Here is a 72,089-nt window from a genome sequence, read left to right as displayed (position 1 = left end):
TATTAGTTCCAAAAGTCGCGGTCCTTTTCCTTGAGACTACCAAATTATTTGTATTTTGTTCTCTGACTGTCCTACCGTTATCATTTAAACAAAATATATCTTTCATAAAAAGAGGGCTGCTGTTATTTATAGTTTTAGAGATTTCTATACACAATGACCGTAAGCGATTTACATTCATGTGACTCTTGCTGGAATTTTTAAGTAAATTTTCGTATGTACTTACCGTATCATTATACAGAAATCTTAATGCTCGTTTTTGTATCATTTCGACTTTAGATAAAGATTTAGAAGAAGAAAAATGCCATATAAGGGAACAATAATTGAAATTTGCGTAGATAAAACTTTGAACTAAAATATATTTTGCTTGAAAGGATAAGAAACTTCTAAATCGAAATAAGGCATTTAGTTGGGCTGATGCTTTGCGACACAAATCACTAACGTGTCTGTCAAAATTTAATTTATTGTCTATAGTCACACCTAGTAATTTCACATTATTTTCACTTTCAATAGTTTTATTTCCTATATTAAATTTTAGACCTAAATTATCTGCAGGTTAGGCAATAACCGGTCACTGACCCTGCCCTGATACAGCAATGTAGTACGGGTACCTGAATATTGTAGTAGATAGGCTTCCATCTTTTGATATTTCAATACCTTTCAACATACACCTAAAATCATAAAACCATAATTGTCCCATGTCATCCCCTCAGAAAACTGGTCCTCAATATGTGTTGAACATAACTTGTGAAGACATTTTCTATATACCAATGCTCAGTCAGAGGTTTTCACCGTGGTCATTCGAGGATTTCCCAAGTCCTAGGGTGTTCAAGACTTACGTATAGGCATGCATGCTTAAATTTTTTCAGCGCAGCCTTGATATCATTCCAGTCTGAAATAAGGTTGGTTTCCTCGTCTATCATCTTCACATCTGAGCGCTCTTGAGGGTACCACAAAAACAGGGTTTTTTTCTGCCTCCTCAGATTCTTGGGTAACCCAGTATAGCTCTGCGTGAGTAGCCATAAACTATGCTTTCTGTGTCTACCTGAAATAGCCAATTTAAGTAACGACTGTCTTTTTTTATCGAGGCTTTCATCGGCTATAACGTCGTCAACCACAAACAACGTGTCCTTGCCTGCCAACAATGAGGACAGTTTTTGAATCCATTCAAACAGCTCATTCCCGGGGTCTATAAGGAACACGTACGGATCCTTCCAAAGCGATGCCCTTTCTAAATCGGTTGTATTCCACCGTAGGGTAGGGCGTAGTATCACAATATTGTGATAGTGTGCCCTATACTCATTTTCCAGCAGATCAAAAACGCGTTGCGTCTTGCCACAACTTGTGGGTCCTGTGAAGATTGCTGCGTGGGGGTCCCTCACAAGGTCTAACATTTTATTCTAGTAGTTCGACCATTTTCTGTAGTGAACTTTAAGGTATAGCGTGGCTATACTCTAAAGTAGTACGCGGTTGAAGATATTAACACACCGCCATGATTATTCACCTAAGACCCGCGACAGGCAGGACAGAGCTCAGTGTTTCGTGTTTGGTATTCCGGGGGTAGTGGGGTATATCTTAATTTTCCTTGTAGGCATCGCAATACCTTGCGGTACTGCTTGACGAGCAATGCCTTCTCCTGGCTTCCTGAGGAGGGGGGGGGGGGGGGGGGGGGTGCTCCGATGAGTTCGGCGTACTGAGGTATAATATCGTATGTTAATAGGGTATACAAAAGCAGGTAATTCTCATCCTGTTGAAACCCTCTAATTTCCCTGTCAATAGTGAGAGGGTCTACTTCGTAGTCAACGTCTTTGATGTCTTTGTTTTTGACACGCCGCTTTCGCTTCGCCTTGTCCAGGCAACTTATACAACTCTTGGTTCGGACATTGCCCCTAATCTTAAACTTGTCGGGGGCTAGAACGTGCTTGCATCCTCTACAACACCTAGCTTCCATTTACTATCCATTTACTCGCCTTGTGTATTGCCTTGGCAACCTCGGCGAGCGTCGGCTGCCTGCCAGTCTCCACATACTTAAACGGTATCTTATGGAGAACGTGCAAATGCTCGTAAAGCTCCCAGGTATAACCCTCGGAAAGCTGGGCTTCAATACAACCTCTACAGATAGTCATGAGCTCATATAGAGGGTGAAAGCCGGTGCGTACGTGCTACCCCCTTGACATTTTCATTCTGGTTAGGCACCATATGCATCTCTTTGTAGTTTAACCATTTCCCTTGATCTTGAAATTGTCTAGGGTTAAAAGGCGTTTGCATCTCTGGCACCTGGCACTAGAAACTCCCAGAGCCTTCTTTTCACCCATAGCTATAAGGATTGTATACGAGACCAGCCTGACGGACTCCCACAAGGAGTCGATGACCATGGTTTCCTTGGGACTAATGTTGCTATCCATGTACTTGCTTGTTGCCATTTATATTATAGCATCCTAAACATTTCGATATTGGATTGAGTTTTTCCCTGTTTTTCCTTCTGAGGCTCTGGTGCGGGGTATTGGGATTCATTTTCACCCCTACTAATTTTGTACCAAACCCTGACACCTATGGCAAGCACGGTCAAAGTCCCTACGCCGTACATGTATACATCTGTTGACTTGCTAGGACCTGCGAAAGGTTCTTGATCATCTGGTGAAAAACCTTTGCCCACGTTCTTCTGTAGGTTGGCCTTGTTCTTCCGGTTACATTCGGCAAGTCTCTTGCCAGCAGCAACACGGCCCTCGTTCTTCTTGGTTATGACTCTCTCTTCTTGTTTATGTTCTTCTTCGCTCATTTTATTATAGCACTGTCTCCGCCTCCTCCACCTCCTCTTGTTTCTTTTTACCCATATGCCGAGCGGTATGCCCTGCCACCAAGATGGGTGCTAAACACCTACCAATGGTGCAGTACACAAGGATCATGAGATCTGTCATAGAGTCTCGGAGAATAGGGTCCTCTTCGATATCCCTGCGCAAATCGTTAACGCTGTCTCTATCCACAAAGTTCGCGATCATGCTGGCATACAGGCTGATAACATGGGTAAACAGTGCCCTAGCAGTCTTCTCGCCCTTCTCTTGGAGCTCACGTTGAAGGTACTCGGTATGTACCTTGTCGATGGCCTCGTCTAGAGCCTTGTCGACAAACCCTTCTGTGCATTTCTTGGGTAGAAGGTGCCCTTTACCTTTGCGTAGCGCTTCCTTCAAGGCTTGGCGTTTATCGATTAGTTTCTCTATTTGTTCATATTCTGCAGAGGCATTGTCAAAGACTCGTGCAATATCCGACATTCTCTTTATTAGTAGTCGATATCGAAAGAAAACATAAACAATCAGGGCATAGGGTAGAAATATAGCGATATACAAACACACCTCCATTTATTCCCTTGCAGACATCAGGCGGTAATGGCCACGAGAAAGCGTGGTAATTTGATCAGGTTGTACAAGCCTCTTATCATCTGCCCTGTTGAGTGCTAACTTCGATACCTCTTGGGTATATACCTGGTGGTTCTTGTTTTGAATCAGCACTTGGCTTCTGTAGATATCAACGCCCTCTTCCAAGCAGTGCCAATAGTCGTCGAAGGTGATGAATTTCTTGTTTACGCATCTCTTTACGCCCTTTGCTTAGCGATCGCCGCCCTCTTTTGTAAGGCTCTTGTAGGCATATAGCTTGGCCCTTAGGGTGATGAATTCGGTCATGATTTTCCCCGCTAATTCGTCTTTCATGAGGCCTACGACCTTCTTGTTTTTCCCTATAGGGAGAGGCCTATTATTATTCTTGCTATACGCGCTCGTGTCAAAGCGTCTCTCGACATTTTGTGCGATATCACGATAAAAGTCCTCCGTTCTTATATGGTACACAAAGGAGTCCGTGTCCATGTAACAGAGCTGTAATTTAGAACCATATTCGGGCTGCATATAGTCGTAGTGGAACTCATACATGACAAGCTTTAACATATCCAGGATGGCCTGACCAATGTATACAGGCTTGTTCATCTTAACCTCTGTTTTACCTATCTCTACACCTAGTAGGTGCTTGCTAAACCGGCTTCCACCCTTGAAATTCGGCTTCATGACAAGCTACATTTACTTGTCCTCGCTGGTGACCAGCTGAATGTTGCGGTGGTTCCGGATATTCTCCATGGTCTTGCCAAACACGCTTAAATTCATCAACTTATAGAAGTCCTTTTCAAACTCGTTTTTGGCGGCCGTTCTCAAATCAGTGTTGTGATCTATATACCCCCTGAGCCAGGACTTCTGGTTGAATTGAATGACCCTGCGTACCCTCCTCAATTCAAGCCCATGTTTTATAGCCTCATTTAGGGCTCTGATGTGTACCACATATTTTCGCTTGTTTTCCAAATTTGGTACTGGTTTCTCGACCTTGTGGACCGTTGTACTTTCGGGTAGGAACGGCAACTCGTTATGTCTATCGTGTAGTCCCTCGGGGTAGTCAATATCTACTTCTAGAGTGTACCCATGCCTATAGTCCCCAACGAGTTTTTCGATTCGCCTTTCGGTAAAGGCCTCAACATTTGACACCCATTTGAAACCGTCCGTTGGTAGGTCTTGACGCATCGCCCACCCGTATAGGTTGTTGCTATCGAGGTACTGCAGGTAGGAGGATTCAACCTCTGGATCGTACTGGTCTCCCATATACTTGTTATTAGCCCTCGCATAGCGATGTACGGCCTGGCTTATATCTCCTCGGATACCCTTCTCGAACATCAGGAGCATGTCGGGGTCTGTACGGAGCTCTAACCTGGTTACGGTATACTTGAGTGCCGCCTTCTAGGCCAAGCCGGGTGCACTGTTGTAAAAGTGCGCGGGATCAAACTTGTAGTTTGTCAACCATACGTCTCGGAACATTTCAAGCACGTCGGATAATAGCAGGACGTCTGTGCTGAGGTACACGTCGTGGTAGTCGCCCATGGTGACGTTATCACCCTCTGGAGTTATACAATTCCATACCCTCTGCGCATATGTATAATCTTCATCGCTGATGCCCTTCATATTCAGCTTACTGTAAAAGGCCTTCTTGGGAGGTAGCTCTTTCACTTCAAATCGCTACCAATCATCCATATACTCATACGGATAGACCCTTTCTGCGCATGAGTTGAAACATGTCATCCTTGTTGAAAAACCAGCGGAGATTTTTGCACTGCTCATCGTTGAGGTTGCTTGCCAATTTGTCCAGACTTGAGGGCATGAATCGGCAGCTATCGATAAACCTAATCTCGATCTTCTTGTACGTTTCTCCATCCCCATTTCCCATGCCTGCGAGGGGTACCTTGATTTTCACGTTGAAACTGATCAGTATTTCCGGGCTATGCACCCAATGTCCTGCGTGTCGTACTTCTCGCCCAGTTCTCGGATGAAGAGATGCGCGTCGTACCCTGAAAGGTTGTGGAAGAGTCTAAAGATTTTAAACTTACTCTGATGGAGAGCTTATTAATTGAGCGTGACCATCCCATTCTAAATAACACGGTAAAATCTATACCTTTAGAATTATTATAATAGCTCTATTTTTCCTATTATATCCTATTATGTTTATTTTTTTATCTCTAACTTGTAAAATAAAATTTAGAAGCAGTGTGAACATGCCAACCTGGGCGTTGGCGAAAGCTTGCTGAAAGATATATTTGGATATGTCGTAGATTTTGTCGTTCTTATTTTTTAAGATGACAGGTATATGGCTCGGCATCCTGTATTTAAGGTTGCAGCTGTTATGACACCTGAAGCTGCACGATTGAACGAGTCAAATATGGAGAGTCGTGTATCAAATTGGCTTACAACTTTTTACCAACTGAGGAGCTGAACTACGATCTGAACAAGGAGCAGTTTTTTGACGATCTACGTTTGCGATACGATTGGACAATCCCGAAACTTCCATCAGAATACGTGTGTGAGAGCAAGTTTAATGTTACACATGCGTTATCATGCAAGAAAGGTGGCTACGTCTCTTTACGACACAATGAGATACGAGATATTACAGGGAAATTACTGGAGGAAGTATGTAAAGATGTGAGAAAGGAACCATTGCTGTTACGTTTAAGCGGTGAAAGAATGCATCAAAATGGTATTTTATCACAGGAAACACGATTAGACGTCAGCGCAGTCGGTATTTGGACCCCTGGTCAACGAGTATTTTAAGATGTACGGGTCTTTGACCTCAACGCTCTGAGATACAAGGGTATTTCTCTTGACAAATGCTTTAAGAAAAACGAAGAATAGAAGAAGAGAGGATACAACGAAAGAGTTATGCAAGTAGAAAATGGAACATTAACTCCCCTTGTTTTTGCAACAAACGGTGGCATGGGAAGAGAGTGTAAACGATTTTATCAGAGACTGTCTGAAATGATTTTAGAAAAAAGAAACATCAGATTCGCAGAAGCCACGAAGTTTATTAGAACTAAAATTTCCTTTAGTCTGCTGCGATCAACACTACTTTGCCTGAGAGGTTGCAGATCCTTCGCTCGGAACCACCAGCTGACAGATATGGAACTCGGAAATGTTGTATCACTCATTCGATCCTGAATAATCAAGCTTTGTTAATTATTAAGTGAAACTATGTTGAACTGTTAAATCGTTAATAATTTTTTTTTTTTTGGTGTTGTTGTAAGTTTATTTATTTATTTGTGGCAAATATATGTAACTTTTAAAATATATAAAAAAAAGAAGTATTACTGACGTCGCGCCGTTACGTCATAAATTTTGACATATTAGACATAAATTTCTTGGAAATATCAAAGGAAAATGAACTCCTCCACTTTGCCTGTTACAAACAGACAGACGCAGTCTCTGTATTATTATAAGAGATTTTATTTTTCACATCGTGTTTTTGCTGAGAAAAAGACTTTACCACAAGATTTTAACTTTATAGTCAAGCTTTATTATGGAAACAGATAAAATCAAAGAGGCTAGTAGTAGTAAGGGTGAAAACGAAGATATTCTTACGGTTCGGAGTGTGCAGCTTTTGTTCACACTGGCTTTTATGTTTTAAACGATGACAAAAATGAGTATGTATAGCTACAACAGCTCATGATCATTTATATGCGGGTTGCTGTAAAACGCTGAACAGTGGAACACGGAGCAACGGAACACCGGAACTCCGGAACAAGTGTCCCCCCCGAACACCGAAACAAGTCATCCCCGGAACTACGAAACAATATAAAAAATAAAAATCAACAATAGAAATCAGGAAATCGATAACTGTAAAAATTGTTTCAAAAAGCAGTCGTGACTCTAAAGACAAGTATAAAAAGAATAAGTAGATAGTGGTTAATTAAATCGCCGACATGGACGGATTGAACGGGAATAAGTGAGTTATTTATCCAGTATATTTGTCGTTAATTTTAGTAGTTCTAGTTTAGTAGTCAGATGTTTTCTCATATTTGTTTGATTTCAAAATAATGTAATCTACTCTTTTTTTTATAAGAACCAGGAAATTTCGCTTCAGCCTAACGTGTTCTTATTTTTTACTCGTTCAGCCTGAAATTGTTCTTATTCTGTTCTTAAATTTTGACTATTTTTATTCTTTAGAAGATTTTGCAACCTAAAACCTTACTTTCGTAAAAATCAATTGAAAACAATTGATTCTGTGAAAATTTATCAGTTGAAAGATATTTCTCCATGTTTGTTGTGTTTTTCAGAGAAAAAGAGAAAATCAGAAAAATTTCAGCCTTGCCATTGTTCTTATTTTGTTCTTATTTTCCAACAATTTTCAGCCTCTCGTTCTTATAAAATTGTTCTTATAAAAAAGTGTATAGCTACAACGGTTTATTCACTTGATTATAAGTATTTATCTTCATTTACACAGTAAAATCATTGTTATTGACGATGACGCAGATGCTGAAATTTTGGGATGTAGCCTCGTAGAAGAAAAAGAAAGGTATGATGCATAGACAAAGGTGTATTTTTGTTAGGCGAAGCATAGGCGATGCTCGCTAAGCGGAGCTATGAGGGCAACCCGTTTGCTACACGTGAGAATTTACACTTCCTACCCAGAAAAAAACCTTGGATGGAGCGACATAGAGATATTCCTACTAAGCATTCCTACTATTGGAAAATCTTGTAAGATTGGATATTTATGTTTATATATATACCCAGGACTGTATAGGATGACCAGACCTCAGGACCAGGACCCAGGACAGTGTTTTTTTTAAAAAAAAAGAGTAAGTAAAATTTTAGCCTTACCATTGTTCTTATTTTGATCTTATTTCTCAGCTATTCCTAGCCTCATTGTTCTTATTCAAAGTGCCATTCATTGTGGTGATGATAGAGACCAGTTTTTAAAGAAGGAAAAACTGTCTAGACATCTCTTTAAAAATAGCCGTATTTTGTCTGTGTGTCCGCAAGAGCCGCGTCCCGTAATGGAATCACGAAATTTTTATAATGCGCACCAATACCAAATGCGATATATTTTGTCCACTTTGTTGCGACGGGTAAATTTAAAGGACGGGCTACCACGTGGATGTTTCCACGGGCTAACGACTAGTATATCTATATTACTCGTTGTCTGTTTGTGAGTCACTTTCAAAAACCGGGGGTATATTCGAACCTATAATCACCGTAATAACCCACCGTCCATTAGACTATATCTAAAATACAATTTCGCGAAACGATTTGTAGCTTCTAAAAATCACTAAATCACAAGCACGGAATCTTATTTTGTTCTTATTTATGGAACTTCCAGAACTCGCTAAAAGCAACTCTGCTACAAGCTTGTTTTCGCGTCCGTTTTGCTGCATAGAAATAGCACAGTTTAGTTTGTTTCACATCCTGTTTTGTTTTTATTTTATGGCAAAATTCAGACTCTGATTGTTCTTAGTTTTAAAAACGCTGATTTGAGCCTGAACCTGTTCTTATTTTTCGGTAAAATATGAGACGCTTGTGTTCTTATAAAATTGTTCTTATAGAAAGGCGTGTGATGAATATTTATTCATCAATAAAATCATTTAGAAACTCAAATGCACCCTTATCGGAAACAATACCTGCACGTTTTTTTATAAGAAACATACTTTTTGGGGTCTGAATCTTTCTTAACTTTAAGTGAATACTTTTTTTAAAAAAATTATAGAGACTAGCTCTTGTTTTTCAGCAAGAGTCCTGTTAATTTATCAATACCGTTTTTCTTACAAACGTGTTTCTTATATAATATTGTTTCAAAGATAATGCGATCATTAAAATTTAAAAAAATAGGGCATCAACTTTCGCAATTCTAGGAGGATGTAAACCTAGCGCAAATAAAGAAACGTAAAATATTTGGTGAGAATAAATTTTCGCGGGTCCGTTTGTGCTCCAAAAGTAACAAGGAGTTTATTGTTATTCTTTGTTTTCATTTAGACTCGATTCCACCATACCTTTCAATGAAACCGGCAAGTTCAAATGCAATATTAGGTACGATTACCTTAATTGTACAAATTATTTGCGGAAGAAATTTTTGCGGAACATTTTTTTCTACCGCAAATAATTTGTACCCTTATGGTAAAACATATTCTTGGACAACACACTCTCTTTATATTCACATCAGCTTTAGCCTATATGTTTTGTTATATTATTTTTGCGTATTAGGTTAAAACAAGGAATCACACGCAAGTCTGAGGAGGATATTGTAGTCATTGATGATGACAATTTCGAAAGGTTAGTCTCGACACAGAACCCTGTATCCAGGATTTAGAGCTTAAGACACACAATCCGGGACACAGTTTAAAAAGGTCCCGATGGACACATAACTTTCTTTTTTCTAAACAATTAGTGATGATTCTTTGGAACTGATTGATGTGCAAGACTTGAAAAAGAACCCGAGTATGGACACTAGTCAGAATTGTGATTGAAGCAAGTATTTAGGTAAATCACTTCAAAATGGGGGATTACATCTATTTATAATAATACGCTGCTACCAATTTTCAAGGAGCTAAAGTCCCTTGACAATACGACAAGGAATGAACGAGAGAAGAGCGTAGAAGCTGCATTTCAGTTGCTTGCCGTTAACCCACCGCATCCCTCTAGAACAGCTTCGATCAGACCACGCTGTGTGAAAGATAACAAAAGCTTTGTCGTAGATATGACCAAACTCAAAGCGGAATCCGACATACCTTCTAATGATTGCGGTGTTTGGATCAATAATGGGCAACACAAGTTTTTATATGCACAAATATGCGATGATTGGCATAGATATGGAAAGAATTCTAAAATAACAAAACCTGAAATTTCGGAGATGTCCGAACTTACGATGACATTGCATCGTCATTATTATTTAAACAACCACGGGGTTTGTAAAGAAGGTTGTTGGTGCGCCGCAGCCAATTGCAATATGTTTTATCAACGAACAGTTGCAAGATCTCGTTCGTTTTTGTACGAACAAAGTGCATTTTTCAATCTTTCAAACTGATCCCACTTTAAATTTGGGCGCATACAGTGTAACGACAACACAATACGCCCATTTGCTACTTCAACATAGAAGAAGTGGAAAGCACCCTGTGATGGGTCCATTGTTCATCCACCAAAAAAAAAGTAAAGAAAGTTACAAATTTTTCAGTGAACATCTAGCCATCTGGAATGCTGGGTTTAAAGAAATATGCGCAATAGGCACTGACGGTGAAGACAACTTGTCATCAGCATTCAAGGAAAGCTGTCCAGATGCCACTCATTTGATCTGTTTCAATCATTTCAAGAACAACATCACAGACAAGTTGTAGAAAATTGGAATTGATGAAAATAACCGGCTACAAATAGTCGCAGATATATTCGGAGATCAAATTGGAACCTGATTTGAAGAAGGTTTGGTGGACTCAAACGACTTAGCACAGTATGACACAAGACTAGCTTCCCCAGAAGAAACTTGGCGAAGAAGGATAGGCGAAAAGGGAGCTGAGTTTTTTAACTGGTTTGTGAGGTAAGAGTCATGTTGTCTTGTTATTCGAAATGGTACTAATTTTTGCGGGTAGATATTTTTGGGAACTGCATCTTGAATAAGATTTGGCGGGTACATAATTTCGCGATATTGGCCAAAATCCGCGAAAAACGCGAAAATTGGTACCATTAATTTTTTTTTTAATGTGAGTCTAAAACTACCAAGAAACAATTATTTTCGAACAGTTTTCCTTACTTTTTACCAGTATACGTTGTTTACCAGTATATCTGTTTTTTACAATAACAACATCGATCTCTCTCAACCCTAAAACTGTAGCCATGTTTTACCCTATTTTCTCGGAAGAACATAAATAAGAACATTTGATGCTGAAGAAGTATTAAAAAATAAAAACATCCAGCCTCAGTGGAAATTTCGGTGTTCTTATAATAATTTAATTTCGCGAATTTGCCAGAAATCTAGGAAATTAGATTAAAGTTATATTTTTTCAGGTATAAGTCAGAAAAACTAACACAGAATTTGTTGAAGGAGGTTATGGTGAAGGCTGGCCTCGCTTTTCCCCAAAAAGAGTTTCTAACAAACCGCGTCGAATGTGTTAACAGCTTATTAAAAAGAGAGGTAAAACACAAGGAAACGACAGTGGACAGATTTGCATGTGCAATGCATGACCTTATAAAAGGACAACCAACAATATTCGCTGGGCAAGCATTGATCCACTTCGTTATAGATTTTAATTTGGGGGTATCAATGTTCCGACCCGAGCAAGATGACTACCTCAAGGAAATGTTGAAAACAGATGTTAGCGAAACAGTTGTCTTTGCAGGGGAGGATGAGATAAAAGGATCTAATGACTTGTCAACTGGAGGAAAGAACCCAAGTATCGCAAATATCGACAACGTGGACCAAGTTAAGAATCGTGCATCAAATCTGGAATTATTGGCCAGTGCTGCACTTCAAAAACAAGAGTCCTACCTAGGCATGGCAAAAGAGGAATTTTTGGCTGCATTAGGAAAAATACCCCGAGAGACCGCGGCAGGAATTTACAACAAAGCAGCACAGCTTGTCGCTAAGTAATAAAGGTAGCATAGTTGCTGCTCCAGTTGGAGGTGAACCGTCTTCCATGCTGGTCTCAAGTGCCAGACTTAAAGATGTGCACCACCTAATTAAAAAAGGGAAGGCTGCAGGACAGTTGCTATGCGATAGCAAATGTCCGCAATAGAATGGAGCAAAGATTTGCTCGCGTGTTGTAGCAGTGGCTGAAAAACAAGAAGTATTGCGTTTGCTTGTAAGTTGGTGCGCGAAAACGCATGGAAAGAAAGGGGTTAACATTACTAAAGTAGTGCAAATAGATATGCCTACCAATCCAGGCAAAAAGCCTAATGAGCAGGCAAAAAAAGGGCTACATCAAGACCAACTATAGTTGAACGTGTATCAAGAATTAACACTGAGCCACCAACGCACCCATTCACGGTGAAAGAAATTAATTTGAGTATACAGAAATGCCAGGGGTGCAAAGGGCAGTTAAAGTCGAGCGGCGTAATTCCGGCGCCACCATTTAATTTCTGCGTAGCGCGAAAAGAAAGGCATCCTTTTACGACAAGGACGGCAAAAGGCGGGTACCAGGGAGAGCAACCGATGCTCATTATCACCTGAGGATGTCGTGCATAATAGCAGAGGAACCTAGCTTCCAAGTGGAATTTTTGGTTGTGCCAGAAGAACTGGCGCTAACTGATGCACATCATCGTTACCTTAATGTGGAGTTTAATGTGAACGCATAACTCTATATATTACTATAGTTTGTATTTGTTATTGTTATAGACTAATCGTTGCTAACGTTAAGAACTACTGTTTATTATTTTACGAACTATTTCGTTGGGAAGTTTTTGTGATTTTTTCTTGGAAACTTTTTGCGCAGATAAATGGAAATTATTGTAGTTTAATTTGTTATTTGTTATTTACTCCTCGCCCTAAAAATGGGCAATTAAATTATGCGACAGTCTGCAAAAACATTTTCTAAGCAACGATCCCAGAGTTGGCAAATTTATTGAAAATTAATAATTGGGGGCATAGAAAAGATGGATACTTTTATGCTTGCATCGTATTGAAATAAGTAAATTGCCAAATAGGGGAGCAACCTTCACCCCCGGGCTCTTTGTCTTTTTTGATAACGGAACTGCAAGACGATATCAAAAAGAGAAAAAAGCCCCTGCGTCGAGGTGTTAAATAAGTATATAAAAAATTTATTGTTCCGGTGTTCCGGGGGTTGTTCCGGAGTTCTGGTGTTCCTTGGGTTGTTCCGGGGTGACTTGCTCCGGAGTTCCGGTGTTCCGGGGGTCACTTGTTCCGGTGTTCCGTTGTTCCGTGTTCCGCTGTTCAGCGTTTTACAGCAAGCCTTCATATGCCAAGTTCCATTCAACACAAAATTCCTTAGTCAATATATGTATACTTCAGAAGTAAATGGAAGATGACATCAAGGAACTTTCGAATAATATTTTTGTGCTAAAAAATAAAATTATGGGTCGTAACAAGGAAATCAATTCATACCAGAGTAAAGCATTTTCTTTAGAAAATAAAAAGTGATCCAAGTGCAGTAAAATCTTACACCGCTTTCCAAACTATGAGTCACTGTTATCAGTTTTTCCATACTTGGAATCAAAATTACGTCGTATCCACTATCACTCTGGTTCAAAGTCTCTTGGTAAGAAACATGGTAATTTATTTTATTAAAACTCCAGATATGGTTGTTCCAAACCTGGTCGTAAACGATCAGTCTTTATTGGATGAATTTTTTATGTTTGAAGTTTGGTTTATCTGTTGATGATATTGCTGATCATTTTAATGTATCTTCTGGTCACATCTCAAGAATTTTTACCACTTGGATAAACTTTCTTTATTATGAACTTCTTCTGTTGTTCCCATTTCCTTCTCAAAAAGTGGTTCGAAAATACATGCCTAAGCAATTTCAAGAGTATCCCACAACGCGTGTTATCATTGATGGTACTGAAGTTTTTATACAAACCCCTTCTTCTATGGTATTACAGTCACAAACATGGTCACAGTATAAATATCATAACACTTCGAAAGCTTTGGTGGGGTTATCCCAATGGAAGTATCATGTCTGTATCAAAGTTATGGGCTGGTCGAGTGAGTGACAAAGAACTAACGAAAAAGTCTGGTTACCAGACGTTTAATGGCGGGTTACTTGTGACCAGGCATTTCAACGTCAACGCCCGTCTAGTTAGTTAATAAAAAAATTGAATTTTGATATCCATAAAAGAAGTTAAGTAGTCTACGTGTTCTGTGTAAATCCATAAGCATATATAATATGCTCCTGTAAAGTTTTTCATATATATTTATGCCCTGTTGGTCTAATGGCTATGACACTCATGCAAATGAGAGATCTAGGTTCAAATCCTGGACAAGGCTAGGAATGAACAATGCCTTGTCAAGAAACGGCAGCTATATCTACTTGTTTGTCTTGACTCAAATGTCTTAAATCATCTTTCAAGAATAAGACTCACTAAAAATTTTTGTTTGCAAATTTAGGGGACCTTATGACACTCTCCGTTTATAATACCATAAGTATTTCGATCTTCTTCGGAACATGTAGGGATATTAATAGTGTTCCTATCATTTGTTATGCGACAGAATACAGCATCGAAGGATAAGGTCAGCTTTTGTGCCAGATGTTTTCTCCTTGTAAACAAACAAAATCTTTTTTAGTTCCGCAACACGCAACGATCCTAAGTCTTTCAAACCATTAACTGTTTTAGTATGAGGTAATAGTGCTTGAAACTGATCCATATTGCACTTAAGTGCAGCCAAAAATAACAAAAATGTATAAATTTGTTAAGTAATTTGTGCACTTTCCCGCTACAATTTCAAATGGATCATAATAAACCTCGTTTTCATGTTGCGCTTTTATTTTGAGCCGCCACGGTTAATTGTGAACATGTATGGAAAAGAACTCGAATAAGTTGGTTCGGATATGAATATCTAAACATTGTTAAATACATTCCGTAAGCATGATAATATCCTAAATATTCTCTGAATCCTAATTTTTGACTATCATCTAATGATTGTACCAACTTCGTACAACTTATTTTTATTATAATCGATTTTTTTTGTTTATTCCATCAATAATTTAAAAAGCTGAATCCAGTTAAAGGACAATCTCCCTCTATCGAATTCGCACGATGAGTACTTCATCCGAATGTAATTGGTGATAATTTCAATTGGTTCTGCTATGGATTAAAAAATTAAACGCAAATAGTTAAAATTAAATCATCTTCCAAACTTGTCATTTTACATGGAGATTATCACTGAATCACAGTCCGCATAAAAAACGACGTCGTTGAGATATACGATTCCTTACACAGTGGCACCAATAACGTTTCTGATGTATTTTGTAAGCAAATTTGTTCGCTCTTGGAAAGTCACTCATCAACACTCCAGTTATGTTTACAACCGTGTCAGCAGCGGCAAAATGGTGTAGGTTGTGGAGTGTTCTATCTTGCTTTCATTGTTGACTTGTCTTTAGGTTGGAATCCTGCCGAAAGAGCGTATGATCTAGAGAAGATGAGAAAGCACTTGGTTACCTGCCTGCAAAAAAATTTACTCTCAGAATTCCAACAGATCCCACAGAAAAAGCGAATTAAGCGATGCATGGAGATTGAGTTCTCAAAAGAGTTTTTTTGTGTTTGTCGACAAGCATTTTACGAATCATCAATGTCAGAAGAAAGATATTTCATGGTGGAATGTGCCAACCGTGGTGAGTGGTTCCACAAAGGTTGCCTCCGTATTAACAGAAATTTTTTGGTGTTTAAAATGTAAAGACTGAATGAAGTAGTACACTATATAAGAACATCAGCTACGTCATATATTTTAAACTTGTTATTTAAATGTCGATGGCACATTTTTTTATTTCGGGTGTTTTTATGACTAGCAAAAAATGTGATATTCCTTCGCATCCTCTCATGAGTACAGCAAGTGTAGCATAAATTCAAGTCCTTTTTACATATTCTTCTTATGTATAATATTGAACCGGCAGTACTGTAACAAAACAGGTTGAGAACAATATTTGACCCGTCAATCATCAGAATAGCGATCACTGAAATACACAACACTCCATGCCTTAACAAAATGAAACACTGCAAAATTTCTGTAGAATTAACTATCCCGCGCCTTATTTCTGGGAATTTTCGAGAATAACTTATATTTAACTTTAACACTATATAACACTATATTTGGTGAAATAATATCCAAATTATATCGTTCTGGGATTAAAAAATCAAGAGTCATTCTGTTTTCTTTCAGTTTACTATTCAACGCAGTAAATAACAAACCAAAATTTCCATCTTTTTCGATCTTTTCAAAAATTTCAATCAGGAATAATAAAGAAACACTAAACTAAAACCACAACTTTAAGGTTTCCAGCCTTTTTTAGCGAGCGTCTAAAATACATATGTTACCCCCAGCCAAACAACATTTTTCTTGCTAATTCAAATCGTGAATTTTTATGAAATGAATAAAAAAAAATCGACTTTTGGCATTTTAATTATTTTTTTTACGTAGAATGAAGTTTATAACACTTTGAGAGTCGTTTTTAAAATTGACTTTTACGAGGACCGTTTAGTTCATGTACGAGGGACACGAAATAGCCAGTGGAAAAGTAGGGTCTTTGACTGTTGTGTATTTAATTAGCTTTGTTGCGCTCACTTTGGCGCGGGAGTTTGATATTAGAATTATTTATTCATTGGTGGTTCTGTGATAGTACTATTGGTTCGCTGTTGGTTCTTTGGTCGTTCTACTGGTGGTTACCTGTTTTAGTTATTACGGTTTTTTTATCTCTGGTTTGCAAGTACTATAAAATTTCACCATTACTTAAGGAGAATTATTACCCTACTAGGACATATATCTCAAATCCTTTTAGGTCAATTATTCACAAAGATATAGCCAAAATGCCTATGGACAAAACAAGGACAAAAATCACACCTCTTAAAGAGTCAAAAGGATAAAAATGTTTATAACGCCTTTTGAAGTTGGTTTTAGGCGATAATTTTCAAATTGTAACAATCTTTATTGCGCTAAAAAAATCTTAAAAATCACAAAAATGATAAAAATATCACACTTCTTTTCTCAGAATTTGTTACTTTTTACCTCTTCACTGTCTAATATGCCAAAACATTGGAAAAATTTGAAGAAATGCCTAAGTTGAGTAACAATTCCATGATAAACCAATTAGATTCAGGAATTTCATTCATAAACAAAAATTGATAAAAAAACTCACAATTTCAACTGATGTAAACTACTTATAAGCTCAACTCAAGTGAAGAACAAAAAGGTTAAATTGTCACAAACGTGATAAATTAATCAAAAATTAACGAAAAATGTTAAAAGTTACACTTTTTTCTGGTTTTTAAGACTAAATTATCAATTTTAACTAAAAAACAATTACTGTACATGATATAAGTATTTAAACCATTAAGTTTTTGGTTTATGGATTTATAATAGACTTATTGGTATAAATCTTACCTGTTTTGATATACGTGATAAAGTTATCATTATTTTGTCACAAAGTATGTGAACTTACTGCCCTGAAAATAATTTTTTATTACTAATATGTTACTGATATGATCTGCATTATCATTTTAGAAAATGTGCTAACTGGTTCCAAGAAATGAGGTAAAAAAGTCACAATGTGATATTTTTACCATATTTCTGTGTCTAATAACTTTTCAGCTAACATTCTGGTGACAACCGATTTCAAATGTTAAATGCTATATTTTCTAAAATTTCCAAAATGATTAAACAAAAATTGATAAATTTATCACAAGAAAACAAAAATGGGCATTTTTGTCATGTCCAATAGACTGCCACCCATTTGTGAACATCTCCAATTGCTTTTCTTAAACATTTGTCTTAGTTATTACCTCTCGTACTCTGTCTGTCCAGCGGCGAGAAAAGCCTTGAAATATTGGTCAAAAACGCAGATTGTTTAAGCCTACAGTTAAGTAAATACCTACTTTTTTACGCATGAATATACAAAAATAGAAATCGTTCTTAAGTTGGTATGATTTAGCATCGACCCTCTGCATTAATGTTATTTTTGAATGCCATAGCTGGTTCTTTAGTTTCTTTCCGTTAGCTACGTGTTTGTTTATGACGCAGTGTGACCATCGAGATTTATCAGGTAAGAACATTTTTTGCCAGCTCAAAATTAAAAATGTGTGCAACATTAGGTAGGCTAGCCAGCTAGTTGCAAAAAAATTAGAAGACATAAAAAGGCATAAAAGTAATTATTTGCCAACTTAGCCAGCTGGATAGTGTAGGATTATAATCTTCAACGGGGTTAAAAGTTTTCTAAGGGTTTTTATTAGCTGCGTACAGTTGCGAACAAAAGGCACTTCTTAACCTCTGAAGCATATCGGAAATATAGCTACGTACTTAAATTTTAAAATTCTTTTTCTTAAAAGTTGTAAAAGAATTGTTCACCTATTACTGTTTTAGATTTTTTTAATTTTCTTCAAAGCATTTTGTCGCACTCTTTTAAAATGCCTAAATTCTGAAACTTAAAAAGTATATATATATACTTAATGAAAAATTACTTGTTGTGCTAATATTGGCAGACAGGGTCGGATCCAGGATTTTTATGTAACTAAGCAAAACAATTTTCCGGGAGATTACCACCCAGAATGGGCGTTAAAATACGTCAAATAGGCAGACCTAATAGTAACAAAATTTATCACCTTGTTCAGGCTTTTTCCAGCGTTAAAAAGTACAATAAGTAACAATATACATAAAAAAAATATACAGCTAAAATATGTAAAACATGTAAACTATATATAAATCAATCAGCAAAAGCCTTTATCTCTTATTCTGTTCAGCAAACTCATCTATCACTTCATCAGAGATCACAGTGATTGACCTGTTAAACATGACAACTGCTAGGCTGCTTAACCTTTCCTCTGACATCATGTTTCGCATCTGAGTCTTTAAACGCCTTAGTCCAGAGATACTTTTCTCACAAGTGCATGAGGTTACGGGAATTGTAACCAAAATTCTAAAACTTCAAGGATTGATGGAAATGTGTACCTATTTGTGGTTTTAAGTAAAGAGGTGATATCTGTTGGTAGAGCACCTTGATAGTTTTTCCAAAATATCCTCCACATATCCAAGTGGGCATATGTTACTAAGGGCCGGAATATCACTCGCAAACAATCGCAGAAATTCTTTAAACTTAACCTTCTAGTTAAATCAAAATACCTTCACAGAAACACCAGCAACACCTCTCCCGGGCTCAACAATTGTGTTGAATAAATTGTCCATTTGTTTATATCTTAAGCTTTGATAGGTGGTTTTAATAGGATGCTACAAAATTAAAAAATATATAGAGTGACACAAATTTTAAGGTACTGCCTGCATCACATATAGTTTACTCCTGTCAGGAATCGAACCTGAACCTTTTACGAAATTGTATTATAAATATCATACCATTTAATTACAGGAGTTTAGACATTTAGTAAAAAATTATTATACCTCAACAACAATAAAAATTGATAAAACACACATAAATGATGACTAAATGAAGGATTTTGAAACACATTTTGCTTACTCAATTATGGCCAGTTCTCTTGACTTGGTCTTTGTATACATATTACAACCATCCGATAAACATCGCACAAAAATATTGTTAAGCGGTTGATCAAAATTCTTAAAAGCCAGGGTTTCATCACGAATCAGCAACACTAAAATAGATCTGTAAAGAGAGTTACCATCTCCACTGACAGTGCATAACAAAAAAATACATCAGATATATAAAAAGGCAGTTATGAAATAAAATATATTAGTAAGATTGGTAAGATTTTTTCTATCCATATTGTTTTAGCTATATAACATATGTCAAGTAGTATTGGCAGAGGGCACCACTACGATGACTTGGCTTGAAAATTGATGGATATGTTTTCCATCCTTAATACAGCTCCGTTTCCACTCATCATACTGGCTCAATATTTTCTCAAAATCCAACCACTAGTGTATCTTGCTAGGTATAAAATAACAAATGAAGCACCACATGAACACTTCAGAATTATTTTGAATGTATTTTTCTTTCGATTTATTTGTGTGGTGGGAGTATAAAAAATAACACAAGACAAAGCAGTAGCCACAAACTCATTTTGTTGAAACAATATAGCACTAGAAGTTTCATACAGAACTGGATCAGTGAAAAAACTTAGTGTACACACATTTTCAACTACTATAGTGAATAATAAATAAGTATCTCATTCACCATATAGCTATAGATATTTTTGCAGAGAGAAACCTTTTAAAATAATCTTCTAAAGCCAAAAAAAAATCTGATATTTTAGCTTAGAGAATAAACTATACATACTACTACACACTGGGTACTTGAAATTTATAAGAAATAGTAAAAAAGACATCCAGAAACCTAAAAGTATCACACTACCTCTACCGTACCGTCCAAAGTAGACTCTTTGCATTTATTTTGTTACGGTTGAGAAAGTCTGTCTACCTTGCCTTTTTTTGCTGATTTGCTTATACGTGATAGCAAAGTAGTTTTTCATCTCCGCATTCTCTCCATGCAAAAAAGCAAATATATCAACTTTGACACGCTTTCTTGCTTATTCTTAAATAAGCGAGAAAGCAAAATTGCTAAAAACACAACTTCCTAACCAGACTTCCTAAAACATACAAGGAAAACTACACACACGAGACGCGTGCAGGTTTTTCTCTACGTCTTTGAAAGTAAGCGCGCGCTTATCTTGCTTATACCTCCATCCGACCCTGGCAGACAGGTCTAAAAATAGTTATTTCACCTTTTACTTATACGAAATGGACCTGAGAAAGTGAATTTACGGCTAAATTCTTGCTTTTTTCATTTTTTAAAATGTTAACTGTTAAATGAGATATTAAAAGTCTTCAAACACAAAATAATTGCATTCAAGGTAGCAATAGCAATTCTCTTGAAAATTTAAGCACACTTAACAAAATCCCTGTGCGAAAAGGGTTAAGCCTGCACTAACTTGCTTTCTTTTGCTCTGTTTTTTGTGGAATTGATTTCATCAAATTTGCACGAAAGGTTTTGCATTGAGAAATTTACAAAATTTTGTAGATTGTTTTTTTAAAGTATTTCGGATTTTTTTTAGAATGCTATATAAATATAAATGTAATTTTTATTTATTGATTGAATTGTATGTAATTTAGCTATGGTTTAAAAATATATACATGTTATTAACAGTACTAATTGTGAATTTAGTTTTAAATTGTTTCGATGTTTAAAGAATTCCCAATATTCTTCGGTTTCAAGGTCTACTTTAAATAGTGTACTGAAATTTTTTTTCATAGCTGTCTGTTTTGATTTTTTTCAATTGTTGTTATCATTGGTTAGCATTAGCAATTTGATTAATTTGACTGTGAGCTGAAAAACACACGGATTAAAAAGGTGGAGAAAATTCGACCCCCTCCTTTACGTTCGAAATTTCTTTTACAAAACCACTGATTTTTTTTCACCCATCTTTTTCGATTATCTTATTCAGGAGGGATGTATCCAAAAAGGTTTTTCGATTTTTGTCTTAATTCTAAGTCGTTTTGTTTAAATTTGCCTTTCTTCGAAATTCAACTTTTTGTAACTCATAACTTACACGCTTTTTAATATAAGAATATACTCTATAAGAATATCGAGGCTGAGAACTCAACCTTTTGTTTTAGGTTAATTGTCTTGGTAACTCAGTAAAAACACACTCATTAATAGAGAATATTGTATTACGACAAAAATTTTTGCATGCAACATCATTTGCATGAAACGTAATTTATAAATATGGGGGAATGGATCGGGATGCCGGGTAATAAAATAATCGAAGTAGGCAGGACAGATAACGCATGCTGTCAATAATCATAACAAGGTAATCACACCAAAATGCTTGCCCAAGGCAAAGAGGGTAATTACACCAGAGTATACACGTTATGGTTACCCTTCACAATATTATGTCCTCATGGATCATATATTGTGAATGTTTTCCAAGGCATGACCAAAATCTCTTCATGCATGAATACATTCTCATTTCCTCCATTCACGAGGTACATTATACATTACTAATACATTCACTAATCTTTTATTACTAATTATTAACTTGATTAATTATTTACTTTATTAATGTTTACTTTTTTTAATTTATTGTCGTGCATAAAGGATATTTATTCTCTTTCCTCTTCAATCATGAAGGTACACTTTCACTTCACTATAAACAGATAATCACACCATGGTGCCTTTCTGCACCCAATAAACATGTGCTATCAAATAATCATGAGCTAAAGGTAGCATGCACAATCTGGTCCAGCATTGGACCAGCATGTGTTACCACATAATAATATCAGGAATCATAAAAGTGTGTGCCTCACCGTAATGATAATAAGTGGTAATAATATCAAATGATAATAAGATACACAAGCCTCACACACGCATCTGTCCAAATTTTTGTGGATGACATAGGAAGCCCGACATCCTCATAGATAGATAGATAGATGTGCATATTTTACATGGCTAGCATCACAAATATCGAGAAAGCGCGAGTGGAAATTGGACAAACCGTTGCTGCGTTTGAAGACGACTCGTTTATTCGAGGCCTTCTGAACTTTCGAAGGTATGGTTTTGTGCAGCAAAGGATTGTCCCCACCAGAGGCATTGCTAATGTCGGCATCGTTCGAGGATATTTCAGTGATCACGTGTTGATGAGGAAGGCCACCATCTTTAATTCGCATATCACTGGTAAAATGAGCCATCAAAATCTCCACAATATTCAAGAGAGATTTCCCTCTAGTGTGAATGTTTAAAGAGTTTGCTAGTAGGAGAGCGCTTCCTATCCATAGAGGCCCACTGCTCAGCTGTGCGCATACGAGGCTCTGTTTCGAATACAGGCGTGTCAAAAACTCCTTACCAGACTGTGGTGTGGATGAGCAGCATGGTTGTTGACTGGGCGTGTCGGTTGCTGGTGCCTTTTTGAAGAGGTTGTTTATTTTTAGGTGCCATGGTGTTGCTGTTAAGATACCTGAGGAGCTTTAGTCTCCAACAACCTCAGTTCTTTATGGCTAAAATTAGACTGGCTCATATGTCTCTATTTATTGACTTGTTTCAATAAGCGAGGCAAATGGGGCAACTGAGACAATACTTTAAGCAGATACAATCCAACATGGCTACCTGTTTACTTGGCAAAAGTGCCTTATTCTTAGACCTTATTTGAGGTACCTTACAAGGCCAGAGCCAGAGTGGTACCTATCATTCTACAGGCCAGCTAGAAGGTTTACTGAAGACACCACAATTAACATGAGCTAAATATTCTATTTAGCTCCATCATGAAAGTTTGTGTGATGCACAAATTTTGATTAGAAGTTTAATTTTTTATACTGTAGGTTTATTTTCTTGTCATCTCACTTTGTTTAATTACTTTTACACATTTTTTAACCTTTACAATAGTAGTAATTATAACACCTGTTCTGTCCATATTGTTTTTTCTTGTGTAGGAAGTTTTTAAATGTTAATAGTTTTTAAGAGAGAGTGTAGCTACACAGTTGTTAGTGAGCGAAAATGAATCAAAATTGTAAAAAGAAAAAGCAAATGACTCTTGGAGCGTGGAAAGAATTAAAAGATCTGTTATTTACAATAACAACAAGGTTGAAGTAAAGATGCTGAAGTCAGTGGAAATTGATGAAAATAAATTAAAATGCACTCTTTGCTCTAAAGGCTGAAATACACGGTCAGTTTAAAATGATCATTTTAAAATGATCATTTTAAACTGACCGTGTATTTCACAAAAAATGACGAAAAACACCAGTCATTTTAAATGATCATTTTAAAATGATCATTTAAACATTTTTGAAGTTTATCATTTTAAAATGATGAACTTCTGCATAGAAATTCCTAGTCGGAATTGTTTTACTATGACGCCATTGAGTTTTTTGAGTATATTTCAGTTATTCTGTATAAACAGAAGGAGTATAGAACAGGGGCGGATACAGGATTTTTTTCTCCTTAAGCGGATTTGCGAAGCGAAGCGAAGCCCACGTGATAAAACAGCTTGGGGTCTTGGGGGGCGCTGTAAGCCCCCCAAGTGGGGTCTGGGGCGAAGCCCCAGAAGCTTTAGCTTATTTATCTATTTCAGCACTCAAAAATGCAGCAGACAGGACCTTCACATGTCCATTTCTTATATGTTATTGGAAAAAAAAAACAACCATAAAATTCATAAATAAAAGCCAAATAATGTTTTCAGAAAAATTAAGGCTAAAATTAGCCAGCCAGCAAAATTTCTTCTTTCTTCCAGATTCACATCCAGATAAATGAAATCCAAAAATAACATTTTTTAAAGATTAGAGGATTAAATTAATAATCCAGTCAAAATCTTCTTTCTTCATTCAAAATCTTCTTTCTTCTTTCTTCCAGCTTGCACATCAGGTAATATAACCAACCATGAACAAAATGAATCTGTCATGAAATGAGTCAAATTGATCAATTGTCAAAACCAACCAATGAATAAATGAATGAACAACAATCAAAACTGAAAATTTTAAACTAAATTTCAGTACACCAGGTCAACATGAAGCATAAAAAAACATACTCCCTTATATACCAACTTACTTACCTACTTCCCTTACCTACTTACTATACCTACTTCCCTTACCTACTTCCCTTACCTACTTACTATACCTACTTCCCTTGCTTACCTACTTTCCTTACCTACTTCCCTTACCTACTTACTATTATCATTGCATTAGGGGAATACTCGCACCCACCAGGCTGACTTAAGACAAGTATTATCATTGCAGCTAGCTGTTTTGTTACCTTAACTTAAAGTATAACCGTCTTTAGACAAGTATTATCATTGCAGCTAGCTGTTTTGTTACCTTATTAACTGAATATTATTTATACTACTATCATGGATGTATACAGAATTTATGAAAATAGCCTAAATCTTATCAATCACATCTAAAAAATTTAACAATCAGATGAAAAGAAAAAGGGCGAGGGGAGGGGGGAGAGAGAGAAAAAGAGCAGAGAGGTAAAAAAGATAACGGGGTGGGGGGTAACATGGTAAGTACTATCTATTAACATTTCTTTATCATTAGTTATATATCTCAAAACATGTCATGTCTTAAAATTTTAGTCTTCTGTTATCAATGGAAAATTTATTTATAACTTCATTTATATCAACGTTTATTTCTTTATGGATGTGGAGAAGAGCTAAGTCATTTAGTCTATCGTTAGACATAGTACTGCGGTTATAATTTTTTAATCGTCGTAGTGCAGAAAAGGACCTTTCACATTCACATGAGGTGACTGGTAATGTGCCTAAAATTCTTAGGGCCACAGTTATATTTTCAAAGCCAGGAAAATGAATTAATTTAGGACGTGGATATTCTGCCGGTACCGGCAGAATAAGTAGGGGTGTTTATTCTGCCGGCAGTAACCAACTACCGGCAGAATAAAGAGAGATAGTCTGCCGGCAGTAACTACCGGCAGAATAAAGGGGGGTATTAATTCTGCCGGCAGTAATCAACTACCGGCAGAATAAAGAGAGATATTAGTCTGCCGGCAGTAATAACGGAAATCACGATAAATACACCAAAAAGGTATTATTTTGCAAAAAGTAAATATAGTACATAATCGTGGCAAAAATACAAAAAAACTCAAAGCAAACAAAACTCCGGTTTTATTCCACGACATGACGGAGACAAAAAAAACGTGTAAAGTGTACCAAACACTACTAAAAACTGTACTATTAAAATTGCAGTATATAAAGATAAAGATCTCCATATACCAAACTTTCTGAATTTTTACAAAATGAAAGTTCTTGAACCAACACAAGTAAGTTAATTAGAACAAAAATAAAAATACATCAGTCGTGTTACCGGTTCATGACTTATACGCATTGACGAGTCGCATAACAATATGTTCTAATCTAGCACAGGTAGTTTTACCAATGTCAAAGCTCTCCTTATAACCGTGATGGACAAAATGTAAAATTTTCTGATATAAACATCCGATGTGTTTTTCTATGAAAATCATTAGTCCACCGGTCAGCGCATAAACTTTCGTCAAAAAGAGGTAAACCTTCAAGTTCTCGTACAACAAATATGTGCCGACAGGGTAACAGCATCGAGGTTGTAAAACTGCATGTGCACGAATTTGTGTTGACATTTAAATGCATTTCACCACGAACTTTGAAAACTGTCCCCTCTTTATGAACATTTCCGACATTTTTCATTTCTTTTAATTGGTTCAGCACAAAATTTAAGGCGTAACTTGTTAACAAATTTGAATATTGGTATTGAGGGGTTGAAATATTAAATGGTATTACTTTGCGCTTGAGTAATGTTGATGCAGCTTTGTGATCTCGTTCGTTCCTTAAGGAGTACAAAACCGTGAAAAAACCGTCAATAAAGTCTTCTAACGGACTGTACAACTTAATGACAGATTTGAGTTTGCCATTTAAGCTCTCAAGTCTATTGTTCGTCGTATTTAGGAAGCTATTGACATTAAGGACATCACCTAAAACCCACTCATTCTTTATATCGTGCCAATTCTCTGTAAAGTAGCTTTGAACCATTTCTGGAGCAGCCTTCATAAATAGATCGTATTGTTCACGATATTCACTTTCCGTTTTGCTGTAACACATTTTCTGAAAAAGTTCTTTTAATACCACTTGTTGGCATTCTCGTAAATTAAATGATTGGTTAGAAATTTCACGCTTAAAACTACGTAGTGTGTGAAATAAACAAATCAATAGTTTACAGGTGGGGAAAATTTCTTTAACCACCTTTCTCAATGTCAGATCTTTGTCGGCCATTACGATGCGAGGAATTAACCCATTATTATTTTCTTTAAAAGTGTTTAAAAGCCAAGTAATTGACTCCTAATTTTCAGATACAAGAAGCCCCACAGCAGCAACCTCGGTTCCACCCATGGAATCTTCAACCACCAACAAATAAACAGGAATTTTTAGTTCTGTCAACTTATATGTAGCATCAATGAAAAATATTTCAGCATATGCTGCCGTTACAATTTTCATGAAATCATCTTGAAAGAAAATCCCAATCAAATTTTTTTCTTCATCAGCATGAATGCTAACAGTGCAACCTACAGTAGATTTACAAATTGTTTACAAAGTGAAAATTTTATTGCAATCATGTTTACAGTATCAATTGGTAAGTCAAGAGTTAAACCTCTGTATTTTTAGAAATTCTCTTTCAAAATAGAAGCATGAAGGCTAAAAAAACCCAAAAGAGAAACAAAGAAGACAATAACTGCCCCATAATACAGAGTTGATAAATAAGTAAAACCAACCGTATTTATTTGTTAAAATATCTACAACTGAGTTTAGGTCGTTACGAGTTTTTTCTCTTTTGTTTTCTGCAGCGATGTTGGAAATATCTCGGAGTGTTACAACTTTCCCACATTCTCTCGAGAGTTCCTGCTGCAATAACTTTTTGTTGACATTCATCGAGAGCAGGTACTTAGCCTTTTCCTTGCTTTGGTCTGTGAGACGCCTTTGTTTTGGCAAGTGGTTGAACAACTTCTATGAAAAATATACCATTTAAATGTATTACATTATAACATTAACATTAAAAATCAAATTTATATTAAAAAGATTACTTTTAATTTTATTATGTATATACAGATAATAAATGAAGGCAGCAGGAATTGAACCCGCAACTGCAAGGCAAGAGCCATGCCATTTTTCCGTTAAACTATACCTTCGAACATAACAATTTTTAAGTTGACTTTGTACATTATTTTTACGTCTTAAGTTATATATGACTGAACACTTTATTATTGTTACTATTATATTATTATTATTATATTATTAGGTTTCAATATTTTATTGTATTTATTATATAGTAGTCATTTATATGTAATTGTCAGTGTACAGCAATGTTTAATCTCTGAAATACGCCACAACAGGGTGGCGAAACGTCATAAAGGTAAATGATGTTTATCATAAAAATTGTACCACTGTGTGTAGCTAGCAGTTACCTGGTTGAGTTCATGATTATGTTTATCAACTATATCTTTTACTTCTAAAGTTTGGCCATCTGCAGATGCCCTAATCTTGATACTAAATGGGGAGTTATTCTTCAGTGTTCTGCAATAAAGAAAAAAGAACAGTAGCTAGCTAGGCTAGGTGAACACAGAGGAACAGAGCTTGCTAAACTAATACTATGCAGAAATTATTTTCAATAAAAAGCTAGAAATAAATAACTTATTGATATCTACTTACTGCGAGGAGCGTTTTCCTGAACTTTCTGAGTGAAATTTACGACCACCATGAACACAAGACAGTTTTAGCTCATAATATTTTAACTCAGGATTTAGTGTTTTCTTTACTCTCCCTTGAGAAGCTTTTATTGTCCGAGAATCTCTAATCCATAAATCTACGAAGTGTGATGCTTTAAAACGTTCTAATTTATTACATAAATCCTTATAGCTCGCAAACTTTTCACCAACAGTAAATGCACCATCAACATCATCCGCCATTACGATTATGTCTGAATGATGTTAAGTACGCGATTTGGCGGGAAATTTACTGCCGGCAGAATAATTTTCTTCCTTAACCAGCCGGTACCGTCCGACTAACGCGTGTTACTATTTCCGCCGGTACCGGCAGAATATACACTCCGATTAATTTAAGTGTAGAGGAAACATTATCTGGTGCATCAAATTTGTACGAAGTCCAATATTCTTCCCACAAGTCCATTTCAGCTTCAATAGCTAAAGAATTAGGCATGTCTTCTTCGTAAAACTGAACAAAATTTCTGAAGTTATCCTTCCAAGATTTTTGGTGATGGTGATGGTAAAGAAGAGAAATCATGTTGGATGGAATTACTGCAAGACCAGCATAATTTGTTCACTTCACTCTACTGCAAATCTACAACAAGAATAACAGCTGGCTCTATTATTGTCATTAAATAGTCTCGATGACCCAAATAGAAACTTTTTGTTTATTGTAGTGAACCCCCTTTTGTTTATTGTTTAAAAGCTTAATAGCGCTTTGTCACCACAATACAATTAATTTATTTTTAAACATTCCTTAGGGATTATCAACAAAAGTAAAAATAGATAGTTACCTCAAAGCGACGAATGCTTTCTCTTTTGCATACCCAGGAATAAAATGTTCAACACTGAAATTTCTGCTTAACAACTTTTTCTCAATCTTTCTCCAATGATCTAATGTTCCAAAATCAGGAAACTCTGTTATTTTATCTTTCAATATCTTATAAAGACTTTTACATTCGCAAATATCATTGCTTTTTACAGCAAGCACAACCCGATCCCGCAAGCTCCCATCAGAAGACATGTTGGATCAGAAAGAACTTCAGAATTGCAGTTGGCCGAAGCTGGCCGAACCCATTAAACAGACTGGCTACCGCGAGGCAATAACAATAGGAAGAGTAAATTATTCCTACGCACCCATCCCCTAATATCAATCTTTCTTTCACCGTAAATTTCGACTAAAGAGAGTCCAAAAGTCCACACTTCGGCGAGATTCTTTTTACGTCACAAATTCTTTTGTTTTAACCAGAGTCCAAAAGTCCACACCTCGGCGAGATTTTTCTCAACGTCATAATTGCGAAGCAATTGAGCTTTGCGAGCGAAGCGAGCGAAGCGAAATTGTGGAGCACGTTTGCTACACGCGAGGTATACCAAGAGAATTATTGAGATTCTCAAAATTTCGATAGAAAAAAAATCATATAAAATCAGCGTAAAGAAATAGGACTGATATTTTTGCATATAAAGCTAGGGTATTTTTTTTTCTAATAAAACAAATAAGTTTGGACCGAGGGGTTAAAGTATAAGTTTAGTAAAAAATGCAATAAGTACGGCTCGTACCCCCCCACCCCCGGATTTTGACCCCCCCCCCGTCTTTTGGTCCAGATTATACGTCCGCCGAACTTGAACACACAAAGAGGAATATGCCGTGAACAAGAAACGGTAGTCGGCATTTTAGACACGTATATTTTACAGACCCAAAATATGCCTTATTTCTTTGTATTATAGCTAATTATGGTATAAATAATTAATTAATTACTTTGCAATTTTGCTTCTTATACTATTATAGTTGTATTTTAATAAAACATAATAGTATTAAAACGGTTTTCTTTTTTTAAAAAAATTTATTGCTAGTCCTGTTTCTAATCGACTTTACTTGTGTATTTTAAGCTTTTTTGTTGCTGCGCTTTTTTTGGAGATTTTAATTGGATTGGAAAGCTCCTGAAGGTACCCATTCCTAAAGAAAAATTGAAGTAATTTGTACAATTAAAACGCGCCGAGCTGTGTTTTATTTTATTGTTTCTAAGAGGATGTAAGAATACAATATTATCAATTTTAATTGGTTTTATCCAAATCAAGGTAAGGCTTAATCACACGAAAGGTAGCTAGCTAGAGCTCAGTTTTGTATAAAAGAATTGAAAGTAATTTGTAGAATACATATGGAGAAGCTGTATTACTACCTAACTGATAGCCAGATATAGGAAAACCTGTAGCTAGGGCGCAGACAAAACAAATAGCTCTGGGCGCTAGAGTGAGCTGCCCAACCGTTTTTTATCATTTTTTATTTATTATATAAGTAACCTGTTTCAGTAATTAAAAAAATATCCACTTTTGCTATCAAACCAACAGCATTGTAATTGTCAATAGGAATTAGTTTTCCGTACACCCTCCCTGAGAACAAGGTTTAAAACGACATTAAAACATTAAAACTGTCATTAAACAGAACTTCAAGGATGCCCAAGCCGCACCACGTCCTCTAAACGGCGTGGGCATCTTCGAAACTGCTTGTAATTTTAGAACAAGGGTGCTGATAAGCTGCATACGCCGTATAACGTGCAGGCGTTTTTGGGCAAGTTTAGCGTTTTGCAAAAAAATTGAAGTATTTACCCGAAAAAACCTGCATAGACCATAAAGTAAACTATGTGGTAGTAAAGTTCTTAAAAGAACTGTTTTTGATGGTTTTTGATAAAATTTACTTGATAAATAACTTTTAATTTTTATTAACTTCTTTCTCTTAAAGCATCTTTTTCCAACTATCGTCCACAAGGTATGTTACAAGGAATTGAATTTTGAAAATGCTCCAGGCAAGTTCGGGAAAGTGCGGGCGGTTTTGGAAGACAATCACTAATTTAATTGGAAAAGTTGCCCGAACTCGCCCTTATATATGTGGCTGTTTGCAGCTTATTGACACCCTCTTATTTTAGAATATTCTCAGGAATAATAGACCAAGAGAAATTACATCACAGTTTTTTGTCCACCGCCCACGTGTGTTTGAGAACAACCCACATAACAAAGTTCATTATTTTTTAAATTATTTGTGTAAAAATTACTATTTCATTCACGATAAACCATTTGTCAGTCATTTTATTCGCCCAACAAAGAATCCTATCCAAGGTGCTTTTCTATTAGTGCTGAATTTAATAATTGACACGGTTCAGCATAGTTTTTAAAAGGGTCTGATTGCAAAATATGATTGCCAAAGTTCAGCACTTGTAATATTTGTGTATTTGTGTACTCAGCTTCTAAAACACACACAAGAGACATTATAATTTCCTCTGGGTGATTACATTAATGTTGGTTGAAAAAAAACATGATGATGAGAAGCATATGTTTTTAAATGGGTCTAGGACAATAAACTTATTTAATTTCCCTTGGCCTTGCATCAATTAAATTCTGAAAAAATAAACACTTCTAAAATGATTTTGTGAGATTTGGAAACTGTTGGTATGGTTGGAACTTTGCGTATAAAATTAGTAAAGTTGCCAAATTGTTTAGTTTTTTTCTTTTATACTTTTCCGAATTAGCCTTAATTATTTATAAGATGAAAAACAGTGCTTTCAATTCCATTGACTTGGCCATCCCTTAAAGGCACTGGAAGCTTCACTATATGAAAATGTTTTCTTTTTCTTTTAGATTGTGTACAATGGGAGTGAGTGATGTAATCTTCTAATGCGTGTGGTGAAAAGAAGGCGAATCCGTTATTGTTTTTCTGCCCAAATTTGAAGCTATTTAATAAATCTTGATAAAGTTAAAAAACTGTTTTGATTTGTTTGTTTTTGTTTTAATTGTTTCCCGTGAGTTTTCGAAATTCGTTCCAGCAGATTCTGTGGCTTCTACTGCCGGTATTTTTACGTGAAAAAAATACTGTTTTGTTGTGAGGTCATTTACGAAATCGTTACGTTAGGACCAACTTCTGCGGGTTGTACAACTCGATGTATCACATATCTTTTCGGAATACTGCTAAAAGTGTAATTTTGTATTGCGCTCTTTACTTTTACCATTCTGTGGGAAAAGGCGGTACAAAATTTTAACACGCGTTATTCGTTTTTGTTAGTTTCGCGTAATCTAATTTTCTCGCACATTTTGAAAAGAATATCCCACGCACATCAAATACTCGCGCAGTCTATTCGCAAAAAAAACTGTTTTTGAGCAACAAATTGTTCCGCAGAGCGTTCATTTTCCTACCTCGTCCCCAGGGTTCTTCTGGATGATATTCAATTTTGATGTATTTCGGAAGATGTTAGCGCCAAAGAAACAAGAAGCGCTAGGGACAAAGTATTGGATAGTTTAATTTTGCTTGCAACTTGCGAAATGCTTCGCAACCTTTTTTTTAATTTCTAGTTCTTTTGTGTTTCTTTTGTTTAAGAGAGTCCAAAAGTCCACACCTCGGCAGCCGCCGAAGTCGACTGTTTTTACGGCAGAAAACAAAGGAATCGAGAGAAACAAAGTCAGCGAAATGCGGCAAAATGTAGTTCGACTACCGTAAGAACCATAGTACTTCGGCAAAGCACATCGAAGGAGAGTCGAGCCTCGGCAAACACTCCTGAGTGGAGATAAGAATATTACCTCGGATCCTGGGCGCAAAGGAATCTTATTAAACGCTTATAATAAAAATTATGCGTTGCTTTAAATCAATTTCTATATTTAGATACACATGATTTTCTCATTGGCAAAATTTCTCCTTAGGCGAGTGCCGAAGTGGCCGAAGTCTAAATCCGCCCCTGATAGAAGATAGTAAACATTTTCAATTTTTTTCGAGTACAAATTTAATATATTACAAGAATAATTTTCAAGATGGGAACTAAAGCGCAGAAAACGGAATTAACTGAGAATTTTATAAGTGCATGGAGAGAAGAAGAAAGTCTGTGGAACGTAACTTTGACAGTTTATAAAAACAAAGATGCAAAGGCTAAAAGTACTAGAATTTTGATGGGAAATTGCACCATGGAAGGTTTGTACTTTTACATTCTTGATACAAAAGCATATCAAAATAACCTTATTTATATCATTATATATTTGTGGATTGAGTACCATAATGAATGTTATTTTGTTATTAAAAACTTAAGAATTATACTGTATTATTTATAGAAACATGTAACTTTTATTAGCAACTTTATGTAACTTTTATTAGTATTTTTAGTAGTAAATTGTTGCAATTTTTATTGACTCTGATTTGCATGTATATATATGGGTATTTATAAAGCTAACAATAATAAAACATACATATTCTATTATTTAGAGGGTGATGTGAAGTTATTATTCAAAAGAACTCCAAAAATCAATACCAAAAAGTGGAGTGGGTAGAGATGAAATTTACGAGTCAAAGTGGCCTCATTTTCAATCTATGGCATTTTTACGGGACACAATCATTCCAAGAAAAACAACATCCTCTCTGGCAAGTGTATTTTTATTTGCTTTTTATAATATACTTATCTAAATGAAATTGTCTTGCCATGGGACTGTTCCAACTGTATTAAAGTAGTCACAGAATTGATCTCGTACAGCTTTAGCGTCAGGTTTATAGTTATTGGTTCCAGTAACTCTTATTGAACGCAAAGCTTCACTTGATTCAGACCTCCACTCTCCATTATTCACTCTTCCATTTTCAATATCCTCAACATCAAGACTTCCAGGAGGGGTGTAACCTGACGGAGTTTTTTCCCGTAAAAAATTATGCAACACACAACTTGCTAAAGTAATCTTCTGGACGTTTTCTGGTGAAAGAAGTATATATAGGCGATAAAAAGATTCTAAAACGATTAGCCAATATACCAAATGCATTCTCTACAATCCGCCTTGCTCTGCTTAATCTATAATTAAAAATTCTTTGTTCTTTGGTCATGCCTCTGAATGGGTAAGGTTTCATAATGTTAAGCTTTAGTGGAAATGCATCATCAGCTACCATAACATACGGGAATTCATTCTAATCATCACTTAACGTTGCTGGTGGTGGCATTCCCAATAGATTACCTTCCAAGGCTTTTGAAAGTAAACTATTTCGGTATACACCTCCGTTGCTTATTCTTCCGTTACAACCAACGTGAACATAAATGAATTTGTAATTGGCATCTACCTTCGGGAAGTTCCAACGCTCTTCATACTCTTTAGCAATTGTTTTCCATTCCTCTTCTGTTGATGGTGTCTAAAATAAAAATATTTTTAGGAAAACGGTGAATACAACTCTAACGAGGAAGACGATTGTGAAGGATTCTTTGCTGACTACAGAGAAGACAAAACCAAAGGGGTAGAACTAGACAATAATGTTCCCCGGTCAACCAAACAGCCGTTGAATAAAAAACGGAAGGTTGATAATAGCAAAGCGAAAGAAAATGTAATACTTAATGAAGCTATGGCCGTATTGTCATCCAAAAAGGACAAAGTCAATCACGTTGATGTTCTTTTTGGACAAAACATTGGGTTGAGTCTTCAAGAAATTCCTGATAAACGGGTAAAGAAATATGCTAAAGTAAAAATACAGGAATTAATCTTCCAAGCACAGTTCGGGCTACTACCTTTGCCATTTCAACTGAGTACAACTACTTCTCCCGTAGTACAAAGACAGTCAACTCCACAGAACTTGCAAGGATCGTATTATTCCAGCATGATGACATCCCCACACTCACCTGTAGTGTTACAGATACCACCCCATAATGAGCAAGATATACACAGTTATACTCAGTCTTTTGCATCACCAAACGCTGGCAGTAATTAAAACTCCAGTCATAACGAAATCAATACATTATATTTTAAATATTTTGTTAAATAAATATTACCTTTATATATCTGTCTTTTAAGTTCATGTAGATAGCATCGCATACTTCTGGGATAATTCGAGATACTTTTATGTATACATAGTTAGCACCTGTTGATAAGAAACGAAGTGTTGCTGCTAACTTAATTTTTGCTGGAATTGGCTCGCGCATGTTTGTAGTTTCTTTTTGTATATCAACACCTACTAAATTTAAAAGTTCATCAAAATTTTCAGGTGCCATTCTTAAAAACTTTTTTATATTCGAACACTTCTTCCACACGCAATTCTCGCAAAAGAGTAATATATACCCCAAGTTCTGTTCTTCTACCGAGCCATGGCTTCACCCAGGTAGATCTATTTCTTCTGCGTTTTTTTCTTTTTGAAAGAATAGCAATTATAACAACTGCTGCAGCACATTCCTCTTCAGAGTCCATAGTGTAAAGAACTTTTATTTACAAATTCTATCATTTTAAAATGACTCGTGTATTCAGGTGTTCCATCATTTTAAAATGACGAAAAACACCAGTCATTTTAAAATGATCATTTTAAACTGACCGTGTATTTCAGCCTTAAAACATTTAAAAATAACCAGGGTTACTCGGTTCATTTGAAATGTCTGCATCCCGATACAGGAAACGATAAACCATTGCCATCTATTTGTTCTAAATTGACGACAGACAAAAAAAACAAAATCCGTTATCACTTCAGTTGTCGGTATGGTAGTAGTCGATGTAGAAGCTACTGTGGATGCATTGTGCTTTCCAAAACCAGTTACAATCATTCTACTGAACAAAATCAACAACAATAGAAACCTGAAAATATACATCCACGTTCAAGGCAGCAGTCATCCAAGAGATCGAACCTGGTGTTGTACAATAACAGTTTGCAGAAAAGTATTGCATTTCACAGCCACTTATTAATACGATCCTGAGAGAAGCGTCTGAAAAGAGTCGTAAAACTTAAAATGCGGCGTGGAACCAAGTATAAGGAACTGTATGTTGAGTTATTAAAAGAGATAAAGGAGCAAAAAGTCGAGGCTTCTTAATTAATTTCAACTGGATATGGAACAAGGCTCGAAAGATTTAACAAAGTCAACAATGCGATTCCAATGTTAAGGTTTTCTTGTTGCATGATTGGAGATATTTTTCCTGGATTGTTGTGTGCATAATGACTAGCTAAATAATTATAACTCAGATATCAAGATATAACATTCAGCTCGCGGTGTTATGCCATGTTATATATACAGGTTAGCTTAAACAATAGCTAAGCTATTGTTTAAGCTGCTTATCCCCATTTGTCAAGTTTCTTTGTCAATTTATGTCTGTGTTTGTTCAATTTTTAAGAAAAAAGAATTTATGAAATGGTATTTGTATTGCTCATTACTTTAGCTATATATGTAATATAATATATTTAGAGAATTCATGATTTATTTTCCTCCATACATTTTTTGTTCTCTTTAGTCCTCTCCTATAGGCACTGCATTGTCCACAGTTGCGCTAGGCCTGTCATCATCATCATCATCATCATCATCATTCTCGGCTTAACGTCCGTTTTCCATGCTAGCATGGGTTGGACGGGGTATATTAATGACCCTCTTCCAATCTGATCTAGACTGTGTTTTAAAATTCGTGACAGCGTGTTGCCCATGTTACAAGGTTTTACTTTATTCTGGGAGTCTTCAGACTGGCACATGTTATACCTGCTTCTAAAAAGTGTCTTTTTTTTCGTACAATTTTTGAAAGCACAAGTCCTTTGTCAATAGAAGGGCCTGTCCCATCTTATGACAAAGTCTTTTAAAAGCATAGGAATTGTTTCTCAATAGTTAGGCCTGTCCCATCCCATGACACATTTTCTCAAATTGCAAGAGTTCTTTATGTACGGTTAAGTGTCCCATCCATGACACGGTTGTTAAAAGCGAAAGATTCCTTTGGCAATAGTTGGGCCTGGACCAACTTAAGACAAATTTGCAGATATTTGTCCAAAGTTGGGCCGTGCCCGTCAATAGATGGGCCATCCCAATCGATCAGTCTTTTGACGGGCCAGCAATATTTATTTTTGAGAATGGATTTCCATTTGGTGGCTAAGATAAAAGTTAAAGAATTGAAAGTCTCTTTAAGACTTCGTAATTTAAGACTTACAGTTCTTCCGTGAAACAGTAATGAGACGTGCAAAAATCAAGGGGAAACTCAATTTGCGCAGAAATAAATTGTTTTTTACTAACTGATGAGAATACTTAAACCAAGGTATAGCCCACTATCTCGAGGAGTTATTGATTAATCCACGCCCGCACAGGGCCGAAAACTCCAATGACGGTAGAAATCAACTGACGATCTCATTATTCAGTTAGTTTTAAATAATCAATGAACCAAAGAGCCTGCTGCAACACTATGTTCGCTTGTAACAGAACAATTGGTTTTTTAAAAATATGCTAGAGAACTAGAAATTGTGTTGCAACCGAATTACAATTCAACAACTAAATGGATTTTTCAACACACGATATGGAAAACGAGAGGGAATAACACATTCACTTCTATAAAAACATACACTCTACTACAGAGAAATACGCTGTACTGCAGGCTACTACGGACAAATACGTTCTAATACGGCCTGCTACAGATAATAACGTACTACTACACCTTGCCACGAAAAGTTACTACAGTCTACTACAGGAAAAGGATGGGCCTGCTACACTGTATAATAGACATTGATGCGCCTCACTACAGTGTGCCAGGCTATTGTGTGCTGAGAGCGGGGCATATGATGGAGAATGGGAAATCATTATCTCCACAAGGCTTGGGAAAGTACATAGGTCTAACGCATGTTGAATATGTTATCTCCTTAATATTCAGGAAGTAATACGTGGACGACTTTCCAAAAATGGTTTTCTGCCATACACAATACAAACACTATATACCCGCGGTCCACTAAATGTGCGCCTCTTCGGAAGGGCGAAATTAAAGATACTTAGCCCATGAAAAAATCCAAGGGGTTCGCCCGTCCTTTAAATTAACCCGTCGAAACAAAGTGGATAAAAATATGTCGCATTTGATATTCGTGTTTCCGTAGCATGACTTTTTAACTCAGAGGGGAGGTCCGCGTAGAGACAGACAGACGGAATACGGCTATTATTAAAGAGACTAGTCGTTAACCCGTGGAAAAATCCACGGGGTGCCCGTCCTTTATATATACCGCATTTCGTATGTCTCGCTACTTGAGGTGCCATCTTGCGCAGAGACAGACAGACGACGGGTATTATTATAGAGAATAGAATATAGAGACTAGTCATTGCCCATGAAAAAATCCAAGGGGTTCGCCCGTCCTTTAAATTAACCCGTCGAAACAAAGTGGATAAAAATATATCGCATTTGATATTCGTGTTTCCGTGACATAATTTTCTAACTCAGCGGGGGTTCCGCGCAGAGACAGACAGACGGAATACGGCTATTATAATAGAGACTAGTCGTTAACCCGTGGAAAAATCCACGGGGTGCCCGTCCTTTATATATACCGCATTTCGTATGTCTCGCTACTTGAGGTGCCATCTTGCGCATTATAGAGAATAGAATATAGAGACTAGTCATTGCCCGTGGAAAAATCCACGGGTTAGCCCGTCCATTATATTTACCCGTGGCAACAAAGTGGATAAAAATATATCGCATTTGATATTCGTGTTTCCGTGACATAATTTTCTAACTCAGCGGGGGTTCCGCGCAGAGACAGACAGACGGAATACGGCTATTATAATAGAGACTAGTCGTTAGCCCGTGGAAAAGTCCACGGGGTCACCCGTCCTTCAAATTAACCTGTTGCAACAAAGTGGACAAAAATATATCGCATTTGGTATTGATGCGCATTTTAAAAATTTCGTGTTTCCGTTACGGGACACGGCTTTCACGGACACACAGACAGACAGACACGACGGAAACTAGAAACTCCTCCGTAAAAGACAACTTTTTAAGCTCTACAACGTAAATTTAATATAATTGCCACCTTTAGCCCTTTCAGTTTTTTTGACCTCCAAAGAGGATAAATTTTGTTGTTTTGTTGGCTTCGCAAAATAATCCGATTGTCGAAACAATTCCATAAATTAAAATTTAAGTTCACTGTTTCACTGTATGTATTTTACAATTTTTTTCTTTTCTGAAACCCCCACAAAGGGTTAGCAGATGGGAAAAAAGCTTACGGAACAAGAGATCTACTAAGCTCCAAGAATTTGAAAATAAACATAATGAAAGAAGACACGTCAATTAGATAAATGGATTACATTAGATATCAATACAAAACTATATACATAAAAATTTTATAATTTGACATTTTAACCAAAAAAATTCACAAACAAAAATTATGCACATATAAATAAAATTTAAATATAAACAAGGTTTTAAATGTAACTTAACAATCGTAAACAATTACTACTTCTTATATATATGCATGAAAACGTACATGTGCTTGTATGTGCTAAAAAATCACAGAAAAAATTCTCCTAAACTGAAGTCGAAAGATATATCATCTAGATAACGAGAGACAAAGGTTATTAAAAAACATGGCTAACTGATAAAATTAAATAAAAACCAGCTAAAAATTATTACTTGTGAAACTACTTATAATAAAAGATTTTTAAATACATGTAAAAAAACAGAGTGCAGTATGTTCTAGAACATATAAAGCTTATCCACTATAAAAGTTTCTATCTATGCTTAGAACAGGATAGAAGTACATCTTCATAGATTAATCACAGTAGAAGACTGCACATTTTTTGTCTATGAAAATAATGTCTCTGGCTTTATAACGCGAAAGTGTTCCGAGGTCTCTCCTCGATTTACCCGCTGCGCGCGCGACGTTAAACTAAAATCGTCAGTAGTTCGAGCCGGGTTATATGCATGTCTTTCATTTTTTCCGTTGACAGACATTATGGAGTGACGGTTGGCACCGTGTTCTTTGTGTTCCATGTGACAAGAAATGTCACCATGCTCAATTCCACGAGTACGCTGTTCTTTCTGGTATGCAGGTTGAGTCGCATACACCACCGAGTATCCATATTCACTAGGAGGTTCACTGTACCCTTGATAAACACGCCTAGGTTCACTGCAAATTTGCTTTTGATCAATGTATCGATTATTTGGATAACGACCTGTTTCGTCACGTTGACGATAACGTCGATTTTGACTTCTAGATGATGCGTACTGCTGACGACGATGACCAAAACTTTTCGCGTCACTGGTAGAAGTCTTGCATCTCTCATAATTTTCACCTCCGATGAACGACCTCAATGATTGCACTGGGACTTCACTGTGTCTAAACCTTTGCGCAGAAAACTTTGCGTCCTGAAAGGTGTAACTGTTTTGATAATGCAAGTGCTTCGTCGGACTTTGTTTCAAAGACGGAAAATCGCGATACGACAACACAGAATGTGGGACAGTTATGGTGTGCGTTGGAGAATTGTCATGAAAGTTAATATAATGCGACACATTTGCCGACTGCGGCTGCACGTGACCAGGAGCCAAACTGCGCACAGATTTGATCTCAAACTCACATAAGTTATGTTGTACGGTTTCATGAGCTAAAGTAGACTCACTAACCACAGTAGGCTCAAGCGGTATACTAGAATTTCTTACCACACGTGAATCGTCGTGAGGTGATACCATGTTATAAGAATCAGTTACACGTGGCGTTACGTGTACTTCGTTATAATCTACCGAAGAAATTGTCTCTATTTGAGACTCTTCTTTAACAAATCTCCCCGAGGACTGCACGTTTCCTTCTGGAGGCGTAGTTCCATTTAACACTACATTGTCACCCTTTTCGGATGGATAATCTGATCTGACAGAAACATCATGTAGAGTTTTCTTAGTTGGGACACTTTGTTCGTTCTCAGGAGACGACGACAATCCCCGTTTACGTCGAGGATTAACAATGTCGACGTTCAAGGAATTTAACCATGCCGGCAACTTTGAATGTTTGCTTAAAGGAGGGTAGATTTCCACTTCCACTTTTTGCTTCATGCTTTTCAGTCTTTCGATCTTCTCCCTAAATTCTTTTGAAGGGCGTCCCCTCCTTTTTTGGATCATTAGCCTAAACGCATCTCCCTCCTGCAGGGGCGGTATCAGCTTGGAGCCATCGTTACCTGCTTGAACGTTTTTTGAAATCATATTCACCTCTTCCTTCTCGGTCAACTTTCTTGCCACTTCATTGATGCTTTTCGTCCTCTGTTTCCGTTCAGTTTGTTTTCTATTTCTCAAATGTCTCTCAAACGGCAAGAGTAGTCTAAACACAAAAAAACTTGATATTGTAACATGTTATGATGCTGAGAAAAAACGAAAAGTTATGTTGCCGAAAGTAATGCATGAAACAAATTCAAGCAGCAGCTTCACAATATTATGACAAAAACCTTTGGTAACATACTTCTCGTAAGCCTTTCTCGTGCACGTCGCTGCGTTGGTTATAGAGCTGCAATGTCCCAGGCAATCATACACTGCCCTCCACTGTTTTCTCAAGGTCACCTTAAAACATAAAAAATATATTTCTATTGTCTAACGAAAAATCAGTTGTTGTTTACTTCGACCTAACCATGGAGGTAGAAATATTTCTACCTTCATGAACTAACCTAGATCATTATTTCAGTAAAAATTACAAAGAAAACTAACATACTTGGCCATATCCACCATGCGAAGCCACCAATGTGTATAGTCTGTACAAATCGACTAAAAAAAGAATTCTTGGTAATTAATAGAAGATTTATTTCTAATAATACGACGTTAAACAAGGTGTGTTTTTATCATTCCCGCGATGTGAGTTTCTGAGAAATATTACTTAGAAATGACCACCACCAATTATGATTATGAAAAATCATCCTGCAATATAACATCGTGTCACTAATTTAATGCGACTTATATATATATATATATATATATATATACATATGTATCGCGTAAAATAATTTATACCTACAACTTTATTTTGTGCATAGCAAGAATCTTTTTTATATATCCTCTTTTCCACAAAATTGTTTTCTTACATAACAGCCATCACAAGATTAGTGATTGCGAAACAAGTGTACCTGCACATTTACTTACTGACGTTGTGGTAGATTGCAGGTTGCGACGTAGAAGAATCTACTCAAACATAATTCAATTTATCATAGTAAAGAAAAACAACAAACCTTTTGCATAACCAACACTAGGTATTTTTAAAATTGGAGTGGCTCGTTTTGTCATAAATTCATTTAGTTCTGCATTAAATTCTTGAGCATCTGTAGAATGAGAGTTCTAAAAATTAACGGCTTCCACTATACTACTGTAGCATATATATGCATATCTATTAATATTTTGTCAAGACCATGAATATACCATTTACTACTGCTTTAACTAGTTAACCTTACTAAACTTGCTCGGCAAAAAAGAATGTTCCTATTAATAAACTTATCATCCAAAAATTATCCTGCTTTTAGATAATACTAGTCGATAAAGCCCGTGGAAAAATCCACTTAGTCAGAGGAAAAATGACAAAGAACCGTCATTTAAATTTTGATGACATCAGCACTGTCAAGTTCAAATATATAAAAAAAATTTTTACAATTTTGTTAACCCGTGTAATATCTATTGTGAAGAGCTTGAAACTCAGATCAAAATAATGTATATATGAACATTTTGCTGACGTCAGCAAGGACCCGTCAATACACAAAAATTTCTTTCGGAAATTTGTTTACCGACGAAACGCTGATGAACAAAATGTATAGGATTATGCACTTTTGACGAACGATTAAGGAGATAGAGAGGTTTGAAAATTCTGCTGACATCAGCAAAGTGCCCCCAAATACAAAAAAATTTTCTTTAGAAATTCGTATACCTATTGCCTTTATCGTATAGATCTTGAAACGCTGATGAAGAAAATGTATAGGATCATGTACTTTTGACAAACGGTTACGAAAATAATATGGTTTAAAAGATGGTGACGTCATCAACCCGTTTATTCCGAAACGGTTTGGGAACCGAGGCTTAATAAACATACCCAAATTGGTCTTAGGTGGTCCCTAGTTATCCACGCGGTGAAAATGACTGACGTCACCACCTCGTTTCCAAGTGCCCTGTAATGGCTTTATTTAAACTAGTATTTAGTCCCATGGAAAAATCCACTATAGATACCAAATAAAAAAGAGCGAAATGGTGAGCGAAATTAACCATAAAATTTATTGTTTTTTTTGGTCAAAACTTTTTGTTGCTAATTCCATTCAGCGGGAATAAATAAAACGAACATGCTTTTCATATAACAGTAGACAATAGACACGTGCTTGAAGGAATAATTAAAATCAATTACCCGTGACTTTTGTGTAATAAAGATTACATTATTACACAAAGGTTTTTATGAGAACGATAAAATAAATTAACCGTGACTTTTTTAAAACAAAAATTTTAAATCAATTTGAAAAAGCACACAAAACACGGAATAAAAATAAAAGTTTAGCAAAAGTGACATGTTACCGCGGCTGTTTCTTTAGAAAAAACAACACATTCACTTTGCCTGTCACAGACACACGGAACTGGCGTCTTATTATATAGACTAGTCGATAAAGCCCGTGGAAAAATCCACTTAGGCAGGAGGACAATGAAAAAATTGGTTATTTTAGACTTTTTGCTGATGTCAGCAGTGCATATACAAAAACAGATTGACGAAATTCAGTTTATTCATCGCGTCTATTGTGTAGAGCTTAAACTGCTGATCAAGAAAATGTATATGATCATGTGCTTTTGATGAGCGGTTAATGAGATATAAGGGTTTAGAAATTTTGCTGACGTCAGCAATGGCACGTGAAAAGTACCAGTTTTTTTGTTGTTGAAAATCTGTATACCTGTTGCCTTCATCGTATAGATCTTGAAACGCTGATCAAGAAAATGTATTGGATCGTATAATTTTGACAAACGGTTGCAGAGATATTAGGGTTTGAAGGTTTTTTGTGACGTCATCAACCCGTCCATTCCGAAACGGATTCGGGGACCCTAGTTACCCACGCAGTGAAAAATCATTCACGTCACCACCTCGTTTCCAAGTTATTTGGCCTAAAAGTTTTAAGTGCACTGTAATAGCTTTATTAATTTAATATAGGATATTGACGTTAAAGTAGTGTTATTGTTATATCTATATATCTATATATCTATATATCTATTACCTATATCTATATATCTATTACCTATATCTATTACCTATATCTATTACCTATATCTATTACCTATATCTATTAATATTGAATTCTTGTCTGTTAAACATTCCAGAACCAACCGAACATACCGAAAAGTTGAGCTAGGTATCACCTAGAACATTCCAAATAGCTAGCTAGCTAGCTAACATTGAAGAAATTTTAAATTTTGGTGGTGTTGAACTGAGTTATGGGTAAATAATATTTTAAAAACTTCCCTGTAGCTACAGTATTTTTCTAAATTAACAGGGAATAGTATTTTAAGTATCTAGGCTAGATCTTGAAATATTTACAAAGTTATGCCATGCCATCATGATGTATGCTGACTGGGAAAAAATAAAGTATAGCTAGCTAGCTATATATGTACCACGTTTGCTAATTACATACCTTCCAACACTGGAATCCTGTATAATGGGAGATTGGGTGAACTTAGTTTAGAGTTTCTGTGAGGTGCTGCCATAGTTAGTGCCAAGGGAAAAAATTTAAGATTTTGAGCCTTAAACATTCCAGGGGGCTGCTGAAAAATTTTTTGGGTCCTGTTTGTGGGATATCGTCGTGTATTTCACGGACGGAAATCCGCTAAAGAGGGGGAGGGAGGTCGTCCGAATCCTAAATGCAATATACTGCTAACAGGGCCCAAAAAATTTTCAAAGCCCCTTAACGTATATACCTAACGTAAATGTATGGTTTTTATACAATGAAGTGCGATATATAAAAGTAGGGTGACCCTATGGATTTCTCCATGGGAAACTATTAGTTAGCCATATTTTGTTTCTTTGTGAGTTCGTATTTTGTCTGTTTGTCTGCCAAAAGCGTCTTGTGTAAAACCACACGAAATGTAATGCGATACATTATGAGCAACCCTGTGAATTTTTCCATTGGTAAACGATTAGTATATATTAATAATAGCCATATTTTGTCTGTTCGCTGGACACCCTTTTGTATGTATAGGAGTCTATACTCTCTATTAATAATAGCCATATTTTGTGCGTTTGTCTGCCAAAAGCATCTTGTGTAAAATCACGCACAAAATGAAATGTAATATATAAAGGACGGGCAACCCCATGAATTTTTTCAGGGTTAAACGATTAGTCTTTATATTGATACTAGCCGTATTTTGTCTGTTTGTCGACTAAAAGGGACTTGTGTAAAACCACAAGCGAAATGAAAAGTAATATATAAAGGACAGGTGATCCCATGGATTTTTCCACACATAAACGATATTGCATGATCTATGCTGTTTTGAAATTATGTGATTAAATAACTGTATAAAAATGTAAATATGAAGGTCTCCAGGAATTAAATCCTGTCATACTGAGGCTGTGCATTTCTTTACATTTTTACTGAAGTTACATCCTGAAAAATTTATTCTAAAAATAGTCTTTTTTTCTCAACGGAAATAGTGTTTTAAAACAAAGAAAAGAGAAGAATAAAAAGTAAGAAAGTTTCAGCCTAGAAGCATTTTGCTAGTAAAATTGAAGCAGGTCAAAAATAGGAAAAGAAACGTGTATACAACCAGCTAATCTAGCAAACTTGTGGATTACAACATGTTAACAGCTAGTATTTTATACATGATTTTCAGGTTATAATTTATTTAGGAGTGGGAGGGAAGCTGCTTTAAGTGCATGTTTCAATTAAAATTAGCGTCACATACTTTTTAACTTGATTTTGTGAGGTATTGGTATCTTAGCAGAAATAAGTTTGTTAATTTTTGCTATTGAAACAAAAAATTACAATGAATTTCTTTTCTTTTTTTAGGTTCGACAACCGTGACTCGGCAGAGTATAAAAGAGAAGAAACTCGACAGAGTATAAAAGCTAGTTATTCAGAACATTCAGATATCCAGAATTAATTGAACTTACTGAACCTTGAATTTACTTATCAGTGAACTTAATAGTGAATTAATAGTGGAATTATTGGTGGACTTGATAGTGAACTTATCGGTGAATTTAGTAGTGAATTTATTGGTGAAATTACAAAATGACAGAGGTTTCTCTAGCTTTTAAGATGTTTTTTTCTCGATCACACGTTACCACCGCTAATATGAGCCCCGCATATAAAAGTTGTCGCCGTATGGTACTTTTACTTTCTGGTGATGTTGAAACTAATCCGGGGCCTTGCACTATTTTAAAGTCGGTACAGGGATCTTTTCATCAAGGGGATGTTAGGCTTGGAACTTTTACTGGTACACAATGTATGTGTAATTCCCTGTTTGCGATCGTTTGGTCGGCTCTTAAAAAAGTTTCTTTTTGCAATCCAGGTGATCTTGATCATATCCTTTACGAAGGAACAAAGTGGTACACAAACCTAGGATACACAAACCAGTATTTAAGCGCAAGTGAGCTCTCAAATAGTTTGGTTCTTGAAAATGAGGTCATAGAAATACAAAGTATAGAAAATGTTTCTCATATTATTACAGACGATAGCACTTCATTACGCACTTTTCATAATTCATCTGAATCCGATAAAGGGCAAGGAATGCTGGGCATTATTAGAGGCGTTAGTTTTGCTATAGTTTGGGACCACCCGCAAATTTATTTATTTGATCCTCATAGCCAAACTAGTAAATAAGACAGACAAATAACTGACAAAAATAACTAGACAAATAACTGAACAGGGTACGTCAGTCGTCTAAAAATTTGATTCATTGCAACATGTTGAAAACTACATACGCGAAATATACGTCACCCCTGGCGAAGCAATGTGTCTTGAAACTCAATATTTCAAAATACTCACAACTGAACAGATAACTGGTAACATTATGCTTAATATTCGCAGAAAAAGAAAACTAGAACAAAACAGGAAGTACCGTGAATCCGAGAGAGGCCGAGTGAAACAAAAAAATTCACTAGGCAAATGTCAGAAAACGGAACACGGTATTATCCCATAGTATGATCTTAAACTTGCAAAATGTTTCATGTAGTATGTGAGATACAGGCTAGAACAAACCAACAAGTTAGCGGGCAAAGCATGGGTCATAAGTTTAAAAAAAACGCAAGCCGATCAGACTTTACAACTAGATGCTCGTAAAAAAGTAATCCGTAAAAATTAATACTTTAACAATACCGCACTACACTTAACATCCATAAGAAAGAAACCAAGACGTTTTGGCATATCAATTTATTAAATATTATTGCTTGTGGTGTAGCGATATTTCGGAATGTTTATTATACCTGCAACATGACTAAAATCCTTATGAAGTTTAAGATATCTAAGATTTGACCATAAAGTTGGATCCTACAAGTTTAAAAACAAAAAAGAAATAGAAGTAGGCGAAAGAAACAAAAAGGTTATGACTACGTTCATTGGTTTAGAATTAACAAAAGAGATTTAAAATGCGATTCCGTGGTAATAATATTTAGACTAGCCGGGGGACTTGGAGTCAAAATGCCGAGTTAAGCCACAAGTAACCGTGTTACCAGGCATTGAACGCCTCGAAGAACGATTAATAAGAAGTGTAAACTGTGCCACACATTTACGTGGAGCGCTTTAGTATAGTATGTCATAAATCGAGTGAGGTGCAGAACATTATGGTGTTTCCGGTGTAATACATTTTTAAAAAAATAGGCGCCCAACATTATGGTCAATGCGTTTACGCGTAACCCCCTTTTTAAAAAAATTGTGTTGTAACTTCGGTTTACATAAAAACACAGGGTGTACACACTGTTAACACTTGGCTAAGCACTTACTACGGACAGGTAAACCGTGTCACATATCAATATAGGCATCATACCCATTTTAAAAATACTTATTACAGCTTCCATTTAAATAAAACAAACAGGCAACAATCTGTCGCTAACAACAGGCTGAGCACTTAGTACAGGTAAACGGTGTTGCACATGTGTATAGGTGTAATGCCTTTTCCAAAAAAAAACTTTATTGCAACTACGACTTAATAAAAACACGGGAAATAACCTGTCGTTACCATGTCCAGCTAAAAAAATCACTCAGCAATTTTATTTTGCAGAGTAAGTTTTCATGACAGTAATAAAAGGTGTCGCTACCTACTAAACTGCATTTTTCAAAAAAAACTTTATTGCAGCTACGGTTTAAATAAAAACACAGGAAACAGCCTGTTGTTTGTTAGATTGCCGCCATATTTGTTTTTGTTTGCTAGACTCTCGGTGCCGTTTAACTAGAACGGCATTAGGACTAAAGATGGTAGAGTTAAAAGTGTAAAAGAAGAAACACGTGTTTGTTGATTTTATATAGAAGAAAAACCATTTTCGTATTTGTTTATTTTATTACCCCCAAGTGGCTGAAATGGCTGAAATGTTCACAGGTTATGGGCCCAGTCCACCAAGAAACCAGTGGCAGAACTTGATTTTTGATGGGGATGAACGAAAATTTGAGATATGGGAAACAAAGATTTTAGGTTACATGAGAGTTCAGGAACTTAAAGACACTTTAGTTGGAACTAGTAGTATCGAAATTGATCCAGATAAAAATGAACTTGCATTTGCTGAACTTATACAGTTTTTAGATGAACGTTCTTTGTCAATGGTCATTCGTGAACCAAAAGATGATGGAAGAAAGGCGTTCAAAGAGAATTTTATTCAGGAAGTAGCAAACCGAGAATAATTACACTATACAACCAACTTACAACATTGTTGAAAAGTGACAATGAATCAGTAACTGATTATATGATGAGGGCAGAAAAAGCTGCAGCCATATTGAAAACAGCTGGTGAGAATGTCAGTGATGCTTTGTTAATTGCAATGGTACTCAAGGGACTCCCCGATCAGTACAAAGCTTTTGTTGCTATTATAACACAATCCGAAACTGTAGACACATTTCACAAATTCAAGCAAGCTCTGAGAAATTTTGATGAAACTGAAACTACCCGATCTACAAAACCAGAAGCTAATAAAAATGAAGCTATTATGAAAGCACGAAATGAATATTTATCTAAACAACTCATTTGTTACAGTTGTGGAGTTGCTGGACATAAAGCGAGTGAATGTCGGCGACGATGGTGTACCGTTTGTAGATCCTCATCGCACTCGAACCGTAACTGCCAAAAACAAAACCGTGACCAGGCCAAGTTGATGAGTGATAATAATCAGAGTCATTCTTTTGCATTCAAGATTAATGATGACTTCAGTATGAAAATTAATGGTAGTGAGACACTACTCGTGGACTGTGGAGCAACAACCCATATAGTGAATTCTGAAGAAAATATGATTGAAATTGATAACAACTTCAAACCAGCTGAACATTATATAGAACTGGCAGATGGGAGCAAATCAAACAATGTTGCATTGAAAAGAGGAACGTATGTCACATACTTACGCACAGAAAGTGGAGAACTAGTTAAAGTTAACCTTGAAAACGCACTGTATGTACCAACTTACCCTCAAAATATTTTTTCTGTTCAAGCCGCAACCTGTAAAGGTGCTGTTGTCAACTTCTCCAATGATCATGCTAATCTCATTGCCCCAGATGGAACAATCTTTCCAATCAAACAACGCCAACGACTATCTGTACAAAAATAATGTGAGCCAAAAACGCATAGAAGATTTGAGAACATGGCACAGAATATTAGGACACTATAATATTGATGATGTGATAAAATTAGAACCTTTAGTTCAAGGAATGCACATCAGTGAACGAGAAAAATTTGACTGTGAGGTATGTACACTAGCAAAGCAGACCAACACTCGTAATCGTCAGCCAGACATCCGTGCCACGAATCCTTTCGAACTTGTACACACCGACCTAGCCGGACCAATAGAACCAGCGTCACTGAATGGCTTCAGATATGCTCTTGTTTTCAATGATGATTTCACAGGATGTATGTTTACTTATTTTTTAAAACAGAAATCTGATGCGTCCCGTGCATTAGAAAAATTTTAGCAGACATAGCGCCCTACGGCAAAGTGAAAACCTTTAATTTTGACGAAAAAATTTTTCCATTTGGTGATGTAAAACGAATGCGATCGGATGGGGGTGGGAAATACATATCACAGGACTATAAAACTATCCTGACAAAACACTGTATCAAACACGAAATCTCTGCTCCACATTCTCCTCATCAAAATGGCACTGCAGAGCGCAGCTGGCACACCCTTTTTGAAATGGGAAGAGCATTGTTACTTGAAGCTAGCTTACCTAAACATTTATGGACATATGCTGTTATGGCTGCTACACATATTCGAAATCGTTGTTTCGAGACCGCATCAGAGAAACACCATATGGTCTTATCACAGGACTAAAACCTGACATCTCAAGATTACATGTTTTTGGTACAATATGTTATGCATACGTCCATAATCAAAAGAAACTGGACCCAAGAAGCCGTAAAGGAATTTTTGTCGGGTATGATAAAGAGAGTCCAGCCTATCTAGTTTACTATTCCCACAGCAGGACTGTATCAAGACATAGACTTGTGAAATTTACGGAAAAATTTCATGTCGAAGAGCCGAACACAGCCATCAGCAACGACTTATTTTCAACTGAAGCCAATACTAAACCGGCTACAAAAAGTAGTTCAGAACAAAATGAGAACCCAGAGAGAAATCCGGAGGCTCGATACCCAACTAGGGAACGCAAAGCTCCACCACGATATGCTGATTATCACTGTAGTGATTTTGCAGACACCGATTATGATTGTTGTTATCTGAATGTTCCAAACACATACAATGACGCAATTCAACAAGATGACGCAGATCAATGGATAAGCGCAATGGAAGAAGAAATCAACTCTTTGAAGCTCAACGATACGTTCACCGAAACACCACTACCCAAAAATAAGCAAGCAGTGGGGGGGAAATGGGTGTACACCATCAAAGGAAATTCAAGCAACCCAATTTACAAAGCGCAATTTTATTTTGCAGAGTAAGTTTTCATGACAGTAATAAAAGGTGTCGCTACCTACTAAACTGCATTTTTCAAAAAAAACTTTATTGCAGCTACGGTTTAAATAAAAACACAGGAAACAGCCTGTTGTTTGTTAGATTGCCGCCATATTTGTTTTTGTTTGCTAGACTCTCGGTGCCGTTTAACTAGAACGGCATTAGGACTAAAGATGGTAGAGTTAAAAGTGTAAAAGAAGAAACACGTGTTTGTTGATTTTATATAGAAGAAAAACCATTTTCGTATTTGTTTATTTTATTACCCCCAAGTGGCTGAAATGGCTGAAATGTTCACAGGTTATGGGCCCAGTCCACCAAGAAACCAGTGGCAGAACTTGATTTTTGATGGGGATGAACGAAAATTTGAGATATGGGAAACAAAGATTTTAGGTTACATGAGAGTTCAGGAACTTAAAGACACTTTAGTTGGAACTAGTAGTATCGAAATTGATCCAGATAAAAATGAACTTGCATTTGCTGAACTTATACAGTTTTTAGATGAACGTTCTTTGTCAATGGTCATTCGTGAACCAAAAGATGATGGAAGAAAGGCGTTCAAAGAGAATTTTATTCAGGAAGTAGCAAACCGAGAATAATTACACTATACAACCAACTTACAACATTGTTGAAAAGTGACAATGAATCAGTAACTGATTATATGATGAGGGCAGAAAAAGCTGCAGCCATATTGAAAACAGCTGGTGAGAATGTCAGTGATGCTTTGTTAATTGCAATGGTACTCAAGGGACTCCCCGATCAGTACAAAGCTTTTGTTGCTATTATAACACAATCCGAAACTGTAGACACATTTCACAAATTCAAGCAAGCTCTGAGAAATTTTGATGAAACTGAAACTACCCGATCTACAAAACCAGAAGCTAATAAAAATGAAGCTATTATGAAAGCACGAAATGAATATTTATCTAAACAACTCATTTGTTACAGTTGTGGAGTTGCTGGACATAAAGCGAGTGAATGTCGGCGACGATGGTGTACCGTTTGTAGATCCTCATCGCACTCGAACCGTAACTGCCAAAAACAAAACCGTGACCAGGCCAAGTTGATGAGTGATAATAATCAGAGTCATTCTTTTGCATTCAAGATTAATGATGACTTCAGTATGAAAATTAATGGTAGTGAGACACTACTCGTGGACTGTGGAGCAACAACCCATATAGTGAATTCTGAAGAAAATATGATTGAAATTGATAACAACTTCAAACCAGCTGAACATTATATAGAACTGGCAGATGGGAGCAAATCAAACAATGTTGCATTGAAAAGAGGAACGTATGTCACATACTTACGCACAGAAAGTGGAGAACTAGTTAAAGTTAACCTTGAAAACGCACTGTATGTACCAACTTACCCTCAAAATATTTTTTCTGTTCAAGCCGCAACCTGTAAAGGTGCTGTTGTCAACTTCTCCAATGATCATGCTAATCTCATTGCCCCAGATGGAACAATCTTTCCAATCAAACAACGCCAACGACTATCTGTACAAAAATAATGTGAGCCAAAAACGCATAGAAGATTTGAGAACATGGCACAGAATATTAGGACAATATAATATTGATGATGTGATAAAATTAGAACCTTTAGTTCAAGGAATGCACATCAGTGAACGAGAAAAATTTGACTGTGAGGTATGTACACTAGCAAAGCAGACCAACACTCGTAATCGTCAGCCAGACATCCGTGCCACGAATCCTTTCGAACTTGTACACACCGACCTAGCCGGACCAATAGAACCAGCGTCACTGAATGGCTTCAGATATGCTCTTGTTTTCAATGATGATTTCACAGGATGTATGTTTACTTATTTTTTAAAACAGAAATCTGATGCGTCCCGTGCATTAGAAAAATTTTAGCAGACATAGCGCCCTACGGCAAAGTGAAAACCTTTAATTTTGACGAAAAAATTTTTCCATTTGGTGATGTAAAACGAATGCGATCGGATGGGGGTGGGAAATACATATCACAGGACTATAAAACTATCCTGACAAAACACTGTATCAAACACGAAATCTCTGCTCCACATTCTCCTCATCAAAATGGCACTGCAGAGCGCAGCTGGCACACCCTTTTTGAAATGGGAAGAGCATTGTTACTTGAAGCTAGCTTACCTAAACATTTATGGACATATGCTGTTATGGCTGCTACACATATTCGAAATCGTTGTTTCGAGACCGCATCAGAGAAACACCATATGGTCTTATCACAGGACTAAAACCTGACATCTCAAGATTACATGTTTTTGGTACAATATGTTATGCATACGTCCATAATCAAAAGAAACTGGACCCAAGAAGCCGTAAAGGAATTTTTGTCGGGTATGATAAAGAGAGTCCAGCCTATCTAGTTTACTATTCCCACAGCAGGACTGTATCAAGACATAGACTTGTGAAATTTACGGAAAAATTTCATGTCGAAGAGCCGAACACAGCCATCAGCAACGACTTATTTTCAACTGAAGCCAATACTAAACCGGCTACAAAAAGTAGTTCAGAACAAAATGAGAACCCAGAGAGAAATCCGGAGGCTCGATACCCAACTAGGGAACGCAAAGCTCCACCACGATATGCTGATTATCACTGTAGTGATTTTGCAGACACCGATTATGATTGTTGTTATCTGAATGTTCCAAACACATACAATGACGCAATTCAACAAGATGACGCAGATCAATGGATAAGCGCAATGGAAGAAGAAATCAACTCTTTGAAGCTCAACGATACGTTCACCGAAACACCACTACCCAAAAATAAGCAAGCAGTGGGGGGGAAATGGGTGTACACCATCAAAGGAAATTCAAGCAACCCAATTTACAAAGCGCATTATGTAGCAAAAGGATTCAGTCAAAAAGAAGGAATAGATTACTCAGAAACCTTTTCACCAACTGCTAGAATGGAATCTATCCGTACTTTACTACAGGTAGCTGTTCAAGAAGATTGGAACATTCATCAAATGGATGTTAAAGGAGCATATTTACACGCTCCAATAGAATGTGAAGTTTATGTTCAACCAGCTCCTGGATATGAAACAGCCAATAATGTTTGGAAGTTAAATAAATCTCTTTATGAGGTCAAACAAAGTGGACGCAATTGGCACCAATTGCTGCATGATTTTTTATGTGATATTGTTTTTGTCCAATCTCATGCCGATCCATGTGTGTTTGTTCGTAGACAATGTGGTTATCCAATTGTGTTACTTGTTTGGGTGGATGACATTATTATTACATCAAGTAAGGACGAACTGCTCAACACTGTCAAGATCCAGTTGAAGAATCGATTTAATATGAAAGATCTTGGAACACTCTCATCGTTTCTTGGAATTGATTTTGAGAGGGGGATTGACTACGTCACCATGTCCCAGTCCCGTTACCTTAAAAATGTCCTTATCCAATTCAGTCTCAATGATTGTAAACCGAGGAATACCCCATGCGAACAAAACCCTGCCGCATATATATTAGATGAGACCAGTGATACTGAGAAGACCGATAACGACACCAAACTATATCGTCAAATGGTGGGAAGCATTGTATATGCCATGACTTGCTCCCGACCAGATTTGAGTTATGTTGTAACTAAGCTGTCTCAACACTTGTCAAAGCCTGAAAATTCAGACTGGATTATGTTAAAACATGTATTTCGATATATAAAGAATACTGTGAGTTATACATTCACTTTTCGTAAACTAAACCATGAAGAATTTCGTCTCTATGCATTTTGTGATGCTGATTGGGCTTTTTCTTTGGATAACAGAAGAAGTATTACTGGTTATTGTATCAGCATCAATCCGAGTGGGCCACCTATTAGTTGGAGGTCGAAAAAACAAGCGTCTGTGGCACTTTCAACGTGCGAAGCTGAATATATGGCCCTCTCACTAACAGCTCAGGAGACCGCCTACCTAACACAACTTATCAAAGATTTAACAAATTTTGACCTCAAGCCGTCTGTGATTAAAAATGACAACCAAGGTGCCTTAGCGTTATTGAAAAACCCCGTAAAGCACATGAAGGCCAAACATATCGATATCCGATACCATTATATCAGAGAATGTTTTCAACAGAATCAGATAGCTGTAGAATATATACCTTCAAGTGAAAACAAAGCGATATATTTACAAAACCGCCAAAGAAACATTTGTTGACAATGTTCAAACAATATTTATTTGGAGAGTAATTTTTAATGAGAACTTTACGTCAAGTGGGGGTATTAGATTGCCGCCATATTTGTTTTTGTTTGCTAGACTCTCGGTGCCGTTTAACTAGAACGGCATTAGGACTAAAGATGGTAGAGTTAAAAGTGCAAAAGAAGAAACACGTGTTTGTTGATTTTATTACCCCCAAGTGGCTGAAATGGCTGAAATGTTCACATTGTTATCATGTTCAGCTAAAAAAATTACTAAGCAATTTTATTTTGCAGAGCAATTTGTCATGACAGTAATAAAAGGTGTCGCTACCTACACTAATTGCATTTAGCATAAGAACTATTGATTAAGAATTTTGTTGCACCTAGCCAAACTCCATTTGGCTAATTTTACTCTTCAGACAGAGGTAGCTAGAGAGCCACAACCCCAACATAAAAATAAATAATAATGTACCAAACTTAAAAATAATAAGAATAAATAGGATAGCTGGTTTCATCAGGATGCTGCCTTGAAATCTACGTTTGTAGCTACAAACCAGGTCAAAAATAATGGCAGTAAACCCTTTTTACACGTATAGCAAGAGCAGGATAAGTACAAAGCTCCCTCTTCCCAAGTATCAATGTTCAAAAGTTGTGCTAACAAGTTTCCAAACATTGATAATGGGGGAGAGGGGAGAGGAAAGGATTATACTGCACTTTTTGTACCTTACTGCCAATATATTTTGACCGGGATTGTAGCTAAAATTTTGAAATTGGTTTGTTTCAGATTTACACATGGCTAGAAAACGTGATCACATTTTTATCTTAAAATGTGAAAACATATACAAAATGAGGAGAATATCTTAAACGTTGATAGAACTAAAATTTAGGCAATTAAGTAATTATACTAACCCAACCAAATATTTCCCTTCTCTTCAAAAAAGCTGAAGTATAATCAATATGGCGTCTTAGAACTTGGTACCTTAACCCCTAGAGCTCGGTTTATTTGAACACAATCCGCCTCGTTGAAAACATAATTGAAAACAAAATTTTAAAGGAGTATCTAGCATAGCTCATCAAATAATATTAAAATAACAGTCTATAACAATAATTGTGGTAAAATTTGCAACGCAGTCTTCATTCTTTCCCAATTTCACGAATATCAAGACAAGTAAACAGCCGGCGTAGCGCTAGGTCGCAGGGTCAGGTCGGCCCTTAAAAGTTGTGTCGTTATGACAATCGGTTAAAAAATCGGTTAAAGAAGAAGAAGGAGAGGAAAAAGACCGACCGTTTTAATAAGATCTCAGATGTAATCCGAAATCTTAATAATGAGGATGATATTTGTCAAAAAGTTAAGAATATTTAGGCTGAAAAGAAAAACACTCTTCTTACATAAATAGCATGTATTTCTTAGAGAAGAATTTATCTAACCTATTAAAAGTAATTATCCGTTGTTACTGTTTTTAACACTACAGGGTGATATAAAAACTTAAACTTACCAAAATTTAAACAAACTTAAATAAATGTTTACATCTGTCATTACGATTGTTCAGAATATTCGATTCTTAAATTCGAAAACCCTGCATTGTTACCACTCGCGAGACATTTGCACTGCTTTCTTGATAAGGTAAAAAGACAATGATCTGACCTGTTATGCTCTAACATGTGACTATATTACATTGCTAAGTTTAAATTTATCTCTGTGTCGTATGAAAATGAATGAATTCTCGTGAAAAGTTTTTATTTTTATATGGTAGACTAATAAAAATCCAAAAAAAAAATGTATACGAAAGGTCTGGTGACACCATCAAAATTTCTTTTAATCATGATATTTCTTAACACTCTGTGGAAAGCACGTGATTCTATGCGTTATTCTGATCATCGCTTTAGGCTGAACACAGTGGAAGGAACAAAAATGGTAATGGGCAAATGATATCATCATCACCACCTAACTATTTGCCTCCCTAATTAAGTAGATTTATTGACGGGCTATCAATTTTATATTTTGCATAAAGGTCTATGTAAGAGTACGGTATGCAATAGACAGAAATAACCGATTTTAGTTGTCTTACAATTTATGTGTTGCAAACTGTGAGGTTTGAAATTTTTGGATAAGAGAAATAATTGAAGTTTGTAATTCAACATTTTGTGATCAACTTTTGTTAGGGAGGACAATATGCAATGTTACACAAAAACTATTTATTTGTACGATAGGTTAGATATTTTGTATAAACGTTTATTGGAGAGATTAAGATGAACCAGAAATGAGCGATTTTTCTATATTTAAATTGATCTTTTGACATTTTGCATTTTGTGTAAGATATCATGTGTAGAAACAAAATAATTGATTTTTGTTAATGTTGGGCTTGGGTACGCACCCAATATACCGAAATAAATAATGTTCTTACATTTCTTTTCTGTTCAGAGGCAGACCGAGAAAGACTTGGCAGGAGGTTATAAGGACAGACTTGATACAAAGGAAGTTGAGTTCAGATCTAACACAGTCTAGATCAGATTGGAAGAGGGTCATTAATATGCCCGTCCAACCCATGCTAGCATGGAAAACGGATGTTTAGCAGAGAATGATGATGATGATGATGATGTTGTTTACTGTTGATTTCTTACATTTTACTGTATGAAATATATCAAATACAGTACATACTGAATGTAATCTAACCGCGTACACGCTAATATCACACGCTAATATCACAGTCGTTTGTCTTTTGTTATAATTAAATCCCTTGAGCGTTTTGCAAGTTTATATTTGCGTGTTAAAAAACAATGCGCCCGCTAAGAAATATCGGAGCAATTATATTTTTTCTAATAGGGAGATGCATTGTGCAAATGCATTGATAAGCTATTCCCTTAAGTATTAGTGTGAAGTAATTAAATAATAAAAATCTTTCTTGAAGTTTTATAATACATTGCGCAAGAATGTATTGTTGATTTAATTACTTAAAAAAATTCCAGCGCGTTTAATCTAAGAAACATATGAGAAGCATTGTTCACAACTATTAAATGCCGCTTTTCGATTTTAAACTTTAAAAATGCGATCTAAAACACATTTCCATCACCGCTTTTCGTTTTTAAACTTTTAAAAAGCGATCTAAAAAAAACATTTCTATCGCCGCTTTTCGTTTTTAAACTTTTAAAATGCGATCTACAAAAACCTTTTTATCGCCGCTATTACTTTTTAAACTTTTTAAAAGCGATCTAAAAAACATTTCTATTGCCGCTGTTCGTTTTTAAGCTTTTGAAAAGCAATCTAAAAAAACATTTCTATCACCGCTGTTCGTTTTTAAACTTTTAAAATGCAATCTAAAAAACATCTCTATCGCTGCTTTTTGTTTACAAACTTTTAAAATGCGATCTAAAAAAAACGCTTAATTACTGCAATTAAAATTTTCAAAAGAGTTCGCGCAAAATAGATTGCTAAAATTGATCTTGCAACCTATTGTGATTAAACAATTGATCGCGTGGGGTCATTGTTTATCAGAGAGGCAATTATTTTCTTAAAAAAACAAAAGCTATTGTTCTGTGTAACTATTCATGCAAGTTTCGCGTTCGCGGTAGATTACATTCAGACTGTACTGTAGCTGATTTTGGTATGTGGTACGAACTGTATATTTATGACAAAATCTGAGAAATTCTGCAAGGACTACTGGCTTAACGAAATATGTTGGTGTTTTTGATTGCCCTTAGTATACTTTTTTTCCCTGTTGTACTCTTGACCAATGAGAAAAAAAGTGGATTCTTCCACGGGCATACAGCTAGTATCTTATATTAAATTACAGAAGCCATTACAATGCACACAATTTTTGAGACCAAATAATGCAAAACAAAATGCTGCCATTGTGAATTTTTTTTTAAATTCAAATAGCCCCTTTCTATCATTTATTGATAAGTAACTTAGTGCAAAAAATCCAATGAATGGATCTAGAGATAAGCTGTGACGAACATATATAAGGATGCGAAGGAAACCTAATTTTGGGCCATTTTAGGTTTGCTGACTAGCAACCAGACTTTCCCTGCATATGGAACAAAATAAAATCTGCAGATAATAATGTGTACTAGCATTTTAAACCATTTATAGAAAAAATAATGTTAATTTTTAAAAAAAACTGAAACTCAAAAACTCTAAAATGACACTATTATGACTTTTTTTCTTGATAAGTAAATTTGTGCAGATCCAGACACAAGTTGTGGACAGACCAAAATTCATATTTCACTTCGCTAACGGGTGTAACTAATAAAAATAATCTATACTTTTATATTTCAGAGGACAGAGATCAAAGAATAAATATTTATAAACTTTGAGTTATCACACAAATTCTTTTTCACAAATATATTTTAATGAAAAAAGAGTACTCAACAATATGCAATAAGTTGACATTTACACCTGTTATTCGCGTTGTTAAATATCAGGTTACATTACAATACATTTTTTGTGCTTTTCATGCTCAAAAGATTGACAATCGTGTATGGACTTTGTTCCTATTGATTTTGGTAAATAAAAACCTGGCAAACTTATAAAATAATAAATAGGACAACGCTGTCATATGTATAAAAAAGCTGTTGTACAAATATATATAAAGGTAGGTTTTCCAGAAGAATTGATGTTTATGGTATAAATTCGGAACACCTGTAGAATATTTAAAGATGGATTATTTACCACCTCTTAAGGCTGCTTTCCAATTAGTTGGATCGGACCGGATTGGACTGGATCGGACCGGATTTTTGGTCCATGCATGCGCAAATTGCGCACATTTTGGGTCCAGAACGATCCAAAATGGATCTGAAAAAAGTTGAAAAACATTCAACTTTCCCCGGATCGATCTGGATCGATCCGGCTGGATCGATGGTTAAGCCAATCAAGAACGAGTATTTTTCTGGTCATTTTAAATGGACGTGACAACAGTCTCACCGAATATTCAGCTTCCCAATTTGAACAGCCTGTACAAACTGCTATTCAAGAGCAGCAACAACAAGGAAGTAGCTTTAAATGATGCAGAACTTGAGAACAACTTGTTGACATTATTCGGGCATATCCAGTCTTATGGAACACAAGCCTGAGGTCTTTTAAAGATCTCAATAAAAGAGGCAGCATGGAAGGAGATTAGTAACAAACTGAAAATTTCAAGTGAGTGTTATTTTTCACTTAGCTAGCTAACTTCTCACACTCTCTTTTTTGCAATAGTACTTAAGTGTGTGTGTAAATTTAGCATACTGTATGTGCAGATGGAAAATTAACAATTAATGTTTTTGCTTTTTTAGGCGACATGTTAAAGAAAGAATGGGGAAAGTTGAAAGATAACTACAGAAAAACATTAAGCAAACAAGATAAAGCTACACGTTCTAGTGCTGGGAACAAGAAGCTCCCAACATGTAACTTTTTTGCAGAATTATCATTTTTACACGACAGCGTTTCTAATAGATTATGTACTACAAACATTCCATCAGCCCTCCTCTCGCCAACTCCTTAGTCCTAGTTTGTCCGTGGTTCTAGACGCTGAGATTTCAGACGATTCTTCATTTGCATCACCACCATACAAATATATGAGTAGTAGTGCAAGCGAAAGTCGTGCACACACTGAATCAATAAAGAGAAGACCTTCAAACAAGGATGAAACAGATATGCTTTTAATTCAGACTTTAGATAAACATTTATCAAGTGTTCCACCAAATCAGCTATCAATTGCTGAAGAGGATGATTACAGGTTATTTTCTTTGAGTTTAGTCAACACATTACAAGGACTTGACACGAAAAAAAAAAGGTTTGGCTAAAATAAAAATCCAACAAGTTTTATTTGACATTCAATTCCAAGATTGACTTTTAGTTATTTTACATATGTTTTATAAGAAACCAGTGAAACCCTAGAACTTCTTTTTTTGTATTTTCAGTATATTTGTTTGTTTTGTTTGGTTTCTTATAAAAAAAATATGTCTATATACATTGCTGTGTTTGTTTTGTTTTTGAAGCATATAAAGGTTCAACTTATTGTTAATCTATTGAAAATCTTGTAAACTTTCACACAGACATAAGGTTTCTTAGGATTATTTCCCTTCCATGTATATACAATGTTTTTTTCTTTTTCATACATGAAATTGTAACCAGGGAAAGTGCCAGTTTCGTGATAAATAATATTATTTTAAAAAGATGTGTTAGAGTATATATATATATAGATGTGTATAATTGTTTTTAAAAATGTGCTTTGGATTTTACTAAGATACTTTATCAAACACATCCAAGGTAGAATTTACAACGTTCTGTTGCCAAGGTACAGCTCCTCACAACAATTATCCCAGACTTCCTTTGCACCAAAAGTATGATTGTTTGTACTAGTTCTTCCAATGTCTCTGAATGCTTCGTGACAATTTACTTCTCCTGCTACCTTTTCTCCTGCTACCTTCTGTCAGAATGCCATTCCTGACTTTGTCAAAAAAACCACGAGGACAATACATTTTTCCATCATCCATTAAAAAATTGTGCAACGCCACAACTGCTTTGGTTGCTTCCACAACATGTTCAACCTTTCCAATAATTGACCTTCTAAATAATCGAAATCTTGCAGCACTTATGCCAAATACATTCTCTATAACCCTTCTGGCTCTCGATAATCGGTAATTGAATATACGTTTTCTATCATTAATCACATTACCCGGATATGGTTTGATTAAATTTGTTTTCAAGGGAAAAGCCTCGTCACCAACAAAAACAAAAGGAAATTTTGTCATATTGTCCCAATTGAAGAGTCTTGGTTGAGGTAGATTAAGCAAATTTTCATTTACAGCATTTCCGATATTCCCATTTGAAAATACTCCTCCATCACTCTGGCGACCACTGTCACCAATGTCAACTAGTAGGAACTTGTAGCTGGCATCACAAACTGCCATCAATACGACACTGTGTGTTTTCTTGTAATTAAAAAAAGAAGAGCCAGCACGCGCTGGAGCCTGCATAACAATATGCTTCCCATCGATTGCCCCTACACAATTGGGGAATTGCCAAAGTTTCTCAAATCTAATAGCTACCTTTTTCCATTCAATATGCGATGTTGGGCATTTTAGATAATCTGCTTCTAACAATTTTGTCCATATGGCATTACAAGTTTCACTGATTATTCCACCAACAGTTGTTGGTCCTACACGATAACTACTTGCAATAGTAGCTTTGGCATCACTCGTTACTAAATGTCTTAGTGTGATACAAAGACGCTGGTCTGCAGATATGCTTTCTCGTCTCAGCGATGATTTCCTAATTAAGGGAGCAACGTATGATAAAAGTTTTCGTATTTATCAGGTAGCATGCAAAAATGTTTAAAAAAATACTTGTGGTCAACAGCAGCATATCATGAATAAACAAATGATATTCTCCTTTTCGTTTGCGTTCTTGGAAGATTTTCCGAACCCAAAATCTTTTTTTGGATTTGTTGTTCCTCTTTCTTTGCCGAATTCTTCTTTTAGCAAGCAAAAGGAGTAACAATACTCGCACGTTTATAGCCGCCATATTTGTTTACAAACTTTTGCCGCTCATAAAAATGATTGTAAATAATATTGGCACCAGGACCGGATTGGATTTCGGTCCAGGCCGATCCAGTCTGGTCTGATCCAGCTAAGTGGAAACCCAGCTTTATATACCCCATCTCCCAATTCTTACTATATTTGTTACATAAATTACTAAAATTTACTAAAAAAAACTAAAATTTGTTGAATTAAGACAAAAAAAAAAGATTGTGAAGCTCACCTTCCTGTAATCTAATGGGACCAAAGACTTCAATTGTAATTCAGATGTTATTGAGCCATTCTTCTTATGTGAAACTCTTTTCAGTTGGATTGTTGATGTATCTGCACTTACTGCTATCCGTGTAACAGGAACTGACCAATTTTTATCATTTGATGATTCCTCCTCCTTTTCCTGGTGCATGAAAAGATCCATCTTTTCATCAGGAAGATTCACATTTGGTTGGTTTTTCTTTTTTCTAGGTCGACCCTTGAAAACCGGAACTAAAATCAACAAAGTACAATTGAACAAAGTATGGTAGCATATATAACCACAAAGAACAGGAAAACAAAATTTTGATACACATGTAATATAAAAATCAAACACAACGTTTTCGACAGCTTGTTTAGGGAAAGGAAAGGCAAACAAAATTTTGATACACATGTAATATAAAAAATCAAACACAACTTTTTTGACAGCTTGTTTAGGTAAAGGAAGGGCAGGGAATATTCAGCTAATCAAAGTCACATTGAGAACTAAAACAAAATTTCGAAAGTTGACAGGTGACACAAGAACAGGTTTTTCTTAATTTTCTTTAACAAAATGTCATCATTGCATAAAGACTGTTTAAGCTTGCTTCTTGCAGTTACTTTAGCAACTGCCACAAAATCGAAAAGGCCAGAATTATTGCATGAAACAAAGAAATAGTTGTAAAAAAAAATTGATATGTTAAGTATATTTCTCATCCCTACTGCTTTAACAATACAGTGAGCCTTTCCTGTGATGAACAATTAGTTTAACTCTGCTTATTCTTTTGGTATTTTTTAACCGTCCTACAGTTTATTCTTTGATCAACAAACTCAATTTTACTGTGTTTGAACATTTAATTTACAAAAAAGGGTTTTAAATGGAAAAATTTTGAACCTCCTAAAAACAAGTTTTTGTGTGATAAATCGAGAAATATTTATTGATTCTATTTTTTATGATGTACTACAAGTGCAAAGTTTGATTTCATTTGGGAACGCCTGTCAAAAGTTAAGGGGATAACATCCAAAATTTTAATGGGGATACCTACATTGAGAGGGGGGACAGAAGATAACACACTATGATGATACAAGATCCAATTTGTTGAATTGACAAGTTATTTTATATCAGATCACGAAGTGAAAATTAAACACTTAAAAAATCATCATCATCAGGCAGCTCAACGTTAATTCTCCATGCTAAGATTTGGGTTAGACGGATTATAATTATATGTAACGAACTGGACCAAAAGCATCAGGAAAACTATTTTCAAAATTTATGTACAAACCCTATTGAAGTTAGTAAAATATAAAAACATGAGTTTTGGAAAATCAGCTCTATTTAAGAAAGCAAACATTTAAGAAATTAACATTTTGAGGACAAGAGCAATAAACAGTCTATAAACTAAAATTACATACTAGAGCTCGAGATACCGATCAAATAAGAGTTAAGGAGATATTAAGGTTGAAATACTTGTTGATGACATTCCCAAAAATTTTCTAGAAATTGTGTAAAGCCATAAACACATCAAATAATGTGCTCAGTATATACTTTGGATTGGATAAAATTGGATAAAGGAGATATTGATGTTCGGTGGCATATAGTCAACCCATCTGAGTTCTAGAATGAGTGGGTTGACCCAGCTTTTAGAAATTTATTCCATTTTTCCCCAGGCTTTCCATAGTTACCTTTTTTATCGAGTCACAAACAAATAGACAGACAAAGGACATTACTATTTATTATAAGAACAGTTTTTTGAAAACAAGGCTTGGATTTTGTCAAAAAAAAGATCAAAATAAGAACAGCTGCAGGCTCAAATTATTTTTGAAAACTACAAGAATAAGTTGAGTCTACATTGTGCCATAAAAAAGAACAATCCAGGGTGTAAATTTTCACGATACACGATGTTAGGCTTCCTGATAGCGGTACCGTAACAAAGCCTCAATGCAGAAGCAGCAAGTCAACGGTTCGCATACTCAATTTCAGACCAGGCAACATTAGGCAAAATCCCACTTTATTCGCACCTCCTTGATATCAAGTCTCATTAATCAACTAGATATGACCAAAAAAATACAGTATATATCTGCTCATACACTTTTACATAGAGCCAAACGTGATAAAGAAGTCCTTAAAGTCTTACAAGACATTGCAAACCCGTTTAAACTGAAAGATAAAGATGGTTTGTTAAACAGAGCCACCAGCAAATTAACATCTTCAAAAATGGAACATTGGGAAAAATACAAAAAGTTAGTTTATAATGCAGTGGTGGAATGAGAAAAAAAAGATTTGAAAAGAAGATTAAAAACAAAAGCAGGCCTGAAAAAATTACGTGCACAATCAGCATCAGGCACCGATTGTGTACGCATCAAAGATGGGGTCCGAAAAGTTGTGCATGTGAAATTTGTAAGAATTTTTAAATTTGTATATCTGACATTTTCACTTACAGAGAAAATTTTTTTTTAAATAACAAATATTCTTGCACGTTTTTCTCGCACGTCTTGACCTTTTAACAATTTTAAATTGATTATACATCGAAACCTAGTAAAAATGAACTACTTTGTTTTGCACATTGTTGCACAATAATTTTTACTCACATGATGTAGATTTTCAAAATTGAATTGATCACATCAAACTTCAATATATATTTTTTAAAATGAGAGCAGCTGTCTTTACACGCTTGAATGAACTGTGCAATACTTTTTTTCTAGTTAAATGTATTTGATATTGTTTTGAAGTTCTTACTGCGATTGTCATTCCACCCAGGCACATTAAGTTTGACTAACGTTTTCGATACTTACTACATGCTTTCTTGATCCTTTGTCGAGTTCTTTGCTGTCTGTTATCTTTATGACACAATGGAAGGAAAAACGCTTTTAATTAGATCAAATATTGTGAGATGGTATGATTTTATCATATGTTATTTAAGTTGACGGAACAACGAATAACGCAAAAAAGTCTGCTGTTGCTTTCCTTTTGTTATTACTCTAATTGCACTCACTGAGACAGGGTATGAAGTATTCAGAAAAGGTTTTTTCAAGTACATTGGTTCATTATCAGTATTTGAAAATCACAAAAATAACTTTGTTAATAAAAAGAAGCCGTTCTCAGTCTTTTCTCAGGCAACGCGTCAATTCAAGTACCACTCTGACTGAGTCTGATATCAAGTTTCCTAGGCCCTGTACAACTTAGTTCCCAGCACCAACAAGGTCAATGCCCACCCAGAATGAATTTTCATTCTGTTGCAACATAACAAATCACTTGGTCCTCGAGATGCTGATAATTCTTCACAGAAAAGCAATGCTCTACGACGATAGAAAAAATGTTTTGTGCATATAATATATAGAAATAGGTCTATGTGAACAAGTTTACACGTACACGATCACGGCGCCTGATTCCACGTATTTTCTTGTTGGCATACCCGATTCCGATTGTACACGTTTGTGTACCATTACTTGAATTCCTAGTCGGATTTATCGTGTACGATAAAAACAAATCTTTTGAGGCCTGAAAAAAAAGCATCTTTTAAAACAGATGCTGCAAAAAAAAGGTGAGAGCTGCCAAAGGAAAAGTGTTGGCTGCTTGCATTATTAGAGATATTCTCGGAAACTTGCTTAGTATTGCAATAAGGAAGAAAGTTGATATCCACAAGACTTTAAGGTACCCATTCACGCTTATTCCATTATCATCTTATGTCGATGTAACTATGGTGGATGCTATGCTTTTTATGCAGCTTCACCTTAATTTGCCCTCAACGTTTGATTAAGTGGGTAAGTATACGTTATGGCAAGATCAACATCTTTCAACAGCAACAATATACACTTTGTAGTAGATAAATGACTCACCCCATCGATTAAAGATTTAGAAAGAAAATGCGATCTGAATTCGAATCTACCTACTGTATCACAGGTTTTTCACAAAAAATATCTGGCAATTGGCTAGAAGCTTTGAAAAACACGTCATTCAAACATGCCTTGACTGATTTTCTTATCGATGCAAGGAAGTTAGAAAGTTGAACATCAATATTGCGAGAAAAGGTGTTGTTTGTTAATTCACACAACAAAAGCTACTGTTTTGTAGTTGGTAATGGGGTCATTGGGCATGAGGTAAAGTTGAACATCAATATTGCGAGAAAAGGTGTTGTTTGTTAATTCACACAACAAAAGCTACTGTTTTGTAGTTGGTAATGGGGTCATTGGGCATGAGGTGGTACTCATGAAGATGCAGACAGCAGAATATTTTAACACTTGAAGAATTGCAAAGCTCCAAAAAAAGTTGTAATGTGGACAGATGATACTGACTGCTTGATCATAGCTTTGGGCTGTTGCATGTCAAAAATATTCAAATGTGACTGGAAGTATGAAAAGAGAGTTAAGCAACCAGTTGTAAACAAAATTAGGTGAAAAGTTTCTTGTTGGCCTACCATGCATTCACTGGCTATGATTATATTCCTTCTTTCAGTGGTAAAGAAAAGGTAAGGCCTCTCAATATCTTGAAGAAAATTGAAGCTTTACAAACTGCGATGTTAGACTTGGCAGTGAGGAGCTATATGAAAAGAAATGATGTATGAATTGGAGAAGTTCGTTTGTAGCATGGCAAAAAGAAAAGTTGTGATGGATGTCAAAATGCAGATATTTTCAGAAAAGTGCCAACAGAGAAAGGGAAAAGAGAGATTGCAGTTTGCAAAAAAGTTTGCCACATTAGTTCCTTCTTGAAAAAATGTCATTGTGGAAAAAATGAAATAAACACATATAGACGTTGGCTTTTATTCCATGGCTCATCCTCCAGAGGAGCTTCCACAATAATTTGACTTGGTCCTGACATATAAGGAATGTACATTATCAAGTGGTATAAAGGTTAAGCGACGCAGCATGATGATGAAAGACATTAGCGGGATGATGGACCACGATATGATCATCCTACCAATAGGAATTTACCCAATTTAAATTTCCTAAACAACATAACAAATTGAAAGCCTGTTTTATGAATTGTGGTTTCTATTATGTCGTAAATTTCAAAATATAAAAAAAATAATGCTGGTCTATGGTTTTTAAGCAATAACCATTAAATTTCTTTAATACCTAGGTGGTCTGGCACTTGTAAACAACAATTAGAATTTAATTTCTTCAACAAAAGTAATGCGAATTCTTGCTATTGCTTACAAATATTGTTGTGGCAAAGAAAAAGGTCTAAAGGTGCTCATGAGCTTTAATAACAATTCATTGCAAGAGGAAAGTGATATGGAATATTTTAAAGAAAGTGACAGCAGTTCAGATGACGAAAGTGAAGAAGATATTGGTAATTTAGTATGTTGAGTGTTGACAACAAAGTTAGCATTTGGGTCACCCAATGACATAAACATAATTCTCCTTCAAATGTGTACATGATTCAGTACAAAAATCATTGCAGATTACCTGAGTTAAACATATAAATATGCACAAATTTGAGAGTAATTACTAAATATTTTGTTAGATTTTCTGCTATCTTCACACTGTGTGACATAGTGCTTTGTAGAAAATTATATAGAAATTCACTGCAATTTCCTTTAGCTAAAATGTGTGTTTCATAAGATATATATACCTTGGATATCAGCTGTTAGAGAAAATGTATGAATGTCATCTTTTTTGAAGCGCCATCTTGAAAAAAGCACTACTGTGTTTGTATTGCTGACAGCCAGGCCACCTCGAGACAGTAATGTCTTTCCAGTCATTTTTATTCCTGCTCTTAGCATTCTAAGGCATGTTTTATAACGGCAATACTGAGGATAGCTTAGTATTTTAACATCTGTCCCTTTTTTGACATTGATATTTATTATAACAACACCTGTTCCATCTTGGTAGAATTCTTGCGGAATACCATTATATGCTAGCCCACCAAGGTTTTTATACCACAGCGAAGAGTGGCATTCCCATTGTGGAAACTTGATACATTCTATTACAGTATGCTGGTCCGCCTCCAGCACTTCGTCCTAAAATATTAATAAGTTATTATGTTCATTTTCCCTTTCCCATTTAACAGTTTCAACACACACACACACAAAAAAAGAAATATATATATATATAGAAACACAGAAGTAAAACTGACAAAAAAGCTTTAAAGATCATTTGTTCCATATTATTTTATTTATAAATATCATGTAAAGTTACTTCACTTATTTAATTTTCACTATAGCCATGTTTGGTCATTTAATGTCTAATATATATATATATGCTTTTTTATTTAACATAGTGGAAAAAGGTTAGCTAGGTATGTTTTGGTATCTTTCTCCAGTTTTATTTACAAACAAGTACAAATGTTTACATACAATACATTTAAAATGGTCATTGGGACCTGTTGCTTAGTTTAGTTACTGCTAATGAAGGGTAACTGTCGCTATTAAAATTTAATTCCAATCCTTATTAAGTTTCCCCTTTTAAAAAAATACAAAAATATAGCTAAAAATATTTTATTATTTCATTTCAAATACTGTAGATTAAATAAAAAATGTAAGAAGAAATGTGAAACGTAAATTCAAAATACTAGCTAGCTATAGTGTAAAAAAACATATATATAATGAATTTTTTTAAAGCAAAATAAACATTTAATGGCCACAATACAACAATATTGACACACAATATTCAAAATTAAACATACTTTTCCAATCCCCTCAAATTTGTGAACATCAGGGTTGATATCATTCGGATTAAAATATAATTTAACAGATGCATAGGTTTTACCATCTTTAGTATTCTTCCAGATAAGTTGAAATTCAGCGATTGCGACCGGATATTCTAAAGACTTTCGTACGAAGTAAAAAGCACCTAATTTATATGTTTTCACTTCCGAACTGGCAGATACAGTAAATTCTTTAAAATAAATATTTGCTCCATGTTGTCCCACAGCTCTGTTTTCCAACTAAAAAATAAAATTATTAACTAAAATAAAATAAAAAAACATTTATACCTGCCTCATTTTTTTACGTCAAAAATTTTGTAATTTTTTTATTACACACTAGATACTGACCATAAAACAACATGAAAAAAATTGAAAATAAATTAAAGAAATTAAAGACTCTAAAATTTTAGGAAAAAATATAAAGGAAAAATAACATATCACGAAAAAAATACCTGAATTGACATTGTTCTGATAGCCCGTTAATAAAATTCATTATTTAATTTCGAAATGATTATTTTTTGTCTTTACAATCATTTCACCGTAGTTGAATCGACAATACAAAATAACTTTCGGCTTTGTCATTAAAAGAACTTTATGACCGTTTTGTATTGGATTAAAAGGATGGCCTATACATTAACAAATATCAAATTATAAAAAGAAAATTCAAATGCAAAAAGTTTTTATTCTTACAAAACCCAGATTATATGTAGTATTTTGTTAAAGTTTTTCAGAAAAGCGAAACTTAATTTTTATGTTACACCTTTTGAGCGCAATATTAACTTTTATTACCCCCTGAATAAAAGTGCTGAAAAGTGTACCACGTGACCAAAACAAACGTCATTCGAAGTAGTTTAAGAAATATCAGAATACCTCATCTTAAATGAGCATTGCGCTAAAGTTTTTTTTCAATTGTATTTATTCAGCCTACAGAGTAATGCTGATAACAACTGATAACAAAATTACACAGAAGTCGTCTAAAATTTAATCATCTAAATAGAGTCAGATGTCGATCGCAAAAGCAGTCGATCCATTGTAAAAACTGGCGTTCCATATTTATTTTCGCTAACATAAAAAGGTGTATTACTTTTTTCTATCATATTAGATTAATGATCTCAATATATGGTTTGTTACAAAATGTAGAAAAAACAACTATTACCTCAGTCGCAAAAAAATTCGGTCCTCAATGATCAAATCCAACCTAATTTAGGGGCTGTTCATATGGGAAATATTTCCTCGGTTAGCGGGGAGATATTTCAGTATGATATAATTTTTACTGTCTGCTCATATGGCATGGGCGAGAAAACTTTTCCTCGGTGAGAAAATACCATGTGATAATTTTCTATTGTTTATTTTGATAAGTCTCTATTGTTTATTTTTAAAAATTATGCCGAATCGACATAAATTTATCTCGCCTACCGAGGAAATTTCTGTTCATATGGGAAAATGCATTACCACCCGCTTATCGAGATCTCGATCATGCACACCGAGATCTTGGTAGGCCGGTAAATGTTTTTTCTCATATGAACGCAAGTAAATTTTGTTAAAGGCGGAGATACATTTGAAATTTTTATTTCGAAACTGTCTGAAATTTTTATTTCAGAAATATTTCGAAATACGTTTTCCATTGTTTCGAAACTCGCTAAAAATTTGGAATGCATGGGACCTGGGTACACTATATGGATAATGGATTGCTCGCAATAAGCGTGATCTCGAGCGGTGCTGGGATTGGGAGCATGCTCAGTGGTATTGGAGTACCTCTAGCCGTCGCCATGGGTGGCATTACCATATCTATGGGCTTAGCACAGACAGCCCTAAAACAGGGTAGTAAGAAATTGAACTATAAGCGTAAGAGACACGACTCAATAAGACTCCTTGCAGAGACTAAGCTGAATAGTATTGTGGACCTTATATCAAGGGCGATTGAAAATGGAGTGATAACAACTAATTATGAATTTAGTCTGATCATGCAGGAGAAACAAAAATTTATGCTATTGAAAGAACAAATAAGACAGCGTGCGAAGAAAACCGTGGAGACGATCAATGAACAAGAGAGACAGGCACTTGTCGCCAAAGGTCGCGATGAGGCAAGAGTAGAAATCTTAAAAAACTTGCAGTCTGCTCAATATGTAAGCGGTACTTAGAGGCACCACCTAAATATTCATAATGTATTGTTAACTATACATTATACAATAACGATAACTTCACCGGTATCTTTATCGATCATAAAATCACCATCATATATAATGGTTCGCTTTTGTTTTGCCTCGAGACATTTTATGTACTCATCCAATATTTTCATGGCTGTGATTTCTAGACATGGCTTGCAATAAGGCCCAAGTGTTTGCGTTGCGGTATCCTTATATTTTACCTTGTGAATCGCGGCTATAAGATCAGCCCTCTTGAGAGCGGAGTATCCACGAATACCAAGCTCTCTCGCTTCCTTTTTCAGTGCCTTAACGTCATTCATGTTTATTTTGTATACAACATTAATATACAAAAAATAGACCACAACGAATGGTTCCTCATCGTCGTCATCTGAATCGATAAGGTGTCGTGTCCTGGATTGTTGAACGGACTTATATT

General features: G+C 35.7%; 3 protein-coding genes across 3 annotated transcripts; 1 reads left to right on the top strand and 2 right to left on the bottom strand.

Annotated features, from left to right (window-relative positions):
• Nucleotides 1-25,853: 25,853 nt before the first annotated feature.
• On the bottom strand, nucleotides 25,854-26,705 carry LOC130646010 (uncharacterized). Its single transcript, XM_057452141.1, has one exon. It carries the CDS (start codon nucleotides 26,703-26,705, stop codon nucleotides 25,854-25,856), a length of 852 nt encoding a protein of 283 aa, XP_057308124.1.
• Nucleotides 26,706-33,446: 6,741 nt separating this feature from the next.
• On the top strand, nucleotides 33,447-34,966 carry LOC130645020 (uncharacterized). The gene is made up of 2 exons (XM_057450859.1): nucleotides 33,447-33,581; nucleotides 34,350-34,966. Exons 1-2 carry the CDS (start codon nucleotides 33,531-33,533, stop codon nucleotides 34,896-34,898), a joined length of 600 nt encoding a protein of 199 aa, XP_057306842.1. The 5' UTR covers nucleotides 33,447-33,530; the 3' UTR covers nucleotides 34,899-34,966.
• A 4,218-nt stretch (nucleotides 34,967-39,184) lies between these two features.
• Nucleotides 39,185-70,116, bottom strand: LOC130645018 (AT-rich interactive domain-containing protein 5B-like). Its single transcript, XM_057450858.1, has 8 exons — nucleotides 69,959-70,116; nucleotides 69,486-69,746; nucleotides 68,433-68,820; nucleotides 62,856-63,115; nucleotides 42,097-42,202; nucleotides 41,586-41,638; nucleotides 41,340-41,437; nucleotides 39,185-41,201 (listed from the first exon to the last, which is right to left on the bottom strand). Exons 1-8 carry the CDS (start codon nucleotides 69,968-69,970, stop codon nucleotides 39,698-39,700), a joined length of 2,682 nt encoding a protein of 893 aa, XP_057306841.1. The 5' UTR covers nucleotides 69,971-70,116; the 3' UTR covers nucleotides 39,185-39,697.
• Nucleotides 70,117-72,089: the final 1,973 nt, after the last annotated feature.

The sequence above is a fragment of the Hydractinia symbiolongicarpus genome, chromosome 5 (assembly GCF_029227915.1).
Source record: "Hydractinia symbiolongicarpus strain clone_291-10 chromosome 5, HSymV2.1, whole genome shotgun sequence".
Taxonomy (NCBI): Eukaryota; Metazoa; Cnidaria; class Hydrozoa; order Anthoathecata; family Hydractiniidae; genus Hydractinia; species Hydractinia symbiolongicarpus.
The sequence above is the reverse complement of the archived record's forward strand: the minus strand, read 5'-3'. Positions and strand labels throughout refer to the sequence as shown.

Bases quoted from the DNA above. Each gene is read 5' to 3' on its own strand.
- LOC130646010 (XM_057452141.1), bottom strand. From the start codon at position 26,705: ATGGCCGACAAAGATCTGACATTGAGAAAGGTGGTTAAAGAAATTTTC.
- LOC130645020 (XM_057450859.1), top strand. From the start codon at position 33,531: ATGGCATTTTTACGGGACACAATCATTCCAAGAAAAACAACATCCTCT. The intron at 33,582-34,349 runs GCAAGTGTATTT...AAATATTTTTAG, and splicing joins GAAAAACAACATCCTCTCTG to GAAAACGGTGAATACAACTC.
- LOC130645018 (XM_057450858.1), bottom strand. The intron at 42,203-62,855 runs GTGAGCTTCACA...GTTAATTTTTAG, and splicing joins TCCCATTAGATTACAGGAAG to AACTCTCATTCTACAGATGC. The intron at 41,639-42,096 runs GTTTGTTGTTTT...TTCTTTTTTTAG, and splicing joins TAGTGTTGGTTATGCAAAAG to TCGATTTGTACAGACTATAC.